We start from the raw sequence: 72,089 nt of genomic DNA on the forward strand, positions 1-72,089 counted from the left end.
AAGTTGAGGAAGAAGCTACAGCTAACCACATATGAAAACATACTATGAAGAAAACTATTGTACAATGCGGTACTGGTGCAGAAACAAGCAAAAATAAAATGTGATTTAAAAAAGTAGTGCTTAGGGTGCCTGGTTGGCTCAGTGGGTTAAGGCCTCTGCCTTTGGCTCAGGTCATGATCCCAGGGTCCTGGGATAGAGCCCCACATCGGGCTCTCTGCTCAGTGGGGAGCCTGCTTCCCTTCCTCTTTCTCTGCCTGCCTCTCTGCCTATTTGTGATCTCTGTCTGTCAAATAAATAAATAAAAAATCTTAAAAAAATAAAATAGTGCTCAAAAGGAGACCCATTTACAGATAGAAAACCTATAAAGGAAAAGTTGGCATTGCAAATGAAACAAGCAAGAATACTTTAGTAGACAAGATTGGGAAGATATAATTATCTGTGGGAAAAAATTAATTGAATTCCTATCTTATGTCACTTTGAAATATGAAACCTATATATTCATTTAAGGACTGGAATATAAAAGACAAAACAACCTTGATGGAGGAAAATGTGCATGATATCTGTGGTCATGAAGTGTGGAAGAACATCTTCAACAAATCTCAAGACAAAATTTGTAAAATAAATTGATATAATTGATTACAAGAAATTTAGAGATTTATTTTCACTAAAGGGTGTGTTAGGTAAAATTACCAGATAGATAACAATAGGGAAGAACATATCTGTGATATCTAAAACTGGAAAGAAACTCTCACATGTAATCGGATTTTAAAATGGAAAAATGAGAAAGTGGTCAAAGAGTAAGAATAGTCAATACACTAAGCAAAAGTCTAAATACCTAGCAAGGGTAAGAAGATGTCAAAGTCACTATTATTAATGAAACATTGACGAGACACCATCTTATATCCACCAGATTGGCAGAATTTAGAGTGATGGGTAACACCAGGTGTTCGTGAGTCTCGGGGACACAGAAAAATGATCACCTTGACAGTGATTGCCAAGACACTGAAGACATTTCCAGCTGTGAGAGTGGTGGATTAGACGAGGAGGAGGATTCTCTTCACATGTCCTCCAAACTCCAAACTCCTATCCCTCAAAAAGAACAATTAAGAATGGATCAAGGAGGGGTGCCTGGGTGGCTCAGTGGGTTAAAGCCTCTGCCTTTGGCTCAGGTCATGATCTCAGGGTCCCACGATCGAGCCCCGCATTGGGCTCTCTGCTCAGCGGGGAGCCTGCGTCCCTTCCTCTCTCTCTCTGCCTGCTTCTGCCTACTTATGATCCTTCTCTCTCTGTGTCAAATAAATAAATAAATAATCTTAAAAAAAAAAATAATGGATCAAGGTATTGGAGAAATCATTGCTTATGTCATCTTTTAGGATTTCTATGGTTTCAGGTCTCACATTTAGGTCCTTACTCCATTTGAGCTTCTTTTTGTGTGTGGTATAAGAGACTGATCCAGGTTCATTTTCCTCAACCTCATTTGTTGAAGACTGTATTTTTTGCATTGTATATTCTTGCCTTCTTTGTTGAAGATTAATTGACCACATAATCATGGGCTTTTTATTCTATTCTGTGTTTCTAGTTTTGTGCCAGCGTCATACTGTTTTGACTACTGCCGCTTAGTAATATGACTTGATATCTGGAATTGTGGTATCTTCAGCTTTTTCTTTTTCAAGATTGCTTTGAACCAAAACTATAATGAAATCTCACCTCACACCTGTCACAATGGCTAAAATGAAAAGTACAAGAAACATGTGTTGTCAAGGAAGTGAAGAAAAAGGAACCTTTGTGCACTGTTGATGGGAATACAAACTGGTGCGGCCACTGTGGAAAGCAGTATCGAGGTTCCTCAAAAAATTAAAAAGAGAACTATGATATGATCCGGTAATTGCACTACTGGGTGTTTACCTAAAGAATATAAGAACACTAATTCGAAAGGGTTTATGTACTCCTGTGTTTATTGCAGCATTATACATAATAACCAAATTGTAAAAGCAGCCCAAGTATCCATTGATAGATGAATGAATGAAGAATATGTGTCATACACACACACACACATATGCATACATATATATGTATACATACACACACGAATATTATTTGGCTATCAAAAAGAATGAAATCTTACCATTTACAGCAACATGGATGGGTCTATAGAGTGTAATGCTAAGTGAAATAAGTCATCAGAGACAGACAAATACCCTAGGATTTCACTCATATTTGGAATTTAAATCACCAGTGTGGTGGGGGGAGAAACAAACTGAGAAACAGATGCTTTACTGTAGAGCATGAAAAGATGGTTACCAGAGAAGGGAATGGCGTGGGGAGTGAAACAGGTGAAGGAGATTAAAAGTACACCGATTTTGAGGAGCCCTGAGTAATATATGGAATTGCTGAATCACTTCCTTGTATAGCTGAACTCAACGGAATACTATATGTTAATTATACTGGAATTAAAATTTTACAAAAAGAAAAGAAAAGATTGGGTGGAGGTATTCAGGTCTCCATCATGACAAGTGGCCCCTTAAACCTGTCAATGTGAAGGAAAACAAGGAGACAATTCAAACTTTCCTGAGATTCTTGAATACTAGTGCCTAAATAACTACTTTGCAAATAACCAGTGCCCACCAGGCCCCTTCAGGGGTAGGGGTAGACCGGTGGCATTGGGGGCTTGGTGGAGGAAGCTGGTGACTCATGTTAGACAGGTTTGCGTGTATTTATAGATAGACGCTGTGAGTGATTTCAATTGCCAGTCCTTGTGGCTTTCACCACGGAGTGCACTATAGATATTTTGGCTGTTTGCAGTGTGGACCACTACCACTACCTCAGGGAACGTGTTCTCTCAAAGACTTTGTGCCGCGACAAGGGGGTAGGTCTATGGCATCCCACCACTGAGGTTACTTAGCCCCTGTCCAGTTATTTTAATGAACACCGTACCGCAGGTCAGACAGAGAAAAGAACATGACTCCAACAATGTGACGGGACTTGGGGCAGGCAGACTGGTTACACAACACCTTACCACAGTTTAGTAGTCAGAGCTAGCCTGGGGCTACCTCAGATGAAACATCAGGGTGCCACCATGGGCCGCTGCTTTGTCCAACTTTATTGCTGTCCTCCAGGAGTCTGTCCCCACATGGGAGACTGGTGCACTGTTCCTGATGTACTTAATGCCTTCTGCGCAATCCCTTTGCAGGGTGAAGACCAGGACTAATTTACATTCATATGGAGCAGTCTGCAGCATGCCCTCATGGTATTTCCACCGGGAAATGTTAATTCCCTGCCTATATGTCATTACTGGTAAGGTGAGATCTGTAACCAGCTAACTCACCCCTCAGTGTACTTGCCATCCCCTAGAGTGGTGATATCCTCATTACTGGCCTAAGAAGCAAACTGACCAGGCCCTACACAAAGTCAGAGATTCTGGTGCACACAGGCTGCACGTTCAAACTCGATTAGACCCAGGGACCTGCTTAACAGTTTCACTTCCTGGAAGCCACTTGGGCTAGTAGTATTAGGAGTTACCCAGATTACGACAAACAGTGCTGTCCTTGGCAGCTGCTGCCAGCAAAGCAGCAGCTCAGGAGCTGTATGTATGAAAGTCTCCATATCAAACCCAATTTTTTTTTTAAAGATTTTTATTTATTTATTTGACAGAGAGATATCACAAGTAAGCAGAGAGGCAGAGAGGCAGATAGAGAGAGGAGGAAGCAAGCTCCCTGCTGAGCAGAGAGCCTGATGCGGGGCTCGATCCCAGGACCCTGAGACCATGACCTGAGCCGAAGGCAGAGGCTTAACCCACTGAGCCACCCAGTCACCCCTATAAAACCCAATTTAATGTGCTTTTCGCTAAACCAGAAAAGGTCCCTATTCTAATTTACATTGCAAAAAAATCAATACTAAAATGTGCATATTTTCATTTAATATACCAAACAAAATCATTAAATTTTAGGATTTAGAGATATTTTGAAAAATCAATATTTTAGATATATTTAATAACCTGTAAGCCAAAAATTGAGAATCATTTCTAATTCTTAGTAATTCTTTTCTTACATCAGCATATACGATCTTACACTATTTTTTCTAAATTTACTTGTTTTTCTGTTTAGAACCTAAATCAACTGGCTATTTTTAATGAAGTGATATAAAAACTGTCTTCTTCTTTTTAGATTTTATTTATTTATTTGACACAGAGATAAAGATCACAAGTAGGCAGATAGGCAGGCAGAGAGAGGGGGGAAGCAGGCTCCTTGCTGAGCAGAGAGCCCAATGCGGGCTCCATCCTAGGACCTTGAGATCATAACCGGAGTGGAAGGCAGAGGCTTAACCCACTGAGCCACCCAGGCACCCCAATATAATAACTTTCAATTATAGATTTTCTAATTGTCTGGCCAGAATTCATTTATTAATCTATTATTTTGTCAATGTTTTCAAATCTTTTTTTCCTGCTAAGTCTCCCTTTTATGTAAGTTACTTTTAGATTATTTTGTTTCAATGTTCTATTTGTCCATAATTTTTGTTAGTTTTTTAGTTAATATTTCTTATTTTCCTTTATAGCTCATTTTTTAAAGATCCATTTATTTACTTTAGAGAGAAAGAGAGAGAGAGAGAGGAGGGCAGGGGCAGAGGGAGAGAGAGAAAGAATCTTCAGCAGATTTCCGCTGAGCATAGAGCCTGACTTGGGGCTCGATCCCACAACCCTGAGATCACAACTCGAGCCAAAACGAAGAATCAGTCGCTTAACTGACTGTGCCACCCAGACGCCCCTGTAGCTCCTTTTAATATATGGTCAGGTAATTTCTAGCTCATTAAGTGCCATCAATTTCTCTTCAAAATTTGCTGGCACACTTGCATACTTACTCCTTCAGATGAACATAAAAAAACAATGAAAAATTTCAAGAATAATCAAATGAAGCTCGTTAAAACAGAACTTTCCTTTTTTTATTTCCTTATTTGGTTTTAGAACTTTCAGTAAAATAAAAATATTAATCAAACAATAGGCTAGAAAATAGAAAATAGTATTTTTTCAGTATGGCCTTATATTATTGTCTCATTATCCAAAAAGCAGACAAAAAGACATTGCTGAGCAATATATGTATATTTAAAGGTCACATTAACTCATTAGAAGTAAGATATAAAGGGACAGATCTCATGCCCATTTTGGTTAAGCAACATAAAGTCAATTGAATGTGTTTCTGCTTACCTGGAGTTACTCGCTAAAAGAGTAAAATGGTAACAGAAAGTAATGGTTTACATTCTAAAATGTATATAAGGTTCTTGTGTGTTATCTACCAAAACTATATAAAATTAGTAATTAATTATCTCACAAACTTTGAATATTCTGTTACACTTATATTTAGTTATTTAAACTGATAATGACCTATTCCATCAGGTAATTTTTTTATGGCAATTTTAGATAAGGATCTAAATCCCTAATCCACGTGGTCCATGTAATTCCTTTATTATTTTTATCGTTATTATTGAAATATATTTGACATAAGACATGTAAATTTAAGTTGTACGACTTGTTCATTTGATGAATTTATGTACTTTAATATGATTGCCATTTTAGCAATAGCTAGCACCTTTATCACATCATATAATTACCACTTCTTTTTGTGTGATTGTCATAAGCAAGATCTAGTTTCTCAGAAAGTTTGATGATTTATAATACAATATTCTTGTCTAAGTACTTCTGTGTTGAGTTGCTACTTTGAATTCTTTATGTTTCATAAGGTCTGTTTATGTACTTAGACTTGCCAAATGTTTCCTTGTGCATCAATCTTGCAAAAAATAAAAGAAAATGTTCATGATGCCCTCAGGCTCCAATGTTTCTGAAACTACTTTCTGAGATTTTTTTCCAGATAGCATATACTACTTGATATTCACCATCTTTCCCACTAATACCTTTACTGTAACTTTCATGTAACTAGCTACCTAATGTAAGTGAGTGACTTTTAGACATTGCTTTTTTCAGAATTCTAAAATGCGTGAGTTTTTGAATATCATAAGAAAGTCACTTAGTGGCAAACCTGAAGAGAATCGATGTCAAGCTATTTATATTCTTTATACATCTCACTTAGTGTGATCCTTTTTAGCTGCAGAAATGTTAATGTGTTGCTATAGGGATAATGCCAGAGATCCTATCCAGGTTGCACATTTTGAATGGCTATGAATTCACTTGCTTTCCTAAAAGCCAAAAAATTCTAAATGCAAGTGTTTCGGATGAGGATTGAGGATAGGAGGCAGACAACAGATTCACTGTCTAGCCATGATTATTAACAATCCAAAAGTTTGATGTGGCATAATGTCTCTCCACAGTTACTATTTAGACTCTCACACTGAGCCTCTCAACCCAAAATGATGTAAGATATTTTAATTTCAGGCAGATAAATCTAAAGATAAAGACATTTAGGGTTAGAATAATGTTCCTAGAAAATCCTAAAATGTTATAATAAAGGACCTAGTATGAGTTGTGCAAAGTCAACTGTCATTTTTTTTTCTTTTTACAAAGTTATGGAAAAAAGTCCAAGGATGACTAAAAAAACATAACTCTGGACACTTTGTACATTATGCTATTATTTTTCATTGTGATTTATGAAGAGTAAAAACGAATTTCTTATGTAGTCTTCTATATTTCTTTCATAGTATTTTCTGCTGTTATTGACTTAGATTTTATTTATGAAAAACTTTTTCCTTCATATGCGTCTACCTCTCTAGTGATTGCCAGGGTGGCTGGCTGGTGAGAACAATGAGTGTCTCTTCCCATCCACTGTCTCCTTTAGCTCCCCGTGATTTTTTGTATTAATTGCTTAGTTTCTCTCAGTGTAGGTTTAACTGACCCTCAAAAGAAATCATAGCTTGATACTGTCAGCAAACCAAATGCATAGAGAAGCATGCTTTACCATGTCTAATCACATGTAAAGGATTTATTTTGCTTTTCATTTTAGCTCATTAAATATAGTGAATCAAATCTATCAGTTATTTTATCCTTTTTTACAAAATGTAATTATTGTCATATTTCCTCTTTGTAAAGCAATTAACTATAGCTCCTTTTGATATAAGATAGGTAAAACGTATTTGGCACTTATATGTGAAACATTTAGGAAAAATTAATGAATAAATATTTTAATCCCAGTTATGTCAGAAGGAAATTTTGACTTAAAACAATAAATATAAATCTAGGGCTACACAACTTACTGAATAGCTAAATCAGCATCTAATCCAGGCTGACTAATTTCAAGCTGGAAGTTTTAACCACAGTGCTTATGGTCCCTCAATATGACAGATATGATTTAATGATTACTCAAGTAGAAGACATTTACAAATAGGCTTTTTTTCTAAAGTTATTTCTGATAACAGCATACTACAGTTAATGCTCCGTTTTTTAAGTTTTCCAAGTGTCACAATTTGTGGGGAGTATGAAGTGATAACATGATATGAAAATTTACATTGAATGAATTTCATATCTGTATTGCTTGGCATTTCTCAAATTAGGTGGGGGCAACATTTTATGTGTTTATTTGGTTTTAAATGATAAATACTTCAAAACCTGAAGAAATATAAGTAGGTAGCATGGTCACAGCCTGAGCAGGATAAAAGAATCAAGTTGTCTTGGTTTAGAAACCCAGGATTTCTAAACCCGGAGGCAGCCTGGGTTTCTAAATTTCAATCTGAGCCTGTTCTCTGTGGTTTACTTTTCTAATTTGCAAAATGAGGAGGGTAAGTAGTATCTGCCTCACAGCTTTTGGGTAATATTAAGTGAGCCAGTACATACCAAGTATTTAGACAATTCCCAGCCATATATATATATATATATATATATGAACTATCTAAGTTTTTTTATGATTTTACAAAGTACATAAGTACTATAGTAATAGGACTGTTACTTTATAGTCATACTTTGACATTCACCTTGCACTTAGAACATTTTAACATCCTTTAGAAGAATCTGGAAAATGGAGTCAGGGTCTACTTTGAAATATACAGAAATTTGCATATGATGAAGGTGAGCTTTAATATACTTGAGATAAGATCTGATTTTTTTAAGTTTTTTTTTTTAAGTTTTATTTATGTATTTGAGAAAGAGAGAGAGAGAGCATGTGCAAACAGGGGTGAGGAGCAGAGGGAGAGGGAAAGAGAGAATCTCCAGCAGACTCCTTGCTGAGTTAGGAGCCGCCCGACACGGGGCTCCACCCCGTGACACTGAGATCACGGCCTGACCTAAAATGAAGTCAGACCCTCAACCAACTGAGCTACCCGGGTGTCCTGAAAAGATCTGAGAAATTACCTATGAATCAAAAATTATTTTATCACTTAAAAGATTGATAAATATTACTACACTAAAACAAAAATGTGAAAAAACCCTTGGTGACTACTTGCAAATTATATAATAGACAAATAACTTAAAAAAGAACTAATTAAAAAAAGAAGAAGAAAAGGATCAATGACCTAATAAGACAATAGTCCCAATATGGACAAAGGATAACACACACACACACTCAGACATATAAAAATATAAATGTCTGTCTAATATGAAGTGATGAATCCTGTTCTAAATAATGTATATCCATACAAATATATTCTAATATACTATTGATCATCTATCAGATAAAAAATAGAGTAATTTGACAACATATTTGTTGGGAAAGTCAGTCAAATGGGTAAAGTCATATATTCCAAGCGTGAATACAAAATAACAGAAGCACTATTATCAGAGCTTTGATAACGTCTTGCAAAAGAGCATATGCATTTATGCTTTCACTCAGAAAAACTACTCATAAGAAAATTTTCCTGATATGTATCTATAATAACAAAATTAGGCATGTGTATTAGGTTATTCTTCATATAATTGTTATAGCTCAAGACTGAAAGCAGCCTTTATATCCATGTACCACAGGAAACAATTTAAAAACACCCTATGTACTCTCCTTTAAAAACACAAGTAAATGAGTACAAGCCAAGGAGCCTTGCTTTACCTCAGATTCCTTATTTGAAAAGTGAGGCAGATCGACTAAGTCACCTGTTTGGTCCTTTTCATACAAAAATGAATTAAAGTGTCATCCCTTTATTGGAATTATGTTTTTTTTTTTTAAATTTTTAATTTTTTATTTTTTATAAACATATATTTTTATCCCCAGGGGTACAGGTCTGTGAATCACCAGGTTTACACAGTTCACAGCACTCACCAAATCACATACCCTCCCCAATGTCCATAATCCCACGAATCATGTTTTGTTTTATTTCATTTTGTAGTTGATAATGATTTTCCCATAAACTACTCTACCAGAAAATAGCTCCACTTGCAACTTGATAATTTAAGTTCTCTAAAAATAAATTTTTGCCTGAGTAGAATAATTTCCAATAGATAGTAATATGTTATTTAGAGTACTAATTATCTTAGGGATAGTAACCCAGGACCTGACCATTTATTTTAGGTATGGTTAATACTTTGATATGTGAAAGATAAAACATGTAAATATAGACTCCAAATCCTATAACTATTAGTTAATCAAATAGGATTTGAAGCCAGGTCTGCTGGTAGATAGTTGTATTAGTCTCTAACCATTTTCTAAGTGCAGGTTCCTCACTTTAATTTGGGAATAATAGTAGTAGCTGATAAAACCATAACATGTTTGCTGTGAGGATTAAATGAGGTAATTTAAGTGAAGTGCTTAAAATTTTGCTTAACACAGTAAACATTCAATATACAATAATATAACCTCCCCCCATCATCGTATCACTTTCTGTGGCTTCAGTTATCTGAGTCAGTGGTGGTCTAGAAGGTCAACGGTAGCCTACAGGGACAACACAGTGCCTAGACCTTCACCTCACTTCATCTCGTCACATAGGCATCTTATATCTCTCTTTTAGACAAGAAGAAGGGTAAGTAAAGTTCAATAAGATATTCTAAGAGAGAAAGAGAGCACATTCACAGAACTTACATTATAGTATATTATTGTAATTGTTCTATTTTATTATAATTGATGTTAATCTCTTACTATGCCTAATTTATAAATTAAAGCTTATTATGTGTATGTAGGTACAGAAAAAGCCTAGTATATATAAGGTTCGGTACTATTCACAATTTCAGGCTTCTACTAGGGTTCTTGGAACTGGGAGTCTTGGATAAGGGGAGACTGCTGTATGTCAATTCTTATTCTGTTTATTGACAAAATGTCTAATAGTTGTGCAAAAATATCCTTGTGGCGAGACGGTAAAGAATGCACTCTCTAGTTTTAGTTTGTCGTCAAGTTTTAACCTCAAGAAAAGAAGTCCAACTTTAAGGTTTATTTATTTATTTTTAAAGAGACTGCCATAGACAGAATGTTTATGCCCCTTCCCCCATTTATATGTTGAAACTTTTCCCTTGGTGTGATGGTATTTGGAGATGGGACCTTTGGGAAGAAGGTGAGCCTTCCTGAATGAGATTAATGTCCTTATTAAAGGAATCCCAGCAAGAAGACACTATCGATGAGCCAGCAAGTGGGCTCTCATCAAACTCTAGATCTCTTAGCACTTTGAACCTGGACTTCCCACCCTCAGAACTGTGAGAAATATAATTTGTTGTTTATATGCCACCAAGTCTGTTTTAGCAGTCCAAGAAGACTAAGAGAAAGACTCCTTATCCCTTGATTCTTCCTAATTGCTCTTCAAAATCACTTCTGATAACATGGAACAAATTCAATTCCTTATCAAAGGACTTCTAAGAATCACTTGTATGCTCACCAACTATTCACCTCAAGCAAAAGATAAAGATTGTTCAGCCCTGTTTCTAACAATTCAACAATGTTTTTTTCCACTCAGTAGTGACTTTCTCTTTTATCTCTGCTGTCATCCTCCTACATTCATTCACTTGGCTCCAATTCAATTTGGCTCCAGCCAGTGAACCCAGTAAGTCCAGCATAAAGCTTGGAAATCCTCCTTGTTATCAACAAGATTTCTGGTGCCTAAGGACTTCAGAAGCCATGTTACTGGCAGTCTGGAATTTTGGTCATCATGTTGCCTCCTGTCTACTGTTGGGAGAACTCTGCGACCATATACTGTACCACAACTTTTCTGTTACGTAGTGGGCAGAAGCCAAATTCCTCTGTGTAGTTTCAAATAGTTTTCCCCCAGAGAGTATTGGGGTGGGGTAGTTTTATTCCTGTTACAGCCTCCAAAAGCACTCAACCCCATCTTCCCAATTAGGGGTAGGGGTGGAAGAATAATGAAGAGAAATCCCTGAGGATTTCCCTGAGGAAAACTACAGAATTTTCCTCGACCGATAAAGTTTAATCACATACTTTCCCAAAGGGTTATCTCAAAAGAGCAGCTCATTTGTCTCCCTAGAAGCATTAAACAGGAATTTTAACAATCTTTCACAGTACGACCACAGTGAGAGAAGGAAACAGTGGAAGGCTGTCTGAATCTGCAAAGTGCTCCCAATGTGGGAACATCTTCGGAATACACTTACCCCAAAAAGAAAACCTGCAGGAGATAAAATCTGTTCTTCCAAGCTTCTAAAATCAGCTCCCGGAACAATTTGTCAGAGTTAGAATGACATGATTAGCTGATCATTTCTCCGGTCCTTGTCAGAACAGAAGTTCTTCTTGAATTCCTGTCCATAGTCCACATTCCCAGGTGCAACAAATTAATTAAACCAGAAAGTCTTTCTTATCAAAATGTTTTTTTTTTAAACTTGCTGGTTTATGACTTCATCAAAGAATGTTTAGCAGATATATTGTTTATGTAAGCTCTGAAGGAGCAAAATGTCCTTTTAATTGGACAAACCTTGTACAATAGTGTGATTGATATTTACGAAGTATGATGATTTAAAAAAAGATTTTATATGCATTCATAATCCAAATGTTAACTCCTCCTTTAAAATCCCCTTTACCACCAGGAATTTCTGAATTTTAAGCATGAACATCTTGGAATCTGACCTGAACCACAAATTCTGATTGTGATATCAAATGAATAATTTATAGATACGTCTATTCAGAAGTTGCTGTGCATGGGAAAGTAAATAAAGAGAAACAAATAAATTGTGAATGTATAATAATCCAGTTTAAAGCCATAGGCTAAAAGCTGTAAGATCCATTTAAGTAATACCCAGGCATACAGATATTACTTCTAGAGGCAGAAAGCATATAAAATTTCAATATTAATATTTTTTAGTTTTATAAATAATAGTTTAGAATTATCTGCTCAAGGAAATATTTTTATTCCAAAGGCCAAAGCTGTAAAGTAAAAATGATGTCATTGATATGGAGAGGGAAATTTATTCAATGCCTAAATGCTTCGGTTGTATTATTGGTACATGAAAATAGTTATAATTTCTCCGTGTCTCATAAGGATAGCATAGGGATAGACTACATGATTTAAGGTATCATAAAGAACTTTAAGAAGGACATTGTATCATTTATTCTTCTCCTACCCACTTAAGCCCCCATAAAAGTTAAAAATGAGTGAAAAAATGTTTGAATTAAAATTTTCAGTTTACAGGGGCACCTGGGTGGCTCAGTGGGTTAAAGCCTCTGCCTTCGGCTGGGGTCGTGATCCCAGGGTCCTGGAATCGAGCCCCGCATCCAGCTCTCTGCTCAGTGGGGAGCCTGCTTTCTCCTCTCTCTCTCTGCCTTCCTCTCTGCATACTTGTGATCTGTCTGCCAAATAAATAAAAATCTTAAAAAAAAATTTCAGTTTACAAATGGGGAAATGAAACACTGATAGCTTTGTTTACTTTTTTTCAAAGTCACAATAATAATAAGTGCTAACAGATAAGATAAAATGAACCTCCCCACAAGCCACTTACCTCTAAAAACCATTTTGTACACTATCATGTCTCATTGATTAATTTCAGAAAAAGTAGATTAATCCAAATATGTAAAAAAGTAGATTAATCCAAACATCAAAATAAGATGTTTAGTTCAATTGATACATAATACTTTAAAAATCTAAGTTCTCCAGGTAGATTTTGGACTTTCAAAATAGAAAACTAATGAAAAATACTTTTTTTTTTTAACTTCTCAAAAGAAGATATGTATCCTCAGTAATTTTGATAAATAGTTTCTTTGAATTTACTTGCAAATTCCTAGTCTAAAAAATGCTTTGGTCAATCATGTCTACAAAGAAAATATTTTGAACACGTTTACTCTAAATTTCCCTGTCTTCATTCTCCTTAAAATAGATGCTACAGGCATGGCCGCCTAGGGTTTTGAATTGTAATTCTTCAGTTGCCAGATTGCTGTCTATAAACCTGATTGGGACAGATTTAGATTTGGATTCCGACTGACTATATTAAACTCAAGGAATGAATCTAAACTGAAAATTACGGTTCAATCTAGTTCATTCCACTGGGAACTGGCACTGTTACAGATATTTCTGTTCTTGGAACTATCAGCTTCAGTTAAACCTTGTATGCGCAGCATCGGTCAGGATAAAAAATCTTCAGAGTCTGAATACTTTCCTGCCTCTAAGGAAACTGAAAAGATAAAATTTAAACTCATAAGAGTAGACAGAAACAAAAGGCCACCATCTAAAGTTTTCTTCAAAATGGCAAGAAACATTTTTTTCAAAAAAAAAAAAAAAAGAAAAAAGAAAGAAAAAGAAAATAAGAAGGGCTCCTGGTGGGTCAGTCAGTTGAGCATCTTATTCTTGATTTTGGCTCACATCATATTAGAGATGTCAGACTGAGTCCTGTATTGAGTTCCATGCTGGACATGGGCCCTGCTCAAGATTCTTTTTCTCCCTCTCCCTCTGTTCCTCCCCTCTCTCTCTCTCTAAAAATAAATAAATAAATAAATAAATAAATAAAATAAGAAAGTAATAACAAGCCAAACATTGAGTGATAATACCAGCAACACTCATGTGAATCAATTTATTGCTTGTCCAAATGTTGTTTTATTTGCTGACAGAATCTTTATTGCATATAAAGTGCTAGTAAAGAAAAAGGGAATGTATGGAATATGTCTAGCTGTGCAAAATTGTGTAAAAAATTGTGTAAAAATATTTACTTGTAGAGAACTTATATTTTACTTCAATATAAAAATGTTAACATAATTCAAAAAAAGATATAAATATATATATATATTTAGAAGTCTTGCCCCAACACTGTATAGACAACTACTGTTCCCTCAACAGCCTCCTTATAAAAATGAATTTTAATTAATTTAGAAAATACTTTAATTTAGTGGAGATTTTTATTATGCTCTCCATTTTCTCATATTTTTAGTATGTGATATACATTCTTCTGCTGTAAGATTTCTTTTTTATCACTATCTCTTGGGTTATTTTTATGTCAGTACACAAGAGCTTCCTGATTTTTTTTTATGTTGCAGAGTTTAAATTGTGTAAATACAATATATTTAATTTAATATTTCATCTTATTTCATCACGATTGTTTTCAGTCTTTTGCCATTATAAATTATGTTGCAATGAAGAGATCTGTGTATAGATGATTAAGTATGTATGCAGTTATACTTTAAGGGTATATTTCCAGAAGTGGATTGGTGATTTAATGAATGAAGCTGTAATGTTAGTAGCTAGTTCTAATTTGTTCCCATATGGTTGTTTCATGAGCACTCAAAATAGTAAAATATCTGAATAAATCTTTCCTTAAAGCCTGGTCAACAGGGTCATCTCTTGAACACAATACACCACATATTCAAGAATGTATTATGTGAGTGTTTGACCATAATAATTATTTTCTATTGGCATGCAATTGTACTTGCTTTAGAGAAATAATATGCAGGCTGGTATGTTGGACAATTAGAAAGAATTTATCTTGCAATGAAGAAGAAGAGAAAGAGAAAAGCCATCATAAAGTGAGTACTTGTGATGTATCAGAAGCTGTGGTAGATACTTCTAACATAGTCATTAATTTCAAGAAGAGCCTGGGGGATTATTACAATTAAGGTTTTAAAACATGAGTCAGAAAGCATACATAACGTTTGAGCGGCATAGTATAGATTTGAGCACAAGCCATTTAAAAAGTCCATGCTTTTTAAATATTTTGATTATTAATTATTATTCTTTTCATCAAGTTTGGAAATTAACTTTTGATTGCTAATTTTTATCTCAAAATATTCTGCAAGATATTTGCATGTCTGCAAGACATCAAACTTTCAACACAACAATCACATCTCCAGCATGAATGTTCAAAGAATCAAACTCTGTATCCTGTCCCTCTAGGGATGCTAGATTATAATCACACTGTATGTTAGACTTATAAGGAAAAATGCAAACATAGACAAAACATTTTGTGAAGTTCTTAGAACATTTTTATCTCTAGGCAATTTACTTGGAACCTACTAAGAATTTATTAGATTATGGTGTGAGCTTGAAATCAGAACAAAGATATTTATGTAGCATTTCTAAGCTAACACCCATTTGCTTGCTCATTCCCTTTCTTTCTGACCTTTAGAGTACAGTTGGTTCCTTGGGGAGGGGGTTCCTCACAGTTATGATTGAAATATCTCTCATGTCCTTTCATCATACCTATAGACAGTATACAAATTATTAAATCATATAAAAATAAAAGCAAGAGTATAAGGGGTACACGATTTAGAAAAGAAAGAGCAATGTCAGAGAAATGAATGAGGAGGACATGGGGAAGGAACACAAAGGTTGTTAAGTTCTAATTTATTGTAATTGTTCTAATATTCAGATATATGTTACTTTTTTAACTATAAACAATTAGTAGATAGATGATAGATAAATAGAGACAGATATGGGCTTGCATGAAATAAGGATGAATGTAAATAGGATTAATTCCATTCTGTGAACTTAAAATCCATCAAAAGTAAAAGTGAAAAAAGGAAAAAATTAATTATTTAGATTTTAGCTGAATGAGTTTCCATGAGGCTACTGCCTGAATGTCATAACTGGAATTTGACCCTTCCTGAATTAATTAGCATATGTGATACATAAGCTCTTGGTTTTGACACAGATTGCTAATACATTCTATGGTGTTGAATTTGCCTAATTTTTATTTTTTTTTTTTATAGGATTACCTAGTGGGTCTCCAAGTTCCTGGGAAAATAGTGCAATCTTAATATCAACAACAGATACTGTCTGAAATGTGTCAGTCCGAAGGTCTGGTCAATGATAAGACAGAAAAAAAAAAAAAAAAAAGGTGAGAGAGAGAGTCAGAGAAAAAAATAATTCTAGCATTATTCATGTAGTGTAATGAGATGTATGATCTCTTTGGTCCTAGAGACAGAATATTCAACTAAAGAGATGGATGTGTCAGATTATCAGAAGCTATCATCATTAAAAACCTCCTGATTTCAGATTTCATGTCTACCAAGCAATTCTTGAAAAATATTTCAGCTTCTAATGCAAATCCATCTCAAGAATGCAAGTATATTAATCAGGAGAGAAGTATGTAGTATTTCTTACTGCAAAATAATAAATTGACATTTGAACTTTGATATCAGCCTCCGAGAGCCCTGGTTAAGTCAGTCTACCTCTGAAAAACAGATTCAGGTCCAGTGTGTAGGCAAAAAGCCGATATCTGCCCCAAGTCTCCATACTGCGTTGAGGACATTTTGCCAGAGTAAAGCTGACTTGTGATGTCTCTTGGTCGAGAGCCAACTCACTTCTCCAGATGACACTCTGACTTCCCCTGCTCTTCCTATTCACACTTCAACAGGTTCTACTTGATTGAAGTACCCCCTCAAGCCAGCACAAATGGAGATAACTCTCTTAATTAGAGTTCTCAGTATGTGACTGAAGACCTTCTGTGAAGACACCAATCACAACCTGCAAAGAAAAAGGAAATCAGGTAACGCCTGCTTTGCACTCCTGACTTCCTCTCAGTCTACTCTTTCCTTCTGTCTTCTTTCATCTTGCCTGTCTGGAGACTAATTTCAAATTCGGGTCTGGCTTCACCTCAAACTTGATGAAAGCAGTCATAGCAAATCACATGCGAAAGAGTAAGGATTGCACTTTTCAATTGCAGCCCCAACATTTGACAGCCCTTAAATTAAGGGAGAATTTTTGTGAGTTAGGTACTCATTTTGTTACTACTGAAAAATTAAGGCTTTTCCAAATGTATGAAAAAATCTTCAACACTTTGAGTGAATTGGCAAAACTACTCAGCTAGTTTGTAACAAATATCCTGACATACAAGAAAAAATGATACATTTTAAAAGTTGATTCAATAAAGTATTTTTAAGGATGAAAATAGACATAAATTGATATATTTCTTTTTGTGTCCATATAAACTGGCTTACTGAAAAATATTACTAGTCCATCATGTGAACATGGCATAAACATTTACTTAAATACATATTTCTAATTTTACAAAGCAATTTGTGTATGTGTGTGTAAATTTTATATATATTCAATTAGCTGAGGAGGAACAAGGTAATGCTATGCCTTCTTGTCCCTTCTATGTCAAGAAGGCATAGCTTTCATACCATACACAGGCATCCTTTTCATGGTGGCACGTTTTTCACATTTTTGTGATTCTTGTTAGTGATTTTGCTGCTTAACTGGCACCTATGCCTAGGGCTGAAGTGCTGTCTAACTTCTTTTTCTAAGCTCCAGAAAACCCTGATGTTCATTATGGAGGAAATATGTGTGTTAGATAAACTTCATTTAGGCTTGGGTTATAGTGGTATTGGCCATGAGTTTGATGTTAACGAGCCAAAAGTGGTGTGTGTGTGTGTGTGTGTTGCAACAGAAATACACATAAAATAAGCTTATTTACTGATTGATTGACAGTTATTGTAACCAGAGGTTCCCAGGAAGTTAGGGTTAGGGTTAGAAGCAATCATTCAGTATTCACTTATTCAGTATTTGCAGAAACTTTATAGAACATTAACTACCATGAATAATGAGAATCAACTCTGCACACACATACACATGGCTCACCATGAGTGTGTGTGTATAAACTCAAAAGTTAAGTAATACTTACTATAATTGGAGGGATCTTAATCATATTAAAATGCTTCGTTGTCATCTACCTAAGTACTTTATGGTCTATCTTCTAAATAAATTTAGTATTTATTTAGATGGATTATCCAGTTAGCAACATATTATTTCACTGATAAAAATTAGATAGGGTAAAAAATACAGTAATATAATGTGCAAATGTAAAGCACTTGTTTTAGAGATTGTCTTTATGGCCAGCTTTGTTGTAGGCCTATCCTGCTCACTATCCTGCTCACCAAGACTCTGCCCCTTTTCAGCTTTGTAAATCTCCGCCCTCTGGACAAACCTGATTCTAGGAAAAAAGAGGATCTGATTCAAGAAAGACCAGAAGAAACTGATAATTAGAATTCAACTAAATCACGTGGACCATGAAGCATAAAATTAAGTGTTTGAATCTGCTGGTGTCTCTGGAATCTACTTAAGTTTAGAGACATACCAGGCATGACCAAGCTTATTACAATCTTTTTTTATTTCTGATTAATGATAAATTTATTTTAAATATTTATATTAAACCACAACTGCACAACATTCTAATGTTTGCAGAACTATGTTCTTTGAGTAAAAGTCCATGACTTAAATAATTACTGTATTCATCAGGAAATTTGGCTTTGCACCAAACTTCTTTACATGAATAATTGTCTTGACAAAATCTGGGTCTTATACCATGTGGTATTTAAATTCTAATAAAATTGTTTCTGAATTTCTCATTTAAAATTTTGATTTAGAAGAAACCAGACATTTACTTTTTTGACAGTTCATGATTTAAGGAAATGTAAAATAAATATGTAATGATGAGAAAGTTGTTGGGAACTTCCATTTTTCACAAAGGGTAAGTAATTTAGACTATTGCAGTTATACTATCTCAAATATAAAACGGCAAGAGAGAGGCTTCCCCTACTTACACCAAAATATTGATATTTGCAGTAAACTAAATAAGGAAAACATGATATAATTACAGAATTTAATCATTACTTGGTTTTCTCAGATGTTTCACTTTGGATGAAGTGTGACAATATAATTGATGAGAATCTTTCTCTTGTTCATGTATCCATCTTACACACTATGAAAAGGTAATTGTGTGTAGTGGAAAGAAAATAAATATGGGTTGATGCCAATTTTTTTTTTTAAGATTTTATTTAATTGACAGCGAGACATTACAAGTAGGCAGAGAGAGAGAGAGAGAGGGAGGAGGAAGCAGGCTCCCCACCTAGCAGAGAGCCCGATCCGGGACTCGATCCCAGGACCCTGAGATCATGACCTGAGCTAAAGGCAGAGGCTTAACCCACTGAGCCACCCAGGCAGCCCTGATCCCAATATTTAGATAAGAGCTTAATTCATGGGCATGTTACCTATAGGCAAGTTATTTCAACTCTGATTTGACATTCTTATTTGTATGCTGTGGCAAACAGAGCTAGCTGTTTCACATTATGCACTGGTCTTTCATTCACCTAATAACCACCAACCTCCAATTTTCATCTGACAATTGAATAGGCAGAACAAATACATATTTTAAGTCTCTTAGGATAAGTCATCTTATGAGTAAGTCCAGGCTCAAAAATCACAAGTGGAGTAATATATTCCAGCTTAAGTTGTAGAAGAATTACAGCACACACACTTTTCTTATTCATACCTTTCTATGTATTGTTGCCTGGACTTTGAAATTAGGGTCTATAACAGATGCTAAATTGTGTTTTCAGATTTCACTTTCTTGGAGTTTCCAATCTTTTAGGAAAAAATTTAGGAAATTTAGGAAAAATTGGTTTAGGAGGCCAAATTATGTAATTGTGACATAATCAATGAAGTATATGCCTATGGAGCTGTGATTTGATAACTGATAACTAGCATTGTACAATTATGTGAAATACGTTGTCCTTAAAAATTAGAATAGAGTGTATCATTAAGATAACTCTCCATATACAAGACCTTTCTTTTTAATTTTAACATTGCCTTTGCCTAAATTCTCAGTGACCACATAGGTATCATTAGGTAGAGAAAGTCCTGTTGAATTAGTGATTACACATCATAAAAAAAATTGCTAAAGCTTAGAACTCATTAAATTTATATTTTGTAAATAATCATTTAGCCCCAGATCCATAAATAAGAGTTGTTATTAATAATAGAATATTGTTTTGTTATTCCTGTAATAAAGTTGGCATGAAATTTATAGTACCACAATAGAATGTAATGCATTAAATTAGAAAAAAAGCATGGCTGCAAGGCTCAGTCGGTTAGGCAGAAGCCTTTAGCTCAGGTCATGATCCCACGATCCTGGGGTTGAGTCCCACATTAGGCTCCCTGCTCAGTGGAGAGCCTGCTTCTCCCTCTCCCCCTGCCTGTTGTTCTGCCTACTTGTACTCTCTCTCTGTCAAATAAATAAATAAAATCTTTTAAAAAATAATAAATAGGGGGCGCCTGGGTGGCTCAGTGGGTTAAGCCGCTGCCTTCGGCTCAGGTCATGATCTCAGGGTCCTGGGATCGAGTCCCGCATCGGGCTCTCTGCTCAGCAGGGAGCCTGCTTCCTTCTCTCTCTCTCTCTCTCTGCCTGCCTCTCAATGTACTTGTAATTTCTCTCTTTCAAATAAATAAATAAAATCTTAAAAAAAAATAATAATAATAAATAGGGGCACCGGGGTGGCTCAGTGGATTAAGGCTTCTGCCTTTGGCTCAGGTCGTGATCCCAGGACCCCGAGATTAAGCCTCACATTGGCATCGGGACTCTCTGCTCAGCAGGGAGCCTGCTTCCCTTCCTCTTTGTTCCTCTCTCTCTGCCTACTTGTGATCCCTGTCTTTCAAATAAATAAATAAAATCTTTAAAAATAAAATAATAAATAAATAAATTAGAAAAACACATGTACAATTCAAGAAGACTAAAGAGTTATAAATATACATAAATATGTAACTATGTCTATCTCACACTCAATATGACAATAAATATTATTGTTGTAAATTTAAAAAATGCTATTTCTCCATGGATTACATTATTTGAGACTCAAACTGATATTTTGAATCTCTTTATATGGTATAGAGATACTTACACTAAGGATTTTGATAGGTATAAGCTCAATAAGGATGTACCAGTATTCAGTTACTATAATTAAGTAGGAGAAAATTGAGGCATATTACTAATAATAACAATCCATCTCTATCATTAAGTATATATTTTAAATTATTTTGTGAGGCATTACAAAATGGATCTAGGTATTTGTATCAAAAAGTAGGACATATGAGGGCACCTGAGTGACTCAGTGGGTTAAACCTCTGCCTTCTGCTCAGGTCATGGTCTCAGGGTCCATGGGAGAGAGTCCCACATCAGGCTCTCTGCTCAGCAGGGAGCCTGCTTCCACCTCTTTCTCCCCCTGCTTGCCTCTCTGCCTACTTGTGATCTCTCTTTCTGTCAAATAAATAAATAAAATCTTTTTAAAAAAAAGTAGGACATATGAATCAACAACCTCATTTGGCTTCACAATTAATAAAATATATACATCTTCTTAAATTTAGGTCACTATTTTATTTATAAGGGATTATACAAATTATGTACACATTCAAGTAAATTTATTACAGTTTTTTTTAAATTGTAAGCCACCTGCTGATGCTTTTTAAGCATGGAGCTGAGAATTTGATAGCACTATTGCAACCATATGACATGGTGTGCAGAGAAATTCACTTTCTTCTCAAATGAATGTTTTTCTGTGTACTTCATGAAGCTAGACATGCAGAAAAGCCTGAGAAAATAACTGGTTAGATTCATTTATGCGCTGCAGCAGAGTGAGTCAAGAAAAGGCAAGTTTCCATATCACTCTGAAGTTTGCTGGGAGACCACATATATGTACACATGAGCACATGCTCAAAAAGAATAAAAAGACCTGCTCAAAATGAGATAAAAGTAGCCAGAAATAAGGTATTTTGTCTAAAGTTTGCTAAAAATCACTCTTTACATGAATATTTTAAAGAGTTGAGACTTAATCACTTAAAATTAAACTATTAATAACCTTTCCCTAGACATGGAAGCAGATCGCCTTATCTTTATTTTTTAAGATTTTATTTATTTATTTGACAGACAGAGATCACAGGTAGGCAGAGAGGCAGGCAGAGAGGGAGGGAGAAGCAGACTCACCGCTGAGCAGAGAGCCATATGTGGGGGTTCACCCCAATACCCTGAGATCCCAGGACCCTGAGATGCCAGGACCCTGAGATCATTACCTGAGTGCACCTAGTCTTTAAATATCTCTTGATTTGCCCTATTTTTGATACAATAACCACACAAAATTTTTTTAAAAATGGAGATTCCTTAAGGAAAAGAGTGCTTTAAACAAACAAGCAATACTTCTTTTAACATAGTTGGAATGAAAGTTTCAGTGTTTGCATATTATTTATGTGTAATAAAATGATCAATTATGTATTTTCAAATTAAATATAAAATTATATTTTAAAGTTATTATATAAATATTCAGGAAGATTTTTATAACATCTAAAAATAAAGTGAATGAACGAAAATGTTTAGTAAAGAAGTAATGATGTAAAAATCAGGTGGCTGTTTTTAATCCAGAGCCTTTGTAAAATGCCTGCAATATAAAGCAAGAGAGACAAATTTTATGATGAGAAAGAACAGCTAATTTGTCCAGACAAGAAAAGGAAGGCACTAAATGGAGATATTGCTGTGATAATAATAACTCCATCTTTTTAGCATGAGAAAAAATATGTTTAGATTAAAAGGGAGCTTCTGAAAAAAAGTCAGCCTCCACTTGATTGTTGCACAGAAACACTGCAGTATTAATATCAAGGCTTTCCTTATTGCAGACTGATGTACCCAAATGACAAGAATTTGCTTTGATGTGTTTCTAAAAAGGGCAGTAGTGGAGAGAAGAGAGATGTCCTACCCTACACTGAGTGAAAGCTCTCATAATCAACATTATCCAATTAAATGAAATTAATCAATTAAATGAAAACAAAATAATCAGGGGCCTGGGGTGGCTCAGTTGGTTAAGCATCTACCTTTGGCTCAGGTCATGATCTCAGATTCCTGGGATGGAAAGCCTCATGTGTGTCTGGCTCCCTGCTCAGCGGGGAGTCTTCTTCTCCCTCTCCCTGTGTCCCTGCTCATGTTCTCTCACTCACTCACTTTCTCTCGAATAAGTAAATGAAATCTTAAAAAAAAAAAAAAGAAAGAAGAAAAGAAGTCAGTTCTTCTGCAACATGAACTGGCTAAGTATTTCTAGAAATTCACTCATTATTCCCCACATTGAAATTCACTTTTGAAAAACTAACCCCCCCAAGACGTGCACCCCAATGTTTATAACAGCCATATCCACACTAGCCAATCTATGGAAAGAGCCTAGATGTCCATTAACAGGTGAACAGATAAATAAAATGTGATTTTATATATATATATATATATATATATATATATATATATAATCAGCCATTGATAAAAGTGAAATCTTGCAATCTGCAATGACATGGATGAAACTACAGGGTATTGGGCTAAGCAAAATAAATCAATCAGAGAAAGACAATTATCATATGATCTCAGTGATATGAGGAATTTGAGAAAGAAGACAGAGGATCATAGGGGAAGAGAGGGAAAAATGGAACAAGACAAAACCAGAGAGGCAGACAAACCACAAGAGACTCAATCTCAGGAAAAAAACTGAGGGCTGTTGGAGGGGATGGGTGGCAGGAAGGATGGACTGGCTGGGTGATAGAAATTGGGGAGGGTATGTGCTGTGGTGAGTGCTGTAAATTGTGTAAGACTGATGAACCACAGGCTTGTATCCCTGAAACAAATAATACATTATATGTTAATAAAAGAAAAAGAAAGAAAAGAAAAACTAAAACCCCAGATGAAGACCATAAACTAAAGACAGGCAGAGCAACAAGAAGCAACATTCATTGGTGCTTACAACAAAGAGTGCTAGAAAGAAACCACCCAAAAGATCCAAACTACCCGGATTTCCTGTTACTTTTATCTCTACTCTACATGAAGCAATGAGCTCACCACCTAATAAAACAAAATTAGAGATTAACATATAAATTTTTGGTAGGCACGAGATCATTTGGACAATCCAGTTTCTGTAAACTCTATTATGAAATAAATTCCTGGAAAACCAGATGATCTCTTTTTATAGAAGGGGCACCTGGGTAGCTCATTTCTCTGAGTGTCAGACTCTTGGCTCTGGTCATGAACTTGGGGTCCTGAATCCAATTTCTACGTCAGACTCTGTGCTTTGCACAGAGTCTGCTCATCCCACTACCTCTGCTCCTCCCCCTGCTTACACGCTTTCACTCTATCTGCCTCTCTTTCTCTCTCTCTCTCTCTCAAGTAAATAAGTAAACAAAAGTCTTAAAAAAATAAAAATATAGAAGACTTTCTGGTTTATTAATTTAAATGGTAAAGACAGTTATAAATAATTAATATAAATGTTCATGACTATAATAGAGTCATCCTAATCAAAAATGGAAAATTCTTGTAAAAAGTACCAATTTGTATTCCATATAAGACCTAAATGGATAATACATATATCTGAGTGGAAAAACATAAGATTGAAAATAATCTCTTTTTTTTGAGAGCTAATTGACATATAACCTTATATTAGTTTCAGGTCTACAACACTAATTCAGTATTTATATATATTGTGAGGAGCTCATCCAATAAGTCTAGTTAACATTCATCACCATGGTTACAATTTTTTTTTTCTCATGATGAGAACTTTTGAGATTTATTCTCAGCAATTTTCAATATCCAATATAGTATTACTAACTATAGTCACCGTGCTATACTTTACATCCCCTCTGGCAACCACTAATCTGTTCTCTAAATCTGTAAGCTTTTTTTTTTCTCTCTCTTTTTCTGATGCCATATATAAGTCAGGTATTTGTCTTAACATAATGCCCTCAAGTTTCATCTATGTTATCATAAATGGCCAGAGTTCATTCTTGTTTATGACAAGATAATATTTTTATGTATATATATGTATATATATATACACAATATATAGTATTTTATACATATATGTGTGTGTATACACATACATACATATATATCATATTTTCTTTATATATTCATCCACCAGTGGACACATAGGCTTTTACCATATCTTGTGGATAATGTTGCAATAAACATGAGAGTGTCTATATCCTTTCAAGTTAGTGTTTTGTTTTCCTTTGGATAAATACCAGAGTTGGGATTTCTGGGTTACATGGTAGTTCTGTTCTTAATATTTTTTAGGAAACTCCATACAGCTGCACTATTTTACAGTCCCGCCAAAGTATAGCAGTTTTTTCACATTCTAGCTAAAGTTTATCTATTTTTCCTTTGATAAGAACCATCCCAATGTGTATGAGGAAATATTTCACTGCAATTTTAATTTGCATTTCCCTGATGATTAATGATATTGAGCATCTTTTTATGTATATGTTAGCCAATATATGTCTTCTTTAAATGTCTATTTAAAATCTTTGCCCATTTTTAATTGAGGAATACAATATACATGACTTGTATATATTTTTTCCCATTCCATAGAGTGCTTTTTTATTCTGCTGATTATTTCCTTGTCTGTGCAGAATACTATTAGTTTGTTATAGTTCCAATTGTCTATTTCTGTTTTTAGTAATGTCTATTGAAGGAATAGATAAGGAAAATGTGATATTTACAAACAATCGCTATCATTCAGTCTTTAGAAAGAAGAATATCCTACTACATGTGATAACATGTACAAACCTCAAGGATATTATGCAATGTGAAATAAACCAGTCACAGAACAAAAACTATATGATTCCACATTTATGACACATCTAAAATAGAATTATAGAAGCAGAGAGGCAAATAATGGTTGTCAGGAGCTGGGAATAGGGTAAATGGGAGTTGCTATTCAACATATAGAATGTTTCAGCTCTGCAAAATGAATAATAATCTGAAGATCTACTGTACAACATTGTTCCTATAGTTAACAGCACTGTATTATGCATTAAAAAAAATAAGTCGGGGTGCCTGGGTGGCTCAGTGGGTTACGCCGCTGCCTTCGGCTCAGGTCATGATCTCAGGGTCCTGGGATCGAGTCCCGCATTGGGCTCTCTGCTCAGCAGGGAGCCTGCTTCCTCCTCTCTCTCTCTGCCTGCCTCTCTGCCTACTTGTGGTCTCTCTCTGTCAAATAAATAAATAAAATCTTTAAAAATAAATAAATAAATAAAAATTTAAAAAAATTAAAAAAAATAAGTAGTGTCACTCATGTTGAGTGTTTTTACCATGATGGAAAGAAAAATAGACGAAAGAGGCAGAAGGAATCTTCTAGATGTGATGGATATATTTATGACCACAATTGTGGAGTATGTTTCATGGGTGTATATATATGTCAAAACTTATGAAATTGCATAATTTAAATATTGGAGTTTTTATGTCAATTATACCACAATAAAGCTGTTAAAAATGAATTTTATTTGATATGTGAATAAGCACAGTGTTATTTCAGTGGAAGAATGTGTTCATCTCTTCTCTGTGGTACATGTGATATATTTAGTAAAGGTCATATGTATAAAAATTTTTTTGGAGTGCCAGAATTTTGTTTTTTTTTCAGGTAATTGTTTCAGGGAATTAATGTGTTCACTACACTGTGCTATGTGTAATACCCTAAGTGAAAACACATGTGCAAACACATAATAAATGGAATCTACTGTATTAATGAAGTAAAGAACACAATCCCATCATCATATCAACTAATGTAGCAACAACAAAAACTTAAGAGTCACTCATGATAAATGCTCAGAGAAATGAGGATACAGGAGAAATTCCTCAACTTGGAAAAAAAATCATCTACAATAAAACATATATTGCTAGCATTATACAATGTGGTGAAAGTCTAAATGCCTCTCCACTAAGATCAGGAACAAGGTAAGGATGTCCACTCCCACTACTCTTATTCAACATAATGCTGGAAATAAAGCCAGTGCAGTAAATCAAGAAAAATTGATAAAAAAATTCAGACTGGAAAACAAATAAAACTGTCTGTATTCAACAGATGACATCACATCTACATGGAAAAGTTCAAGGAATCTCAAGACAAACAAACCAAACCAAGCAAATGAGTAAAAACTTTGAGAACCAATCTGTGAGTTTAAAAAGTCCCAGATATCTCATACAGAGATAAATTGTATTTCTGTTTTAAACCTTTTTAAACCTTGACTTTTAAAATTTAATACCATTTATAATATCTAAAAATATGAAATATATACAATTCTAACAAAAAATGTACAGACCTATATGGCAAAAACACCACAGTGCTGATGAAATAAATCACAGAGGATCTAAACGAATAAAGAGGTATTCTATATTCATAGATTGGAGAGTTCAATATAGTATAGATGTCATTTCTCCCCAAATGGATATACAGCTTCAGTGAGATTCCTAACCAAACCCCCAGCACAAATACTTGTGGATATAGACAAGATTGTTTTAAAATTTAAGTGGAAAGAGAAAAGAATTGGAATAACAAAAAAGTTTTTTTGAAAAAGAAAAATGAGACCTAGGAATCGTTATATCAAATTTCAAGATTTTTCATATAGTGTGAGTGGTTGAAGGATAGACGTATTAAAACAACGGGGCAAAAAAAAAAAAAAGAGTTTATAGATATATACCCCATTGATTTTTAGCGAAGATGCAAAGGCAGTTTAATGCAGGAAAAACAGCCTTTTCAACAAATGCGGTGAAAAAAGTGGAAATTCATTGGCTAAAAAAATCATTTGAAAGAAGTTTCTCGTGTTACACAAAAATTAACTCAAAATCAATCATGGATTGAAGAGTAAAACTCAAAACACTTTAAAATTAGAAAAAAATTGGGGAAGAAACTTCAGGATCTAGGCGTAAGACAAAGTTCTTATACGGGTGGTTAAAAAAAAATCTGTAAGAGAAAAAAAACACATATATAAGCTGGACTTATTTAAAATGAAAAATCGTCGTGAAAGACACTATTAAGAGAATGAAAGAAAAATTACAGAGTGGGAGAATTATTTGAAAGTCACATATTTGAAGGACAAGTCTTTAGAATATATAAAAAACTCTCAAAACAAAATATTATAAAAAACAAATAATTCCTTTAGAATATGGGCAAAAAGCGTGAAGAAAAATTTAGAGATTAGAAAAACATGAAAAAATATTCAACATTTTTGATCACAAAGGAAATATAAAACTATGATGAGATATCATTACACAACTATTAGAATGACTAAAATAGAAAAATTATGACAACGTGTAATGCTGACAAGAATGTGGGGAAACTAGAATACATATAAATTATTAGTGGGAATATAAAACATTAAAACCACCAAATAAGACAGGTAGGCAGTTACTTAAAAAACTAATCATAATAACCAAATGACCCAACAATTGCATTCTTAGACATTTATCCCAGAGAAACTGAAGCTTATATTCATACAAAAATCTGTACCCAGCATTCATAGAAGTTTTATTTGTAACAGCTAAGCATGTAAAAGTTAATTTTTAAAAATGGAAACAACTGACCTATCTTTCCATTGGTTAAGTTGACCATTAAAGCAATAAACTGTTAGACACTTTTACCAGGAAATAGTACTCAGCAATAAAGGAGAGAGAACAATTGATACATGCAATGAATGATCTGGATAAATCTCCAGAGAATAATAATAATCTATTTATAATAATAATGAAATGTTTTCCTTATTTGAAGATAAAATTACTCATATAACCTGTATTTCAATGTGTCCATTAAATTAAGATTTATAGGAAATGGTCCCAGTATTTGGCGACATAGCACAGCTCCCTCTTAATCAGTTTCATGAGTCAAGTAATATTGTATAAACTTTTGAATGATTAACCACTGTTTTGTTCTTTCACTTTTTTTTAAAGATTTTATTATTTTATTTGAGAGAGAGAGAGAACGAGAGAGAGAAAGAAACAGAGAGCACATGAGAAGGGGCGGGTCAGAGGGAGAAGCATATGCTCTGCTGAGTAGAGAGTCTGATGTGGGACTCCATCCCAGGACTCCAGGTTCATGACCTGAGCCAAAGGCAGTCACTTAACCCCTGTTTTTAAAAGATGTTTTCATATTTAGGACTTTTTTCCAGTTTTTTAAAGCATAAATATGTCTACCTTTTTTCAATATCTAAGAGTACAGGCCCAGAAAGAGCCTAAATAGAGCTGTTTTCTTTCTTTCTTTCTTTCTTTCTTTCTTTCTTTCTTTCTTTCTTTCTTTCTTTCTTTCTTTCTTTCTTTCATTATGTTCAGTTAGCTATAGTGTTCAATGATTCATTAGTTGCATATAACACCCAGTGCTCACCTTAATGAGCCCTCCTTAGTGCCCTCCTTAGTACCCATCACCTTGTTACGCCCTCCCCCTCCTCTCCTCTGAAACCCTCAGTCTGTTTCCCAGGGTCCATAGTCTCTCATGGTTCATCTCCCTCTCAGATTTCTTCCCTTTCAGATTTCCCTTCTTTCCACTATGGTCCCCCAAACTATTACTTATGTCCCACATATGAGTGAATCCATATGATAATTGTCTTTCTCTGCTTGACTTACTTCACTTAGCATAATCACCTCCAGTTCCATGTCAATGCAAATGGCGAGTATTCATCCACTCTGATGGCTGAATAATATTTCAAACTATGTATGTACCACATCTTCTTTATTACATTCATCTTTTGGAGGGCATCTCAGCTCCTTCCACATTTTGGTTATTGCAGACATTGCTGCTATGGACATTGGGGTGCATATGCCCCTTCTTTTCACTACATCTGTATCTTTAGAGTATATACCTAGTAGTGCAATTGTTGGGTGATAGGGTAGTTTTATTTTTTTTAACATCTTGAGGAAACTTCATACCAAGAATGACATTATAGATTAAGGGCTGATATCAAATATGTGTAAAGAACTTCTCAAACTCAACACTCAAAAAACAACCCAGCCAAAAAATGGGCAGAAGACATCAACAGACAGTTCTCCAAAGAAGACGTGCAAATGGCTAACAGACCTATGAAAAAACGTTCAACATCAACATCAATAGCCATTAGGGAAATATAAACCAAAATCACAATGAGATACTACTTTACACCAGATAGAATGGCAAAAATTAATAAAACAGGAAACAACAAACATTGGTGAGGATGTGGAGAAAGGGGAACCCTCTTACACTGTTAGGATTGCAAACTGGCACAGCCACTCTGGAAAACAGGATAAAGCTGTTTGCAAATATAAGTTCCATAACTCATGAGCTGTGTATTTTAAAGCAAGTTATTTAACTTTCTTAAGACTCATATCTTCATATACCAAATGGACTAAAACAGCAGTGACCTCATAGGATTTTAAATCTGGAATATCTTAAAACTTCTATAAATTGTGTGCATTGTTAATACTTTGTTAGAGAAATTACATTTATTTCTTATATAGAAACTGGAAGTAATTTGAAAGTTTACCAGTTACTTATTATTGGAATAAACATTAGTCATTTAAAATTTTGTCTTGAAAATGTAGTAATTGGACAATTTTATATAGAAATTCCTCAGCTAAAATATTTTTTAAAGCAGAATATGACTGGGCAGTTGGCTAAACTAGTTTACATTTTGGGTTAAAATTGATTACCTGCCAAACCAAAGGATCACCAGGCAATTTTCTTTGCTTAATTTCAGTGTGCTCTCTTTCAGATGGCTCCTCCAATGAGCTGTCTTGTCCTACTTGCAAAATCAATCCTGTAGTTCAATCAGAATCACTTTAAATGTTCAAGAAGACTGCACTCTGTCATTTAAAGATCCAAATAGTACAAAATTGAGATAAAGTCCAACTTGTGGTTTTCTCTTATTTTTTGCTGTACCTGAAAAGTTCATTCATTTGTTGTTCATGCATTTGGACCTAAACTACAAAACAACACTTTGCTATATTCAAATGCTTTAGCAATGAATTAACCAGCTATAATTAAGCTTACATCCAAATAATTATAAATAAATTATATAGTTATATATACACATAATTATATATGAAATACACAGTATAAAAATGCATATTGTGCAAGTCAGACAGATTTGTACAGGACGAAAAGTATACAGAATATACATTGTGACTTTTCATTCAACTATTCCCTTCCTTTTTTTTTTTTTTTTTAAGATTTATTTACTTATTTGACAGAGAGAGAGAAAAAGAGATAGTGAGAGAGGAAAAATAAGCAGGGGTGGGGTGAGAGAGGGAGCAGGCTTCCTGCTGAGCAGAAAAAAAAATTAAAAAAAATAAAGTGGTGCCTGGGTGGCTTGGTCATTGGGCGCATCTACCTTTGGTTGGGGTTGTAATCTCAGTATCCTGGTGTTGGGCCCCATATAGGACAACTCCCTTCCTTAAATATAACCACAGAATAACATACTTTCTTGTGTTATCATTACAAAACAGTTAAAAATGCTGTGTACACAAATGTATAATACATATAATCATATACACATGCAAATACACATATAAAATTATTTTACTTAAATATCACAAAATACATTTATAAACACACATACTTACTATGTCTGATTCACGTAAGTTATTTGCATCTCTTTCTATGTATCTGCTATCTATATCTATTAGCATTTGGTCATTTGTCATGGCTGCATCATATTAAGATAAATTATTTATAATAATTTGTTTGTTGCTCCCCTCAATAGACGTTAACAATATTTACAAGAATTTTTATTGTTCACAATTTCAACTAATGCTTGAGTTCTTTCTTGTTCATAAATATACATAAAATAATTATGTTCAATCAAATCAGATTATTTTCGTACATTTGTAAAAGTAAAATGCAAACTTGTAAAATTATTTAAAAATAATGAACTTGTAACTAACAAACAATTACCAATATGTATTTTATAAAAACAGGTTATCGACCTGTACAGACATAGCTCTATGCTGATCTTTAGCATCTATTGGCTACTTTGAGGGTAATATGGATTAGTAATTTATAATATACTATTTAATGTTTAAAATTCCTCCCCAAAAGCACCTGTCCCGGTTTGTTTATATAGTTTAGAGAGGTTTACAGCCTGGCTTACCCTGGTTTAACTAGATACACATCTTGGTTAGCCTATATGCACCAGTAAAGCATAAAAAAATTTCCAGAAACTTTTACTGAGGCTCTCAAAAAACCTAGATTCCTTGTATATATCTTGGTGACTTACAATACAGATATGAAGTACATCCTCTATAACTAAGAACATTCCTCAAAGACCCTGTTCTTGTCTGTGGTTTCTTTCTCCTGTTGTACCATATCCTTTCTCTGCATTAAAACTAAAACCTTATGTGAGCAAAATATGTAGAGTATTGTGAATTCTTTCAGTTACTCAGACCTGTGAAATAGTTGCATATGTGTGTATATGTAAGTTATAGTTAATATATATATCTAACAATATACATGTATATATCATTATATGATCAGACAATGAACATTATTAGAACAGAGACCACAGTGGAGGCTTTTAAGCAGATTCATAGAGTAAGTCTTGGTTTGCTTTGGTGATTGAAATAATTAAATTTTATTTTTTAAAGATTATTTAACCCACTGAGCCACCCAGGCTCCCCTTTTAAAGATTAATTATTTGGCGGGGGGGGGGGAGAGAGAGTATGAGTACACTTTGGGGGAAAGGCAGAGGGAGAGAATCCTTAGGCAGACTCTACACTGACCAGAGAACCCGGTTCTGAGATGAAGACCTGTGTCAAAATCAAGAGTTCTCAGATTAACTAACTGAGCCACCCAGGAACCCCTGTATTTGAACATTTTGAAGAATATAACTACCATTCATTTCACCATATCTTGCCATTTTTGTAATTTTAGTGCTGTCTTGAATTACTTCTAATATATCAGTAAGCATTTGGTAGTTGTGTTTTTAAATTATTTTCAATACACATGAATTCCTATGTAATCTTTTCCCATTTATTGGTTCTTTACTTTTATATAATCTTTTTATATTATTCTGCAAACATCTGCTGATTTAAAAAGATAAATTTCTGTATTGGTTTCTTCAGGTATCTCTTTCTTAACAGTTTTTGACTAAAAATAGAAGCTGGTAAATGAGTTTTGCATATGTAGATGGCTTCACGTTAAAGGATACAGGCAAGGGGTATGCCATAGGAAATAGAGGACTTTCATCTACTGGAATACCTTCATTAATTTAGGAAACTTCTCAAAATTGCTCTCATAGAATATTTATATATGGAAAAACTTGCATTCTGGAGGATCTGAAAGCAAGACAGATTCCTTTTCTCCTTTTATTATTGTAGTAGATTGCCAATGGCTATGGTTACCCTACTTCTTGTATTCATTGCCTTGGGTAATCCTCTTGGGCTTTAAGTCTAGTCTCAGTCATGTGAGCTGTTCCAATCAATAGGCACTGTGACCCAGACAGAGACCTGAAATGTTTGTACATTGGGATTTACCCTCCTTCTTACTGCCAACATGTAAATAAACTTGAGTTAGCCTCCTAGATGGCTGGGAATGCCTTTAGAGAGTGCAAATGACCATCCACAAAGTCCCAAGAGTAACCATAATTACAGTCATCTCAGCTGATTTCTGGATATGTGAGTGAGCTCATTCCAGACCATCTAGCTCTACCCACTGGACCTGACAAAAATAATCTCCCAGCCAAACCAATGCATTATGAAAAAAATAATAATAATAAATAAATAAATATTTTCTTTTGATTTGAGCCACTGCATTTTAAGTTGACTCATTTTAGATAGTAAAATCTGATACATGTAGATATTTCTCAAATCTGGACTATTGATATAAGTTTTTAGGAAATAATTTTTGGGAAGTGCAGACATTTTATGGAAGCACCTGTAAGGATTATTAATTTGCTAACACATTCAGTTGTTAAAAACACAAACATGATTTTTACTTTTAATATAGCCTATATAACAAATAAATAACACGGTGATAATCTTTTAGGCATGAACGTTTTCCAAAACCAGAAAATAGTTGTTCTTCTTATACCCTTGTGTTTGATTTTCTTTGTCCTGGCCAAGAATACCTAGAGCTACATTGCTATAATCTTTGTGGAACAAGTTACTTCAATAGCATTTGTGTAAAAATAACTAGCATTAAAAAAAAAAAAAACTAACATTAATTCTCATTAGTTAACTTTGTTTTTCTTTAATACCAGTGCGTTTTTTATAAAACCATGTTTATAATAATAATCAAGGTTTCATATCTGCCAATGTATGTTACTTTATTAATGCTAAATTTTCTTCAATATGTTCAAAAACCACCATCAGTTTATTACAATTTTTGATAAAATGAATTGGAATCCACACAATTTTCCAAAAAAAAAAACAACTGGTAGGTGACAAATAAAAGTCCACACTACTATTAATATTTTTAATGACTGCCAACTAGAAAGAATTTTTAAAAAATCATATGATATAGATGAGTTAAGATGAAAAGCAAAAATTCCCTGCCCTAATACTCCCACAACCATCCCTCTGACTAAAGGCAGCAATTGAATCATTTCTGTTTTGGGGTTCCAATTAGTTCTCAGGTTTTTAACCTGGCTTAATCTTTCTGACACTCTATACTGCAGAGAAGAAGAGTTCAAGAACTGACTAGTATAGTGACTTCATGATTAGGGTTTAATTCTGGAGTCTGTTTTCAGTCCCAGTTGACCCCTTCCAAGCTTTTACCATGTTTGGAAAATCTCCAGTATTCTGCCTGGAGAACTGACTCCCACTTTCACAGCAGTCTGATATGGAATCTATTTTGGAAAAATGCTTTCTTTTCTCATTTTCATTTGTGAACTCACTTCCAATGGCTTTATACTTAAAAAAAAAAAATGTTAGTATCTTTCATCCTCTTATACCTCTCCCTCAGTAATCTCAGCTTTTGTAAGTTTATTCTCTTTTGCATCATTATATTTTCATTCTAGTAAGATCTTTTGAGAGCGTATGGAGCAAGATACACATGCCTATTTAGCCATATGCTGGTGAATAAAATTAATATGCACCGAGTACTGATGTTGGAAAAGCTCCACAGTGATGTTGGTAAATAGAGTCACATTTCCTGCCTTTCAGAAAAATTATTTATTATAAAATTTGCCAGAATCAATACTATATTTAAAACTTTGTTATTTTCAGTTTTATTTGAAATACAATATTTGTATGATTAAAATGAGATCTCTGACCTAAAATTGCCCAATCTTTTCCTCGATGTACTTAGTAAACACAAATTGACTATAATAACAAAAGGAGATTAACTAATTAACAACATTAAGGCATTTTTTCCAAAGGGTAACAATATTCGATATGACTAATGAATTTGATGAGGTCAATTCATACATTTCATGACGTTTTGTTCAAGAGATCATGTCTGATGACTTGTTTGCAAACTGTAGATTCAGAAAAGTGAATTAGACATACCATATCATTGGGTTAGTTGCATTCCGTTATGCTGCAAATCTATTAATTATAATTTTAAAAACATGTACAATTCATTTTGAGCATACTGCAATTCATCTTTTTTGCTTGTGAGTACTGTGCCCTTTTCTTCCTGCCATTGTTTGTCTGTTTGTTTGTTTTATCAACTGCATCATGCATAACTGACCATTATCGCTCTAAGTTTTCTAGTTAAGCGACAAACTCCATATTTATTTTCAAATATTGTAATAATATTTACTTTTATTCATTTCTGATCTTCATAAATTATCATCCATTATTAGCTGGGTAGATGGTAAGCAGCTTGCATTTTTTTCCTTATTTATTTTTAAGAATTTTATTTATTTTTTAATAATTTATTTTTAAGAATCTTACAATTAAGATTAATTGTAATTAATTAATTATAATCTTAATTACAATTAAGATTTTAATTGTATCCTTTCCTTCTGGATGCTTTCTCTTTCTACTGCTTTGTGATTAATGATGATATTTTATTTGACTCTGACTCCTCCCCGTTAGATCTTATCTCATTTTATATTTTCCTTTTTGTTGGATATCAGAATAAAATAAATTAACAAAATTCTGGAAAATTAGCATAATAAATCTTTAACTTCCCAGTGTCAAAAATGTCTTAAGTTTAAAAATCAAAATGTGATTTAGGAGAGTGATACAATGTTGCTTCATATTTTTTAAAAATAAATAATCAAGTTATATAGGACATTTTCCCTCAGGAATACATATCTAACATTATAACATATTAATATTTCCATGATACTTTCCTGAATTTTATGTTTGGTAGGTGAATAATTAACAGCTGGTTTATAAGGTTGGGAAAATACCAAGACTCACTAAAATTATTCTGTAAATGTGCCCACAGAACTTTTTAAGATATCTTTAAGGAATGTACCCAAACTGTCTGGGTTGCTTATAGTCCAATATTTGAAATTTATGACTTCATGAAGTAAGCAACTGCTGAATAATAGCAATGATTTATACACAATTCCTGGACCAAGAAATGTGAAGACATTTTCTAACTGAAATATCTCCCTTTTCTGAAGGAGATACCACATGTATACTTCTTGTATATTGCTTAGACACCTCATGCTTAGGCTCAGTCAAATTGCCCACTAATACAGGGAGGTAGAAACTAAAAGTTGTGTCAGCTACCTCACACTTCATGTTTAACCTGTTTTTTGATCACTTTTATTATTTGGATTATTAGTAACGTTTAATACTTCCAATTCTTCTGAGTTTGTCAGTCTGACTACTTGTGTTATCTCAATGTCACTCATGTATGTATGTATGTGTATACGTGTGTGTGTGTGTGTGTGTGTGTGTGTGTGTGTGTATGGTGTTGTTAGTCACCATACAATACATCATTAGTTTTTGACATAGTGTTCCAAGATTCATCGTTTATGTATAGCACCCATTGCTCCATGCAATACATGCCCTCCTTAATAACCACCACCAGGCTCATCATCTTCCATTCTCCCTCCCCTCTAAAATCCTCAGTTTGTTTCTCAGAGTCCACAGTCTCTCATGATTCGTCTCCCCCCGCCCCGGACCCCCTTCATTTTCCCTTTCCTTCTCCTATTGCCCTCCATGTTTTTCCTTCTGTTCCACAAGTAATTGAAACCATATGATAATTGGCTTTCTCTGCTTGACTTAATTCACTCAGCATAATCTCCTCCAGTTCCATGTATGTTGATGCAAAAGTTGGATATTCATCTGTTCTGATGGCTGAGTAATATTCCATTGTATATATGAACTACATCTTCTTTATCCATTCCTCTTTTGAAGGGCATCTTGGCTCTTTCTGCAGTTTGGTTATTGTGGACATTGCTACTGTGAGGATTGGGGTTCATATGGCCCTTCATTTCACTACACCTGTATGTTTGGGGTAAATACCCAGTAGTGCAGTTGCCAGGTGATAGGGTAGCTCTATTTTTAAATTTTTAAGGAATTTCCACACTGTTTTCCAAAGTTACTGCACCAACTTGCATTTCCACCAATATTGTAAGGGAGGTCCCCCTTCTGCACATCCTCCCCAACATTTGTTGTTTCTTGCCTTGTTGATTTTTGCCATTCTAACTAGTATAAGGTGGTATCTCAATGTGGTTTTGATTTGAATTTATGGATGAAAGACCTCAATATGAGACAGGAATCCATCAAAATCCTAGAGAACTTAGGCAGTACCCTCTTCAACATCAGCCACAATGACTTCTTTCAAGACAGGTCTCCAAAGGCAAGAGAAACAAAAGTAAATGAACTTTTGGTACTTCATCAAGATAAGAAGCTTCTGCACACAAAGGAAGCAGTCAACAAAACAAAGAGGCAACCCACAGAATGGGAGAAGATATTCTCAAATGACACCACAGCCAAAGGGCTAATATCCAAGATCTATAATGAATTTCTCACACATATATTTTTTAAAAGTGATACTTTAATGAGGAAATAATGTGGTTTTATTTTTTTAAGACTTTTATTTATTTATTTGACAGGCAGAGATCACAAGTAGGCAGAAAGGCAGGCAGAGAGAGAGATGGGAAGCAGATGCCCTGGCGAGCAGGGACCCTGAGATCAGAATCTGAGCCGAAGGCAGAGGCTTTAACCCACTGAGCCACCCAGGAACCCCCAAAAATGTGGCTTTATATTAGAAAAGTAAAATCACTATCCCTATGATTATCACAAGTTATTTTTAATTTCTAGTGCTGTCTGTCATTGAAATTCAACAAAGTAGAAGGCCTGAGAGTTTGAATTAGAGTAACTTATTCAATACTGATTATATTGACAATATTTCTTGTAATTTTTGTAGATTCAATTAGATAAAATACAAGACTGACTATTTAGAAGTTGAAAATCTCTAATTTGTCATGATTGTTCTCCAGTAAGTTTAGTTATATATCTGAAGTTGTCTATAAGAATCATATTGCAGAACTTTGTCTAAGATGTGTAAAATAATCACAAGGAATTCCTAACCATACTGAAGAATGGGGTATATTTTGAGAAGGTGGAAAACGATTTCAGTTTTTAACATGGTAAATCCATTGTGTTTATAGATCTTGAATTATTCTCTATACAGGTCCAGGATTAACCTGCTAAAATTCCCGAGTATATCATTTTGATATTTAATATTATGTTAACTTTTTAATATGACATCGCATGAATAACAGACACTGTAGTGTAGTGATTTCCAAAATGTTCATTCTACAAATATGTGTATATGTATGTGTAGAGAAGGTTGTCACTTTAATTTTCATCTAACATAATAAGAGAAAAAAGGAAAACTTACACGATAGAATACAGTGTAGTGTAGGTATCTGCATCATGGAGGACAGAAATTCCCAATATCTTAAGCTATCTTTCGGGCAGCATCACTCAGCTATATTTTCTTGACATTCTTGGTTGTCATTAACAGAGTTTATGAAATGTTTATACTGTTAATGGATGCCAAAAACCTGGTCTATTATTTTTCTCTTACTGCCAATATTAAACTGATAGAAACTAGGATGATCCTGTAAAACTAGCATCATACATCATTTAACATTTCAGGGAAATACTGTTGTGTACCATCTTAAAAGTAACAAGATAATTCTTACTCCTTTGCATAGTTAGATGGATGACTACACCTTGAGGATATAATGTCTTAATGTTCCTAGCAACTTTGCTTATGAAAAATGGCTGTGCTCACTAGATAAACACCATCATGCTGATACAGTAAAGCAAAAATCAATTTATAAGACAAAGTGATATAACCATTTTCCATATATCTATATATATGTGTGTATATATATACATATATGTGTGTATATATGTGTATATTTATATATATGTGTGTGTGTGTGTGTGTGTGTATATATATAGGAACTGACCATGTGTCAATTTGTTTTTACCCTGTAACAGAAAACATGGTAAGTCCTATACTCAAACCTTGAAAAGCTCCTATCACTAAGTGCAGCCAGCATAGTTCTGCTAGTATATTAAAAAAAAAGTTATTCTATCAATGGACATTAATTTACCTGATGGGAGTATGTGTATATTAATTGAGATGAACATGTGAATCTGTCACATGTTTGTGACATAGTAGTCAACCCTAAATTTAGTAGTCAAACCCTAAAAAACAGGGTAGTTGAACCCTAAAAAAACAGGCTTCAAGTATTGAAAAGAACAATCAATATTTTAAAATCTTTTCTTTTCCTTAAATAGTTATTAGTGTACCCTTTTAAATTAGTGTAGGTATAGCACATGGGGATATACACCAAATAGTTTCACCTATTATATTGCACTGAAAAATCATATGGGATTTTTAAGTGGACAAATAATGAATTGCCATGGAATGTTTAATGACCAAATAATTCTGCAACTCTTTTGATTAGTCAACAGAAAATACAAACTTGTCTATTTATTTATTTGGCTCCCACTTGATTTGATTTTTTTTCTTTTTTAAGAATTTTAGATCATTAAGAAAAAGGTCCATTATATGTTCCTTTTCTTAATAACTTTACATACAGTTCAGACTCAGTCTAATTTTGCAAATTCAATCAAAACAATTCTCATAATTAAAACTTCATTTTCATTTAAGACTTTAAAGTTCCTGGGTTCACTGTTTTATGATGATATTTCTATACTAAACACAGTATATATATATGTATATTTTAACACAGTATATTTTTTGCTTCATAAGAGGAAGGACCAGAAGTGATATTTGATAAAGAACTAAGAATAATTTATATTGTTAGGTCAAGAATATCATGAAAAATATATATTTTCATTAGCCTTCATGTATAAGGCTAATCTACAAATGGCATAAAATACTTCTATGTAGGCATTATTTTTTTCTTCAGTAATCATCAATTCTATTGAACTGAGCCTATGATTCAGAAGTCATTTGATTGTAGTACATCAACAAGTATTTGATTTTCTCTTTAGGTTGATCAAACACAGGTACAATGAATATGTTAATTTTGTTCTCATTATTGCTAGATTTTTATCTGCCTAAGCCTCAATAATCCTAAGAAACTCTGCGTGTGTGTATTTTATTATATTATAGACCACTTTTCAGAAATAACTTGCTCAAATTGTCTCAATTATGACTGTATCACAATTACAGTGTTTTACCTGTATAGCATATGTAAAATCTGGCATGGAGGTAATTGTTTTTGTGTAACAAAATTTCTGAAATAATACTGGTATCTTAAAAACAAAACAAAACAAAAAAACTTCTTCTGAGTACAACCAAAGCAATTTTACAAACTATTATTTATTTTTGGTGTTTCTTTGCTTTGCTTTTTTGTTATGTTGGAAGAAAATACAAATAATTCATTTCCATATCTGCAAAAGAGTTCTCATTGTTTCACATAATATTACACAGCCGTTATAATTATGACACATATGCCTAAAACAAAATTAGGGTGATAGTTGACTTCTACCTATTAGTAAAATTTATATTTTCAGCTTTCCCACTCTAGGCTTGGTATATGTTACCATTCAGACTTAGAATATTATTTTCTCTAATTTTTCAAGACTTTCTGGAGGAAAATGATATGGGAAGAAAATAACAGTAATGCAAAGATTTCATACCTTAACCCTCAGAAAGGGTAAATACATACCTTCATGACAAAAGAGATTGTGGATATATGATTAAGAAGGTTAAAGACCTGAATATAGTTCTCCTGGGTTATTCAGGTGACCCATTTTTAATCATGTGATCCTTAAAGATGGAGAATGAAGACGGAAGGGTAGATCACACAGATAAAATGTGAAAAGACATCAAATTACCATCTCTGGCTCTGAAAATAGAAGAAGAAGTCCATGAGTCAGCGAATGTGGGAGACCTGTAGACTCCAGAAAACTTGGACCTACAACTGCAAGAAACTGATTTCTCCCAGGAACTTGAATGAGCAAGGAAATGGATTCTCCTAATACCTTTTAGAAGGGCATGAAGATGTGTCCACACCTTGATGTTAGCCAAGGGAAATCTGTGTCAAACTTGGAGATAGAAAACTGTCATGTAATGAATTTTCTTTAAGAGAACAGATTTGTGGTAATTTGCTCTGGGAGCAATAGAACGCAAATAGAACAAGTGGGTGATGACATATAATAATCTAAAGAGAATCTTGAGGTGTCTTGGTAGCTCAGTCAGTTAACTGTCTGACTCTTGATTTGGGCTCATTATCTTAGGGTCATGAGAGTGAGCCCTATGTTGGGCTCTGTGTTAAGCAGGGAACCTGCTTTAAGATTGTCTTTCCTTCTCCCTCTGTCCCGCTCCTCATGCTCTCTCTTTCTCTAAAATAATAATTAAATAAATCTTAAAAACATGAATTTTGAAAAACAAATTTTAGAGAATTTGTTACTTTCACATTGATTTTTTTCCTCTTCTTCTTTCCCTATATCTTTTTCCAATTTCCTCTGTTTTGTTTTATTTTGTTTTCCCCCAGAATAATGTTTGGAAATAACACTTTGAAATTCAAAGGCATTATTTTGTTTTTGATTTTCAAAAATGTTTGCTAATTCTTGGACTCAAATATAGAACTTCTACTTTTCCTAATTGTTATTTATACCTATACTACATCTTCCTTCACTATTGTCTTATTATCTTAGTGTTCCTTAAATATATGTTTTGTGGGTGGATTTATATTTGAAAGACTCCTTAGACCCCCTTTGCTTGTGTCAGTAGATCATCTGGGGGTAATACACACCTATGGACCTTCTTGAGAAGAGATTTCAGATTTAAAAATAAATATATAATGTAATTTTAGAAAATACAAGTAAATTTTTGAAAGTGATAGATATGTTTAGTACTTTGGTTGTGGTGATTGATATACATAGGTGTATGCATATTGCAATTTCATCAAGATGTGTATATTAAATGTGTGCAATTTTTTCTTTATCAATGATACCTCAAAAAGGTAAGAAAAATATGTAATGAGCAGAGTCAGAAATATTAAGAAACTCATAACGCTCAGAATCTGTGGACTTCACTTTGTATGGGCCTCTACCCAGGCATAGGGAGGGGTCTTAGTAATGTTTAAATATGATCACAATAATTTTATGAAATTTACAAAATTAAGAAATTTTCACAGCAATAAGTTTGTTTTCTTTTTTTCTATTCCAGATTCTTCCTTTCATTTTCCTCCTATATAATTGGTTCAGTTATAATTATTGTCATGTTTATATTTATCTGAAATTTATATTAATCTGAACTTTATATTAATCTGATAGGTAGTATTACCTATCATAACCATTTTGAATAATTCTCTTAAAATTAAGAATAAAAACTCTCATTCACTTTATGTATGTGTCTATATTAACTTCAACAGAACAATATAGATGGTACAAAAATAAACCCATGCTTATATGGTCAATTAATCTCTGACAAAGGAGGCAACAATATACAGAGGGGAAAATGTCTCTCCAAGAAATGGCGCTGGGAAAACTGGACAGCCACTTACAAAAGAATGAAACTGGACCACTTTCTTTTACCCTACATAAAAATAAATTTTAAAATGGGATTAAATACCAATATATGAGACCTAAAGCCATTAAGCTCCTTAAACACATAGGCAGTAATCTCTTGGACATCAGTCTTAAAAATGTTTTTTTAGATATGTCTCCTCAGGCAAGGGAAACAAAAGCAATATAGGTTTACACCAAAAGCTTTTGCACAGTGAAGAAAACCTTCAACAAAACAAAAAGGCAACCTATTAAATGGAAGATTACATTTAAATAACATAGCTGATCAGGGGTTAATATAAATTATGTAAAGATTATACAAACATACATAGAATTATTAAATGTGTTTTACAATGGGAGCCAATAAAACATTGTATGACAGTCATACTCCAGTAATAATTATAAAATGGAGAACTTACACATCTCACCACCAAACAAAAAAATCCAAGTAAATTGAATAAAAAATGAGCAGAGAACCTGAATAGACATTTTTCCAAAGAAGACATGCAATGGTCAACAGACACATGAAAATTTGCTCAACATCACTAAACATCAGGGAAATGCAAATCAAAATCACAATGAGCTATCACCCCGCACCTGTCAAAATGACTAGTAAAAAAAAATATAAGAAGTAACAAGTGTTGGTGAGATATAGAGAAGAAAGAACCCTCATTCACTGTTGGTGGACACTGTGGAAAACAGTATGAAGACTCCTCAAAAAATTAGAAATGAAATACCATTTGATCCAGTAATTCCACTACTGGGTATTTATCTGGAGAAAACAAAAACACTAGTTAGAAAAGATATATGCACCTCTATGGCTATTACAGTTTTACTTATAATAGCCAAGATATGGAAGCAACATAAGTGTCCATAGATAGAGTAGATAAAGATCGTGTGGGGGGGGGTAATGGAATATTACTCAGTCATAAAAAAGAATGAGCTCTTTTCATTTGGAACACATGGACAGACCTAGAAGGTAACATGCTAAGTGAAATATGTCAGATGGGAAAATGCAAACATCATTTTACTTACTGTGGAATCTAAAAAAAACAAAACAAATGAACAACAACAATGACAACAGAACATGTTGACTTATAAATGCAGAGAACAAACAGGTAGGTGCCTGAGGGAAGGGGACTAGAGGGATGGGCAAATGAGTGAAGAAGAGTGGGAGGTACCAGCTTCCAGTAATGGAATGACTAAGTCACAAAGATGAAAGCTACATAGAGCATATGAATTATAGTCAATGGTAATGCAAAAGCATTTTATGGTGATAGGTGGTAGCTATAGAGTTGCTGAGTCACTCTGTTGTACACCTGAAACTAATGTAACATTGTGTGTCAGCTGTATTTTAATTTAAAAACAGAATTTATATTTACATTAGTTTTAAATATTAAGCAAAATTATTTTATCAGAAAATTACCAGGAGCTATCAAAATTCATAACCCTTAAATTTCAGATATTATCAAAGATTTTCTTCTGAAAACTATTTGGATGATCATTATTTCTAGTTTCCAATACTGACAGCCTATAACGACATAGGATGATGAAAAAACAACAACAACAACAACAACAACAAGCATAGGGGCTCTCAATTCTTTTTTTATTCTAATTTTCTGAAGGAAATAAAATTGCAATTGTATAAACAGATGGCTGGTCACCAGAGCAACCAGAATCTGATAAGAGTTTTCAGAAGCTTGTCAAGATCACAGCCTACACACTTGTATAAAGAAAAAAAAAAAAAATCAAGGAAATAAAACAAAAAAAAAAAAAAAAAGAGAAAAGAAAGATCTAATTTGAGATTTAACAGAATTTATACAGGAGTTATTAATGGGCTTTATGACAAAATCAGAACTCTTTTCCACTTTTATCCAATTCTCTCCAAGTGGGGAAATTAAGTGTATTTAATTTTAGCATTAAATGAAATAAGGTTATGGGAAACAAACATAAATTTTTAAAATGGTGTGATAAGGTACTCTTATAATACTTATGACTTATTTTCTACTAACTACTAAATTCAGTAAATACCTAATGGATATTATTTTTAATAGGCCACTATACCAAGCACAAAAATAGATAGATGATAGATAAAAATCATACAAACCTTTCTCTGTAAAATGTAACAATCAAATTAACAGAGACATAAATGTACCCAACTGCAATAATAATCGTAATAATAATAATAAATTTGGTAAAAGCTTTAAACTATCAGGCAGTATTAAAAAAACATACAAGTTAATCTTTGGAAGTTAATACATCTAGAATTATTGCATCTAGAATTGAATAAAGCAAATATCATAGACTGACAAAATTACCTTTGGCAAATTATTTAAATTCTCTCAAAACTTAACTCATTTGTAAAAGGTGAATACAATAGCCAACTTGAGTTTCATTGCATAGATTAATATATATGCAAAGTAATTATCATAGACTTAGCTATATTGTTTACTGTTCTTTTTGACATTGCTGTTACTATTATTAAAATCAATAACAAGCATTAGGTGCTCAGTAATGGTGAGAACCCATTCCCTTGGGGAGTCAGTCTTCAGAGTCTGGTAGACTGAAGATAGATGTAATGGCTTCCAGTATTTAAGGATGGTCAGAGAAATTGGTTGGAATTCATGTCTCCATAAAAAGTATATACTAGTTTCACCAATAATCAGTACCATTTGGAGATTTGGTGTGTGTGTGTGTGTGTGTATGCATGCTCATTGGAGAATGCCAGGGAGAGAGGAGTTAAAGCCTCTATAAATCAGTAATAAGTAGTGGAGATGACTTTTCAAATTTTAGAACTCAAAAAAAAAAACACAAACAATTAAAATGGAGACTAGGAATGATGGATTTGTGTTCATGAGTATACAAGGAATGGAGTTTGTAGAGTGCATTTAGGACAGTAGAAAGAGATAAGTAAGGCTTGGGATACGGTCTTATAGACATTACTAAATGGTCTTATACACATTACTGTTTTCTTAACTGCAGAACACCTGAACTCTTTTATACTTTAAAATCGATCTTTTTAATAAATCTTAAAAGGCACTGTGGTGACGTTGCAGAGGAAACCATACCATTGTAATGTGCCAGATTGTCCTGAAGAGTATTTTCATGACAGTTTGGAGGCCATTAGTACTTCATCATGCACTATAATTCTGATATTCAGTGAAATTATATTATGAATACCAAATAAACATCTTACAGACATCAGTGATTTTAATGTGGACTCATGTTCTTAGTATATTGTACATCTAGAAGATCCTCATTAACTAAGCATTAAATGAATGATAAGAGAAAAAATAATTAATACATACATGCATTAAGAAATATGTTGGACAGAGTTTAGGTAAGCAATGCAACAAATAATTGAGGTATGTCTTATGAGAAAAGAGGTTTCAACTAAGAAAAAATTAATACAGGGTTCATCTATAGTGAAGAGTATAGGAAAATAAATTAATAAAACTACTTTAATAGAAAGTTTTAAAATCCTTGATTTAATATTTGGAATCTAAGAATTTTTTTCTATATTTTTTTTCTCTAAGCTGCATATGTTCTTATAATTTTAAAAATACATGATACAATTTGAATTTTGGATGGAATGACATGCCTATTATTTTATTTATATTTTATTTTAAAAGTATTTATATATTTAAACCTTAAAAACAGGAAACAGTATCTTAAAATAAAAAATATTAGATTGATATCTATCAAAATTGTAATACATACACAAAACACATGCATATTTTTAAAAAACATATTGCATTGTATCAGACCAATTATATCTTGGAATGCCAACTAACAAGTTCTAAATGATTTTGTATTTTTATAAATAGAAGTCCAATTATGTTTATATTTCAAAAAATCAAATTTATTTTCAGATGTAGTGACTTTTAAAAATTAATTTTCACGAAGTTTGGAAGTATATGATATAAAATAATAGCCAGTAGAATGTTGTTATTGTTTTACACATCACTGAATATTTTTTTCTTTTTCTATCACCTTATTCTGTTTTTCTTATTTTCTTTTTAAGATTTTATTTATTTGACAGAGATCACAAGTAGGCAGAGAGGCAGGCAGAGAGAGGAGGAAGCAGGCTACCCACTGAGCAGAGAGCCCAATGCGGGACTCGATCCCAGGACCCTGGGATCATGACCTGAGTCAAAGGCAGAGGCTTTAACCCACTGAGCCACCCAGGTGCCCCTATTTTTATTATTTTCGTGCTACTTAACACCATCTTATATTTTATTTATCTACTTAGCTATTAGAGTTATTTTATCTTACCATATAATGTAAGGTCTGTGAAACAATCTATAACAGTGTTTTGCATTAAAAAAAATACTCAATAAATAGGGCTGGATAAATGAATTGATTAAATTAATGTGTAAATTAAGTAAGACTACACTAAATTGAAAACTTTTTTCTGTGTGTGTGTTTGTGTATGGGGGGTGTATGATATATGTCTCTGTGGTAGCCCAAGGGAAAATATAAGACTTTGATAATAGACAATGTTAACTTAAATAGGATGAGAAACTACTGTCCACAATAGCCAAACTGTGATAGGAGCCGAGATGCCCTTCAATGGATGAATAGATAAGGAAGATGTGGTGCATATATACAATGGAATATTATTCAGCCATAAGAAAGGATGAACACCCACCATTTTCAATGACATGGATGGAACTGGAAGGGATTATGCTAAGAGAAATAAGTCAAACAGAAAAAGACAATTATCCTATTGTTTCACACATATAGGGAACATAAGGAATAGCACAGAGGAACCACAGGGGAAGGGAGGCAAAATTCAAGGGGGAGAAATCAGAGAAGGAGATGAACAATGATAGAGTCTGGACTCAGGAAACAGTCTGAGGGTTTCAGAGGGGGTGTGGGGGGATGGGTGACCCAGTGATGGGTGCTAAGGAGGGCACATGTTGTGAAGAGCACTGGGTGTTATATGCAACAAATGGATCATTGAACATTACATCAAAAACTAATGACATACTAACAGTAGATAACTAAACATAATAAAAAATAAAATTAAAATTAAAAAATAAAAATTTTTAAAAATGAAAAATATTTTTATTTTAAAAATTTAAAAAAATAAAAAAATAAAGTACTACGTCTTATCCCTTGCCCATAATAAATATCCAATAAATAATTTTAAATGAATAAATGTGGGAAAGAAATAATTACAAGTTAATTCTTGTATGTGATAATATTAAATTGGGTTGGACAATGTGGCTTCTGTTATAAGTGTGTGAGAGATCAAAATGAGTAGTTCTAAACATAGCAAAATTAAGCGTATTTGATGTCATTTGGTCCAATTAAATAAACTAGTTAGAAGCTAGTGGAAACTTCGGCTTTATTAATTGTTTAATCTATATAATGAAGCAAAATAATGCCAAAAATATTTTAAGAGAATCTTGTCTTACAAATTGTGAAAAATATATGTAGTATTTAAGAAAAAGATCTCCTTTCTTTCAGTGACTAAACAGAGCTCCTAACATTTTATTATTAAATAATAATACAAAGATTTTACGGTTTTTATTAAAATATTTTATTTAAATTCATTAATGACACATAATTTCTCACTCTTTTCATGCTTTCTTTTTTTTTTAAATTTTTTTTTTTTTTTTTTTTTTATTTACTTGACAGACAGAGATCACAAGTAGGCAGAGAGGCAGGCAGAGAGAGAGGAAGGAAAGCAGGCTCCTGCTGAACAAAGAGCCCGATGCGGGGCTCGATCCCAGAACCCTGGGATCATGACCTGAGCCGAAAGCAGAGGCTTAACCCACTGAGCCACCCAGGCGCCCCTCTTTTGATGCTTTCAAATTTACATAATGTTTGCTTCTGTCACAGAAAAAAATGATATTTATGTAGAAAATTATTGGATCTGTCCTTACCCTTGTACTAAGGAAGTGTTAACTAATTTGTATTCTCTTTAAATTTTTAATTTCACATATTAAAATATATTAACATTCACCAATATATAATAAATTAAAACTATAGAATAATGTTTTAAAATATTTTAGGGAAGAATAATCTATTTTTTTTTCCTACCGAACATTTAACTAGATTACCACTTTTCTTTCATTAAGTTTTAAATGACATATAAAGGCATTCTATTTGTACATTTTCACAGATTTTTTTATATAGTGATGTATAAATCTGTGTATATAGAGCTGATAAATATATATACATATATATGTGTGTCTGTGTATAATAATGTATGTATTTATTGATATGTAACTAAGTTTTAGGACAATTTACATCAATTCATTGATCTATTTGTTTTTTTTTTAAACTAGAGATAGAGTGATTCCCCTAGTGAACTCAAAATTAATAATACATAATTACTAAATAGTGATTTCAATGTAGTGTGAAGCTCCAGGAGCTTCTGAAATGGGCTAAGAGGGGTACTGTTTTAAGAGCATTACTTCTTTTAATTCTCAGAAAATCTCGTGGAATATATGTTCCTCATTACCTGCTTTTAGAGAAGAGGATAGTAAGACTTGAATCGGTGAAGTGATATTCCTCAGGTCACAGAGTTTCTGTATGCTGGAGTTAGCCCTTAAACCCAGGTATTATGACTCAAAAGCTAGCTCATTTCATCATTATTTTGACTTTTCTTAACTCTATTTTATTATTTTTTAAACTGCCATTGAAATGCCGGAATTAGTTAGCTTCTACGTTGTAGAGAGACCTCTGAGATATTTACTTTATCACTCTCACAAACTATGGTGTAATAAGCACCCGTTTTCATGCTTTTTATAAAAAAATCAGATGTGACTATTTACATAGGTCTTCTCTTTTCTTTTTTTCTCAGCTAATGTTTAATTTCTACAACTTTTCATAGTAAGAGCTCTTAAAATAAAGAGATTAACAAAAACCCCTCAATTTGTTTTTCATTAGGTGTTTTAATATTAATTTTGAATATAATAAATTTATTAACCAATAATCCACTTTTTCTTGTTAAATTGTTAAAGTTATTTTGCTAGCAATTCTAGTACAATATTAAGTAAAAATTTTTCTTTTGAATTCTTCCTTTAAGGATTGTTTTTGATCCAGATACAGTAATATAGGAAATATTCAGTATTAAAATTCAGTAATATAAGTAATATAAGAAATAAAAGAAATATATCTCTTAATATAGTAATATAAGAAATATTCTTATAAGTAATGTAAGAAAATTCTTTTAGTAATATATGAATATATTATAGTAATATAAGAAATATAATATATAAGAATTATAAGAATATAATTTAATATAAATTATATTATATAAGTAATATAATACAAGAAATATTCTTTACCAGTAAATATAAGAAATAATTCTTTATTTCTTATAAATATAAGAAATACTTAATATTTCTTATAATAGTAATATAAGTAATATAAGAAATATTCTTTAATATTTAGTAATTATAATATAACCCCATTAATAGTAATATAAGAAATATTCTTTACCCGCTCTACAAAAAGGTATTTGTTTAATTTTCAGAAATTTTTTTTCTTCTACCAAGTATCTTTTTTTGTTAAGAGTGATAGTTTCATTTTTCTACCTAAACATCAATATTCCAGTAATGAAATTATGATGTTATTTTAAGGACAAGTGTTCTTGTGAGAACTCATAAAATAGATTTATTTGCTAGTAAATAAAGCTTCCTTTCATTTGAAATTTCTGAATGAGAAAAATATATATATTGGCTAATGGAATAAGGTTATCAAATTCAAAAACATTCTTCATTGATGGAAAGGAAAAAGAAAGCCCCTCCCATCCATGTGTTCCCATAAGACACACTGAATGCTCCAACCCACTACATAATGTGAATGATTTACTCATTGAGGAGAGGAAAAAGAGTAACTCTTCACGTACTGTTTAGTTCATTTTGTTAAATTACTTAGCTTATCAGCAAAGCCATTGTTCACTGTGTTCTCAGGGAGAAGAGTTGCTGAAAATCAGGGAACGCCTGATACCATTTCCATGAGAAAACATGTGAAATAACCTTCTCAACTTGTACCATTTTTTATATGACTGGTAATATGGGTACCTGAACTTTGAAATAATCTTCAAACCTTTTAAAAAATATATTTTATTTATTTATTTGTCAGAGAGAGAGAGAGAGCATGTACAAGCAGGGGAAGCAGCCGACAGAGGGAGAAGCAGGCAACCTGCTGAGCAAGGAGCTCGATGCAGGACTAGATTCCTGGGCCCTGGAATCATGACCTGAGCCAAAGGCAGACACTTAATCGAACGAGCCACCTAGGCATCCTAAAACCTTTTTTCTATTAGTTCTAGAAGCTTCTAAAAATAGTTGTGGAAGAATTTTTTTTTTAAGATTTTATTTATTTATTTGACACAGAGAGACAGTGGAAGAGGGAATACAAGCAGGGGGTGTGGGAGAGGGAGAAGCAGGCTGGTTCCCCAAGCAGGGAACCAGATGCGAGGCTGATCCTAGGACTTGGGAATCAAGACCCAAGCCAAAGGCAGACACTTAATGACTGAGACACCCAGGAGCCCTGCATTTTTTTTTTTTTTTGGATTAACAATTTTAATGTAACAGAGTATGAAAGGACCATTGATATGGTTCTAAATTTGAAATCGCAACTAAGCTTTATGAAACTATAGATAAGTTGGGATATAGCATAAAACAGTAATACTCATGTATATCTAATGGCTATTAAAATACTCCTCCCCTCTTCAGTTAAGGTTTCAGTTAAGGTTTCCTTAACATCCTTCAACCAAGAGAACATAGTTCAGCAGATGGAATGAGAAACCAATAGTCTTCATCATGTCTTTTTTGTTTGCCCCTGACCGGCATTTTTCAAATACATTCCTGTCAGGACGACTTTACATTCTTAATAATCATTTAAAAAAACAAATATCTTTGGTTTTGTGGATTATATCAAGGATATTCACCATATTCAAAGTTTTAAATATACTATTTAATAATGTTTTCAGAAATAGTGGTAGCCCTTAACATGTTATCAGAGACATTTTTGTGAGAGGACTTTAATGAAGTCAGTGCCAAGACTATACCTTTCTTCAGTCAGAGTTTCCCTCGTGTTACTATTCCAATTCCATTTTACATCCTAATTCCTAGTGATTTTTCTAAGATGCTGTCATGAACATTCTGTGAAGACACACACAAGAGTTGTTCTTTCCAGGTGACCAGCTTTATTCAGTCATAAAGGAAAGTTAATCACAATGATAAAGCAGCTCAAGATTCCAAACTAAATGACAATTCACCATATGATTAAACTTGGCTTCTTATACAGCAGACAGACCAGGACAAAAGAGAAGCCACACAACAAACAAGATTAACAGAAGGGTGTGGGAAGTTAACAAACCAAACCAATGTCCATCTGTGGGCATGCAGTTGAGATAAGGCCTAAGTCCTGTCTGGGTCAGCTCTTGGCACTTACTGCTTATTGTGTTCAATCAGTGAAGGATCTTGATTTGTTCAGAGCTCAGTTGGGCAGAGCCTTAAGCAACAGTTGCCTTTTTTAACTGGTCAGACATAAGTCATCGTGTCTGAAGAGTCAGAGTTTGCTGCCAAAAATCCTCCCCTTTTTAAAGTGATTTAATTGGTCTTGGGCCCCTGCTGACCTCCTCTGCTTCTGCTTGTTATCAGTTCTGGGGTGTTACCTACTGTTGGTCCCAGGGATATCTCAAAGCTGTACTACCTTAACTACTTTAACATCATTGCTTGACACAGGCTCCTGCTTGACCCGAGAGACTCCATTTTGCTCTCCACAGATAGCACGTTTGACACATACAAAACAAATTTTATACTCAATACATACAGAATATGTATTGAGTTCTTCTTGGATTAGATACTGAGGATAAGCAGAAAACAAAATGGATGGGCTCCCTTCCTTTATGGAGCTTTCATGTAATGAAATAAAATGGTGATGCACCTCAAATAAAATGATTTAAGCAACAGCAGAATCACTGATGTATTACTTTTACTATTTCTCCTTCAATTTTAAGCAATATCTATTTTTAAATAATTAGAGTTGAAAAAGTAGTATTACAAATCCTTTTGGGAAAAAACAAATTCTTTAAAATCTACCTTCTCTTCATTTTTACCTCAATACAAAGAATAACAGAAATCCCAAATCCAACTAGCTTTGCCCCAATTGCTCTTATCAGATAATTCATATAACTCTAAAGAAAACAGTGGAGTAGCAGTGCCCCAAACCAATGGAAACAGGGTCTTTGCTATGAAATCATTTTCACCCCATGTCTTATCTCATTTCCCATTGCTTACTGGCTTCATTTTCCAGGCAGACTTCCAAACCATGTCAGGAAACAAGGCCACTCACAGAAACTGAGCAAGATTATCCCCTGAGATGCACTTTGTATCTTTCTTAGCTTTGAAAACAACTTAGTCTAACTTTGATAAAATCAAGTCCAGATTCAGTCAAAATATCAGTTAAGAAGACAATTTTAAAAGTGATAATTTATGATCCATAATTGCAGATGAAAAATCAGTATGTTCTAGAAGGGTTAAAGGGTAGCTGCTGAACAAAGCATTAAAGGTCTCAAGTGATGGTCTGATCCTGAGGTTATTTAGATCATCATCCTGTAGCTTCAGTTTAGACTTCAATTGTTATAATAGATGGGGTCCAGTGGAATACCCAAACTCAGATTTGTTAAAGTTATTCAAAAATATACTTTAAAACTGCCTAATAATTCAAAAGGAAAAAAGGAGGGACACCTCGGTGGCTCAGTCAATTAAGCATCTGCCTTCAGCTCAGGTCATGATCTTAGTTCTTAGTGTCCTGGGATGGAGCCCCACGTTAGGCTCCCTGCTCAGTGGGGAGTCTGCTTCTCACTCTGATCCTCCCCCTACCCATGCTCTCTCTTTCTGTCAAGAAAATAAATAAAATCCTTAAAAAAAAAAAAAGAACAGGAGGATATCAAAGTTCTAGCTCTACACTCTTCTAATTCAAGACACTGTAGCAAAAATATTGCTTCAAATGATTTCCCTAATATTTATTAAAATTGTATTTTAGAAAACAGAATAGAAGAGAAATTAATCTTAGCTTAGTACCAAAATCAAATCAATCCATACCAGTTGACTAGATCCTATGAATTGATATTTTGAAATTGGATGATAGTAATCATCCATGAAGAAAATAATTATGACCCATCCCTAAGTTCAAATTTGGTATAATGACAACAGTTTGATGACAATTTCTCCTGATAAAGAACCTCTTGAATATTTGAAACCACTCCATTTCCATTTCTTCTCTAACAACTCCATGCAGAATCACAGTGCATGAAAGAGCTCTGCCCAGAGAGAGAACTTATTTTCTGATTAAGAGCATCCACTCCAAATCTAGGACAGACAGTTAACATTACTATTCTTACTCTAATTCTATCTCATGTTATTTTGTTTTCATTGCTTCAATCTCAAGAAAACTGATGACATTTTTTTTAGTGTATTTTATCAGGTACCTCTCTCCCTTCTCCTTTTTCCTTTCCTGAATACTGTCCATAAATCTAGCCCATCTAGTAAGAAATCACATGTACTTAGCCAGGTAGTCTTCCCCAAAGCACTTCCTTCCATAAACATTTGAATTTCCCAAGTCTTAAATAACTTGCACTACATCAGTGACTACATAAATATACCTTATTTTCCAATTCCTTTACAATAGCAGAAATAATTTTAATTTTTCTTTAATGTTTAATTTTCCTCTGTTGTTTCTCCAATCCTTTGAAGCAGACACAGTGGTTAAAGATATGTTTTAAACTTGATTCTCAATTTATTCTTATTCTACCCTGTTGCTTTTTTTCTGGATCAGAACCTCTTCCCTCTTTTTGCTTCCAGGCCAGTGCATTCATTCTCTGAACAAACTACAAAAATACTACTTTATGAAATTGGAGATGAGGAGTAGCAGTTTCAGAGGTTTTGACTGGCCCTTTCCAACTATGTTAGCTCTTACCTCATAGGCAGAGAAGCAGTGTGGAAGTTATTCTAACTTTCAAGTCCATAGTTACTACTTGTACATCCTGGGTCAGTAGAAATTATTAGTGAAATTGACTGTTGACCTAATGGACCCACTGTTAACATTATATAATGCTATTTATTACTTGGTCCTCATAAATCTGCCTCTATCCACTATCAGGAGGTCCATGCTGACACCATGGTGGATATTCATGCCATCTCCAAACCCTATATTCAATAGTTCTCAAATGTCTGATTATTCTGTTTTCCTCAATGTACAGTAAACTGAATAAATGACCATAGGTTTTTGGAGAATTAGTGGATGAATCAGTATGGTATAAACTTGCAAGGTAGTTGCAGTGTACTTTCTCAGAAGGGTCTCGCAAATTCTCCAGATGATAGATTCCAGATTTGAACATCAATTAAGGTCTGGGAACTCAGGAAATGTCGAGAAATGGGCAGAGGACATGAACAGACATTTCTGCAAAGAAGACATCCAGATGGCCAACAGACACATGAAAAAGTGCTCCATATCACTCAGCATCAGGGAAATACAAATCAAAACCACAATGCGATATCACCTCACACCAGTCAGAATGGCTAAAATCAACAAGTCAGGAAATGACAGATGCTGGCGAGGATGCGGAGAAAGGGGAACCCTCCTACACTGTTGGTGGGAATGCAAGCTGGTGCAACCTCTCTGGAAAACAGCATGGAGGTTCCTCAAAATGTTGAAAATAGAACTGCCCTATGACCCAGCAATTGCACTATTGGGTATTTACCCTAAAGATACAAACGTAGTGATCCAAAGGGGCACGTGTACGCGAAATGTCATGAATTTTTGTTGAGATAACCAAAATCAGCTGTCTGCTCCTGCACCATTGTTGACTATTCAAAGGGATGCCATGTTTTATTAACTGTTCATAAAATTCTCTGCTAGTGAAGCCCTCTTGTTGGTCCTTCCAACCTTGCTATTTATTATGGTAATTGAAGCCTTCTGGGTTTTGATAGTTAAATGTTATCACCTGACCTCTATTAGCATTCCCTCTATTAGTGCCCATGAATATTGGTAAATTGAGCACTAAAATCACCACTCCCAACTGTCATAACTAGCCTGAAATGCAGAGCCATCGCTGTACTTCCTAGTAAGTTTGGTTCTCCTTTATCCTTTATCATTTCTTGACAGCCTTGGTGACTGATATGTCCTTTTTGCCTTACAATAGAATGTAATACTCTGGGAGTTTTCTTGACTTCTCAGAGTTCAATTTCAGCATGCCCACTTTCCTCAGCCTTTCTCTTCCTTCTTTCACTGGCAGCCAGAATAACTGATCATTTCTACTCTTTTCAGCATTAACCATCAACTTCTCCAGATCCCTCAGAAGTACCTTAACAGATTTTGATCCATCCGCTAGGATCTTCACCAGCTTGTTAAATCCCTCACCCCTAGAATATACTTTCAAGTCAATGAATTTTTACTTACTTCCTTTTGTATGCTCACTCTCTTCATCCAGCATCCTCAGTATCTAATATATGGGATATTTCCAAGGTTGATTGAATATACCTAGGCTGAGTATTTAATACCCACTTATTCTGTATCTCTTATTGTTTGATGTTTTTCTGCTCAATTATGTTCATCTTTCTTCCACAGGAGAGAAGGACCCTATTTGTAAGCTACAAAATACATCCTTTGAATCTCAAATTTAGGCTTTATATGCATTAATGACCTTATGTCCCAGAATGCGAGGTCCCATAATGCAGAACTGCTTCAGACCATTACTGATATCATGGGTTTTAGTCTGGGTCCTTCAAGAAGCAGACACCAAGATGGATTTAGATATGCAAAAGGTTTTTCAGTAAGAGAGAATGGGAAAAAGCCAGAGAAGTTTAGGAAAGCATTAGACCATAATGTACGTCAGACTCCTCTAGAGAAGAGAGGAAAGTAAGAAAGATTAGATAGAAAAAAACAAACAAAAACAAAACACTCCTAAGAAAGTTAAGACAAGGACAATATTGTGTCATCAAGCAAAAGTCAGCTGTTAGAAATGTAACATACATCTAAGGAGCAGGCCACCTTCAATAACCCTGACATACTTAATCATTGCTGAGAGGACCCTATTGGAAGTATGACTTCACTGAGATTGCAATGGCAGTTTTCAGGGACCAGCACCCAGGCCCAGGGTTCAGCTAGATTCCTAGATGTCAGAATCTGACAGGCATACCTACAGGACAATGATTCCTGTTTCCTGCCAGAGTCAAAGGAAGGCAACTCTGCAGTCACACAGGGTCTTGGCTTAGAGGTGTTTGTGCTTCCTTTAATGCTCTGATGTTGATATCATAATTTATTAATGATTTTTAAATAAGGATTTCGACCTTTTCATTTTGCACGGGGCACCAATAGGTATATAGTTAATCTTGTCTGTGACTGCGACTATGGGGAACATTAGAAGGAAATGTTCCAATTTCTACCTCCTAGAGATGGTATTTCCACACAAGAATTAACTTCCAGTTATCAATCCAACATATATCTCAAAGCCATACTTGATCTACTATGATTCTGCATTTGTTCTGTTATTGTCTCTCATAGGCTCCACTTCAAAAATTCACAAGGTTTGTTTCCGCATAAAGATGTAATTTCTGTTTCTATACCTATAAACATTACCTAAATTCTATCAAAGTCTAATAATTCTCTGCTCAATTTTACCTTTACTCAAACCTCAAATTTGTAGAGAATGCGTAATTATTCAAGAGTGAATAATTATTTAAGAAATAGTAAATAATTATTCAGGAAAGTGAATAATTACTCAAGAATGTTATAACTGGATTAATTTTCTAATCTCATTAGTATATTTGAAGTAACAGGCCTTCCTGAGGAGTTTGACAACAAGTACAAAGTTTACTCCCACAGGGACACCTGGGTGGCTCAGTTGGTTAAGCTTTGACTCAGGTCATGATCCCAGGACCTTGGGGTCAAGCCTAGCATCAGGTTCCCTACTTAGCAAGAAATCTGCTTTTTCCTCTCCCCTTCCCCTCCCCTTCCTTCTGCTTATGTGCTTTCTTTCTCTCTCTTTGTCAAATAAATAAAATCTTTAAAAAGAACGTTTACTCCCACCATTTGTTTTAAAAAGAGCTCTGATGGGCATTAAGAAGGGCACAGGATGTAATGAACACTGGGTATTATATACAACTGGTAAATCACTGAACTCTACCTCTGAAATTTATAATACACCATATGACCCTATGTTAATTAGTTGAATTTAAATGTAAATATATGTGCATATATATATGATATATATATATATATATATATTTTTTTTTTTTTTAATAGCTCTAGGAGCATCTGGGTTAACCAGCATCCAAAAGCTGGTTGAGCATCCAATTCTTGATCTCAGCTCAGGTCTTGATCTTAAATTCAAGCCCCAAGTTCAGCTCCACACTTGAAAAAAAAAAAAAGCTCTAGTTAATTCATTAGTCTTGAATATGATTGCATAACCTAATGACACAAACTCTGGATTCAATAATAGATTTTATTAACAAGTGCATATGAAAAAGAGACATTAGAGGGCACCAGGGTGGCTCAGTTGGTTGGGCCACTGCCTTCACTCAGGTCCTGGTCCCAGTGTCCTGGGATCAAGTCCCCTGTCCAGCTTCCCCTGCTCTGCAGGGAGCCTGCTTCTCTCCTTCTGCCTCTCCCCCTGCTTGTGCTCTTTCTCTCTCTGTCAAATAAATAAATAAAATATTTAAAAAAGAGACATTATAGAGACAAATTGTTATATTTGGAGGTTGGAACGTCAGACTAGATTGAATAACATTTCTGTAAAAGTCTAGAATATAGATGAAAAATAAAACACTCTTGCTTTAAGAACTAAAGAAAAGAAACAGTGTGAAATGAAAAGACTTTAGAACCAGAACTTGAAATAGGAAATCATTAACTAAGCTTGTAAAAGGAAATATTAAACATTAAACATAAAAGAAAAACTTATATTGTAATAAAATCATCCTGAAAATGGCTAAAGAGGAACAGTGTGAAATTAAAACAAAACAAAACAAAACAAAAACAAAAAAATTTCGAGGAAAAAAATTACTCATTGTTTTGAAAAGAGACTTTTTTTTGAAGATCAGGGAAGGTTGAAATTATACACAATATGAAAAGAATTATTAAAATAACTATTACTTTTAAGCCATGATGTAGGTGATTGTGCATTATTGTTTTTTGTTATATTTTGGAGTTTGAGAAAAGATATATCAAAGTATTAAAGGAATCATCTGAAAACTTAAACTGGAATGAACTTACCAGATAATATAAAGTAATGACAAAGTTTGAGAAGGTACCTCTTAAAACTGCATTTAGAATCTCTGAATATCAATCATATAATAAGCACTCAATGGCCATTAATAACAATAGTCTTTGTAAATTCATTTTATTAGCAGTTAAGTGAAACTCCATACTTTTTTTTTTGGAGAAAAAAGGGCATTCATTTTCTTTTAAATGGCCAGTCCCAGGATATAGCTTCTTCATGTCTTGCTAGAACTGTCACTCCTTTGAATATGTCAGAGCTCAATCTGATTCTTTTTCCACCTTTCAGCCAGATCCCTCAATATCTACTAAAGTTTGTTGTTTGTTGTAATCTTCAGAAAAGGAATTAGGTGGATTTGATCCAATGAACCACCATCAAAAGCATGGGTAAAGAGTGTTCATAAGAAGAGTTGCTTTTCCTAAAATAATCTATTAAAATAGTATAGGTTTGGAATCTTAGCAAAATAAAAAAAAAATAAAAAATACATCAAGTATTGCTGGCTTGCAAAACTGTTGTTAAATGATAGCTTTCCAAAATACTCTACAATGCCATGGTATTTTGCTTGCAAAATGTTCCTACTGTCCATTACTGGATTCAAAAACCTGTTTCTTTTTGTTAGCATGACATTTAAAAATTAATGTGTGATAATTTATTTAAAACAGTTTTGCTTTCGGCACAGTCATCAAGAGTGTTCATTTTCATAGCTCTGTAAACACTGGGATAATACAAAATTTTAAAATTTCACTTTTATTCATTACACAATATAATGAAATTCTCAGGCTTCAAAACCATTCATAGCTGCACTTTTTCCTTGGATCTGAAAATTCTGTAGGTAATATCATTGTTTTTTTTCCACTACTAATTGAATTTTATTAGTTATTAAAAATCCCTGGATAAAGGCAAAAAAGACACTCATAAGTACTGAGTCAACATGAGGAAAGTATTATAGCATTATGATAATCATACCATATATTTGTTTAGAGATTTACAGTTTATGAAGTGCTTTCATTTACTTAAATCACTTGATCTCTACAATAACTACATAAGTAAGGATATTTTTTATTGTACATGACAGACATATTAACCTATACTAGCCTAAGTATTTAGAGGAATTATTATAAAGGTCCTCTGCTGACATTTGGAACTTAGTAGACGAACGTGTGGTTATGGAATAAATATGCACAACAGCTTAAAAGTGCTCTGTCACTAGTTCCTGGTACATCCTATCTATGTGTGTATTCTTTTGGAGGAGGTCACCAAGAGGATGTGACCACAGGTTAACTTGAGAGCGGGACCTAGGCAATGGGCGGCTCCTCCCCCTCTCTGACCTTGGAAACTATGTTCTGTGCACTGTTTCCTACAGCAGGAACCATTTCAAGGAGGAAGCCTTGAGAGAACAATGTGCTCCTGAGACGCCAGGATGGCCTAAGTGACTGAACCCAGTTAAGACCTCCATATAAACTTTTAAGATTCTGGCAGGTGGTGCAGAGATCTATTGGTCTTGAAGGCGAGGAGGACAAGCCTCGTAGATATGTTCCCTTATTTTAAATCTGCCACCTACCAGTCCAGAGTGGCTGCCCCTTTTGTCTTTCCCTACCCTCCACATTTGGGGGACAGTTTGTGAATCAAGAACTATTTCTCAATCTCTGTTCTCCTCCATTTCTATTTCTTTTCTCAATTCTACTTTTACACATTTCTCATGTCTGAATAGCAGGAAACATGTCTACAGGTAGGTTCTAACCTGTACAACATAGATACAGACAATCAAAGACAAACTTCTCTTACTCAATTCCATATTGAAATGTTTATTGAAGCATTGCCTGGGCCAAAAGGAAGCTCTTTAAAATACCATGGAGATGAGTGACAATAGTGCCAGGTCCCAGAAGAAGAATACATTTCCCAAAGAAACAAGGGACAGAATTACAAATATCACAAGGTACATGGGATTACTATGTTTCCTAATTTATAAATGAAAAACAAATAACTAGGGTTCTAAGAAGTTAATTCATGAATTATTCAACATATTTCATAAGTTTTATCTAAGATATTTATGTAAGATTTTGTACTAAAATTCATTTGAAATTTTACATATGAAATAAGGGAAAGTGATTAGGTAATAGCAGCATAGGTAGAAATCATTCTATTTATAGCTTATTTAAAACTTACCTGGGATTATTGATAGATGGATGGATGGATGGATGGGTATCGATAGGTAAATGCAAACACATTGTTACATATATGCAAAAATACATATATGCATAAAATAAGGTGTGCATATATACATATAATACATAGTAGAAATAATGTTTCTGTAATTGCATTTATCAATCATTTATTTCATTATTACAGGGTTTTGAACCCTAGTTGGAAAACTTTCTCCACATCTAGTGTATAAATAAATTTACTCATCTCTCCTATATCATTTTTTATACTGTTTTTCTTTTGTGTCTTCAGATCTCCAAAATCTTGGAATAGTTCTACATTGTGTTTTATGAAGTATGATCCCAAAATTTGTTTTTCTAAGTGACTAGTACCTATTGTCCCAAAACTGTTTATTTAAAAAAAATATTGTTTTGCATGCTAATTTAAAATAGCACTTTTTATCAAACACTGACTGCTTAGTCTATTTCTGGATCTAGACTGTTTTGTTTTTCTGGCAATCTTTTCTGTGTCAATATCATATGGCTTTATTTATAAAATATTTATATTATATTTTTATTTTTGTTTGAGCTAATCCTGTTCTGCCTCATTGTTGCTCTTCTTTATAAGGGTTTACCTTGTTGCTTTGACCTGGTATAATTTTCTATAAAAAAATTAAATTGAACTTTTCTAGCCCTGTTATCGTTTTATTACTATTTCATCAAATATATGGCTTCTCTTGGCAAGAATTTTTCTTTTTAATGAGTCTTTCTATGAAAGAAGATTGTATGTCATTAGGTTTAGCATATTTTGCTTATTTTCCCTAGGCGTTTTAACATGTTACAATTTTAATGAGGTTTCTCTTTACTTTTTATCTTCCAACCAGTTGATATTTGCAGTAAAAATTGCATTATCATAGTGTTTGCTTGTGCTTACTATTCATAGTATTGAACCAATAATCATATATAAGCTTTGTCTTTAGTCTTTATTTTTCTAAACTTTCTCAGATTTGGTTCTCAGCTGGTTCATCACCTTCCAGACTGATGCTGTCTTGAGCAGGTCTAGACCCTGATATTATGATGACAGAACTGCCAGCAAAAGACACACTTCTGTGACTAGAAGCAGATAATTTTTCTTCCAATCATCCTCAGAACTCTAGTCTGAATCTAATAAGAAGCCAAGTGGCAAGAAGTCCTGGGTAGTTTCTGAATTCCAATCATGCACTACAGAACAGAATATATAAAAGTAAGATATGGGACTCAGTGATAGTATGCACATAGCCAGAGCCCTCCTCTTTTTATCTGGATTAATTAATGGTTTGTTTGTATTGTTGATTTTCTTTAGACAACCAGACAGTGTTATATTTTGCTATTGTTTCTAATTTATCTCTGTTTTCTAACTCATTATTTACTGCTTTCTTATTCTTAAATTATTTCCATCTGCTATTTTTCTAATTAATTTTATTGGAATTTTTCTGTTTGTATTTGAATGTTTTATTGATTTACTATGTAGGTCTTTGAATACTATGAATTTTCCTCCTAAGACTTCCTCAACTTTGTTTTTCAAGTTTTAATTATATTCTAGAATTTTTTCAAATTTATTTTGTATTTTTTGACTTGAGGTGTTTATTTAAAATTTTAAAATATCATTATTTCAACATAAAGTTTAAATCTTTTAAATATCTTGTATTCATTTATAGTTTTATTTCATTCTGATAAAATAATGTTACATGAGTATCTTTTTAGAATGTTATCAATTTTCTTGAGAATTTTTATAGGGTCCAATTTTGTAAATGACATATATAGTTGAAATGAAGTTCTAGCCTTCATGATAATAGGGTTTGGTATATATATATTTTATGTTTTCATCTTATGTTGTTTATTTCTCTTACACCTAAAAGAAATTTTTACATAATTGTTTTGGTCTGAAACAGGAATATTACTTCCTATTATTAAATGTACCTTTCTATATTTCATATCCTGAAGTTTTGGCTTCAGAGATTCCTCCTGAGCTTTTGTGTGAATGGTTGTTGATAGTTATTATAATTCTGTTGTGCATTGAGACCCACAGATTTTTGTCTCATTTAGAACTTTTGACTAGGATTTTACCTTTGTTAACTATTAGGCACAACTGTTGTTTCTTTTTGTTGTTAGAGTTTGTGTGGTATTCTTTTATTCATCCTGTTATTTTTAATCCTTCTTGATCACATTTGTCTATGTCTTATACCCAATGTATAGTTGAATTTTTTTTTTTTTGTTAGCCAATCTGGTCGATGAATTAAGCACATAGATTTAATCCTTTAAACTTTATTGATTCTCCATTATGAGTAATACTAAAATTATCTTCTAACATCCTCCTAATCCCCGCCCTGCTCTCTTCCTTTTACTCAATAGCAATGTGAATTTTAGCATCTATTTATGTACTGTTACGTATGCTTAAATTTTCTAAAAAATTTCAAAACTTTAAATGATGTCATTTGAAACTCAGCTATTTCTTATGAGTCAGTCAAGATACTAATATTACTCTTTCCTTTATCTGCATCTTCTCTTTGAACTTTGTTAGTTTTATTTTTATCAATATCTTTCAAGGACTGAACATTACCATAAACATACCAATATTCAAGAATTAGTTTCTCTTTTGTCTTAATTTCAGATCTACAGTTAAACATTCTTAATGCTCAGTCTCGTTCCTGAGGGTTATTGTCATTTCTTAGATACATGAAGCTCTTACACCCATTTAGTTTCCTGGAAAGGCTGTGATCTTATGAGTGTCATATTTTCTGAATTCTTACATTCTTAAACATTTTTTTTATAGCTTTGATCAATGAAGGAACAGGTGAGCAGCATATAAATTCTTGCCTCATACCTTCTTTCTGTTGGAACACAACCAGCATCCTCGCCAATGTGACTGGGGTCGTGTTGGATCCTGTGAGAAAACTCCAGAAGGAGGGCAAGAGTCTTCCTGGGCCATGCCTGGAATAAACAGGGGAGGATCCCTGGAGTGCTTTCCCGTCTCCTTTAAATGGATCTGATAAGTGTAGAGAATCCTTAGCGTGCTCTTGTCATTTAAAACTAAGAGATAATTGTTGTTCACTTGTCCCCCTTGATGGCCTGTGCAGCTCACATCCCAGTGCTTAGCTCTTGTCTCACATGCAGTTCATGTCCTGCACCTAATCTATATCCTGTTTGTAACCAGATCTTGTGTAAAGTATAAAAGAAGTGACTGTAAGAAATAAAGTCGTCTACTGATCATCAGTCAGTAGTAGCCCCATCATTTCAGCTCCAATCACCAGGATCCCCACCTCCGAAGGTGACACTTTTGAGTACCACACATATGTTGCTCTATTGTTTTTCACTCTAAGTATTGCTACTGACGCATCTAATGCCTATCAGAATTTCTTTCCCTTTGAGTGGCCCAACTTTCTTGCCTAGGAAGAAATTAAATTAGGTAAAACAGACAAAAAACTACAGTATATTTTATTTATTTTATGTAATATGTATATATATATGTATATTGTATTATGTTGTATTATACATATACATAATACATATTGCATCATACAATATGTATACATATAGTAATATGTATATATATGTATATATACATATATAATGCACATGCTGTATAAGAGAAATAATTTTATATACATACTTTATTTTAAGCAATTACTTAAAATTTACTTTAATTCATTTATGTATATTTAAATAGGAACCTGTTAATAAAACCTAACAGTTCTAAGGTACAATATAAAGAAAACCACTCTTTCATGCTAACCTTTCAATCCTACTCTCTGGGTAGAACTACTATGTACTCTTTCCCTTTATCATTCCAGGCAAAAATGTGAACAGACACACACACATAAACACATTGTATCTCTTTGTCATTATTAGTGGTTAGCTAGTAATTTTGTGTTCATCATTTCCACATGACTCTTCAACTTCTAATCTTCTCATTTATGATTCACATACAAAGAAAGAAGAATAGAAAAAAGAAATTAAAGTATTTCTCAATGCCCACAATTGTGACAAAGGGCCATTCTTATATACAAGGTAGGCTGAGATATCATATTTTTAACTTTTAAAGAATCAATAATTTAAGAAGACACATTTTCATTGATTTAGAAATGAGAGTTTCTAAGACCTTAATTTTTATAACAAAGTATGATATGCACCAATTATTTTGAAACTCCTTCTGTAATAACACATGGAAACATCTCTTCCTTTCCCTCCCCACATAAAAACAGAAAAGGCAAATATAATAACTAATGTAAATTATTGGATTTTTCACTTCTTTATTCAATACTCTTTTAGCTACTCTATCCTTAGAATATGGCTTTATATCTGGAGAAGCAAATTTTCTTTTTGCTCTTGTTTAACTCACCTAGTGTCTGGTATCAGTATGTTTTCTTCCTTCCTGGAGATACTTCCTCTGCCAAAAAATACAGTCTTTCCCTATAGAAGGCAGTGGTTTGGTCAACTTTTTTACTGGAACCCCAAACATAAAAATTTCCCTTCTTTCAAATGGGTTTTAGACCAAGATAAAAATCAACCAATGTGTTAGAATCTATTAAATTATTTAAACTCCAGAAAGTATTGTGAGATTCAGTGATATTTGCTGGACTAATAGGGACTGAAATCCTAAAATGATCAGACTGGAAATGAGGCAGTACGTTAACCAATACTGGAAATTCAAGCAAAAGATAAAAATTCACAAGGACAGAAAATAAAACACTAATCTTTTGATCTCAAGAGATGAAGGTAATAAAACAGAAAGGTTGCCTTAAGGCCAAATGTAAACCAAGGCATGAGAAGTATAAAGGAAATCATGAAACTCATGGAATATAATGCATAATTAGGCACAAGGAAAGAGAGCATAGCTATTCCAGGAGTAGCCATAATAGCAATAACAGCTCTATTAGTCAGCAGAGACTAGGCTATGCTATAGTTAAAAACACTGAAAATGTATCAGTGCTTTGAAAACAAGTGAGAATGTCCTATCTGTATTGCATATGCATGACACTTCCATTGAAGTTATTCTACACCCAGCTTCAAGGCTTATGGAGGCTCCTCCATCTGAAATCTCCCAGGCTAAGCCTGCAGGAAGAAGGCAGACTAAAGGATCAGGTGCTAATACTTAAATAAATACTTTCAGGGTCACTTCTCTACCATTTCTTTGATCAGAGTAAGTCATATGGCTATTGCTAACTTCAGTGGATGTTGAAGAGTGTTCATCTTTTATGTCAGGAATGTAAGGAAAATATTAATAGTGTCTATCACAGCAGCAAGGGTGGACAAAGTCCTGTAACTCTTGGTTAGGGGCTGAATTGTGTCCTCCTTAAAATTAATATTTTGAAGACCTAACTACCACTATCTCAGACTATTGACTATATTTAGATATAAGGTTTTAAAGAGGTAATTGTTAGAATGAGGCCATTAGCCTGGGTTCTAATAAAATCTGACTGGTGTCCTTTCAAGGAAAGGAAACTAAGACACAGAGAGACTCCAGTGGTACCATCATATGAAGAGGACATCTTCAAGGCCAGAACAGAGTTATTGGAAGAAACCAATTCTCCTGGCATGCTGATCTTGGACTTCTAACTCCAGAACTTTAAAAAATTAATTTATGTTGTTTAAGCCACTCAGTAATTAGTATTTTATCACAGAAGCCCTAACACACTAATACACCATTTGTGCTGAAATCATTGGTCATTGGTAGAATTAGGACATTTCAGAACCCTATTATGATATTCAAGGAGATTCAAAAAATATAAAATTTTTCCATTTCAATATCCTTTTTTTAAAAAATATTTTATTTATTTATTTGACAGAGAGAGAGAGAGAGAGAGTTCACAAGTAGGCAGAGAAGCAGGCAGAGAGAGAGCTGGGAAGCAGGCTCCCTGCTGAGCAGAGAGCCTGATGCGGGGCTCGATCCCAGGACCCTGAGATCATGACCTGAGCCGAAGGCAGAGGCTTTAACCCACTGAGCCACCAAGGTGCCCCAGGATTCTTTTTTGTTGTTGTTGTTAATTTTTATTTATTTATTTAATTTCTTTTCAGTGTTCCAGAATTCATTGTTTATGTCCCACACCCAGGGGAGAGCAAGATTCTTAAGCAGGCTCCACACCCAATGTAGAACCTGAAGCAGGCTCAATCTCAGTACCCTGAGATCATGACTTGAGATGAAATCAGGAGTCAGCTGCTTAACTGAGTGAGCCAAACAGACACCCCAAAGTACGTATTCTTGAACAAATTGGTTTAAAATGACTATCATGACTTTTCGGTCCTCTTCACTTTTGGTGTTGTTGAGTTTTTAAATCTTTCAAATCTTCAAAATTGTGATAATATATTGTGTCTTTCTGTGTGATGTAGACAAACAAGAGGACAGGCCTTCCCAGGTTTGGATGAGTTGTATAAGGATACACCAAAAGAGGAGAATCTTTAACAAGAAGAAGAGCAAGTAATAAAACCCAAGATATCATATTAATATATTTAAGTTTCTAAAACCTTTTATTAATCATTATTTTATGAATCCTATGAATAAATCAGCAAAATACTTAGGTCTAGAGTTGGCTCAATTGTTATTTGATTGTATGTGTTCTCTTGTCAATAGACATGGGCACTAGAGAGATAGAAACTGCGTCTAATTAAACTATGAATCAAAAATATCTAAAATTTGGTAGTTGCTCAATTGATACTTATAAATTAAATACCTGACTGAGTATCTTAAAATATCACAGTTGCTATAATTTTTTTTATCAATTACATATCAGGGGCAAGATTTTATATCTCTCTGAAATGAGAAAAAGAAACCCACCCATTTCTTATTATGGATGTGTTTGATGCCAACAGAAAATGGTTCACATTGCTGTGATCTTAAACATACTCATATAAGCTCTTCAACACTAAACATGTACACAAAACAAATTCATTTTTAAGATGCAGAAACCGCAGTTCATTTGCAAAATACATGCATAATTTATACTGAAATACAAACCCCTAATGTTAAAAGAAAATGACTTTATGGCCTTTTCCTACCATATGTGTGTGTATGTGTTTACACACACACATACACCCAAAGTTGGGACACTATTTCTCCTATTTAAATCAACTAAGAATTGCAAATAAATTCTTTGTTGATGACAGAGTGTTAGAGGTGCAGTGATCCTGTGTACCAGTCATAAACTTTATAAAATATGTTACTAAATGTGCTCTTTTAGTAACTATGTTTACATCACTGGCTTAAAAATTAGAGCACATATTCATCTGATACAATTTTGTGTGTTGGAAAAGAAAATTTAAAATGTAGCTAGTAAAAATTAAAATAAGATATCAAAAGATTTAGATACTCACGTAATTACCCTCAGGGTCTTCTTCCCACTAGTGAAAAATCAAATAAATCTAGACTATATTATAATTTGAATATAAATTTCAATAAAAATAAAATGCAATTTTAGTAAAAACCTATATAACACCTTTTCTATAATTTTTGTTTTCCTAAACTATGAGGATGGTAATTTAAATATACTTTGCAGATAAAATAAAATGAAGAAATCAGTTATTTTCAACTATTATGAGATTTATTTCTTTAATTTTTTCCTTATTAAATAATAATGAAAGGAAACTGTCTACCCTCTCCTATAGACACACAGCTCCTCCTAGAGCTATATTTTATATTTCAAGTTTTAGCTAACATTTTTTCTTATAGTCTTCCAATACGTGATCTCTTTGAAACAGCATTGAGTAAGTTTTCTCTGGTTGACAGTTGGGATTTTGCTGATGTATGTATTCATTTTTACTTATTTATTTTGCAATTTTAGATAAATGCTATACATATGGAATATGCATTTCTCAAAGTAAACACATAGATTTAGGATTAATAGTTAATATAGCTTGAGGCAAAATTATCAAAATACTTTATAAATGCTGCAGCTGAGCATTTTAATACACATCTAAAATAAGTTAAACATTATCCCAAGAGTTCACTCTAAATTAAAGCTTAAAAAGAAAGAGAGACAGAGATAACATAAATTATAAATCAGTATTGCACAAAGCATGGTATTATAATGTCATGGTTCTAAGAACAATAAAGCTTTAAATTTCCCTGCAGGCTATTCTTGCTTGTTTGGGTATGTTGTTCAAGTCATGCATTGTCTAAAGGGATATATTCACTATAAACAATGTTTTCTAAACAAATTGATGTTCTGTACCACAAGTTAGGATTTGATTACTGAAAATGTGTATATAATGCAAAGCTAATTATAAAACCCCAAAATTGAAATGTGTTTTTTTCACGGATTTAAATGATTTCCACCAAGGGAGAGGACTTTTCAATACGCAGAGAACTAGCATGATGCTTCTTCTACTAAACAACAAAATAGCTTAAGCCAAATAACACTTCCCAATCTTTTTTTTTTTTCCCCTAGAAATTCTTTGTGGCTTTAGAGAAATTAGAAAATAGTACTTAAGATCACATTCTACCTAATGCTTATCTCTAAATGAAAATGTGCATTGCTTTGCTAAAAAAAAAAAAAAAAAAATGGTTTATGTATAGAGATGCTGTATTTCTAATTAGGGATTCTATAATTAGCAATCTAATTTTGGCTACTTCTGGGCAATATTAAAGTGAAATTTTCATTTGCCATTTTGCTGCCAAGGGAATTTCCCAGCCATGCTAAATGACTGCCATGGAGCCACAGATTGGATTGAAAACAAATGTCACAACATATTTTTCTGACAACCACAATGTCTTTAACATTTTATAAAACGATCACTAAACTTTCTCTTATTCTTTAAAGTGTTTATGTTAATATCCTATGTGTAATGACTTCATTATTGCTCTTTTTTATAAAAGAATTCATAGCTTTTCTTTTAAGGACAATCTTTGCATCCTTATGAGAAGTATTTTATAAGCTAATATAAATATTTACTTATATCTCTGAGATACTGAAGTCCATTAAAAATCTGTAGCTACTTTCTGGTGTTGTAAATACTCAGTAAAATAAAGAATAAAACTGTTTAATAAATGCTACAATGTACAGCAAATTACATAGAGTCATGCTGTGTATTGAAAAAGCAAAGGAGTTTTAGAATCTAGCACACTTGAATTTAATAACCTCACACTCCATAACTTTATGACCTTGCTAATCTGTGCCTCCATTTTCTAATAAAATATCAATACTCTTTCTTAGGATTATTCACTATGTGGAAAAGGGTCAACTCTGTACCTAGAAGATAGTATTATTCAAAACATATAATCTTATTTTTGAGAATAAAAGCATAATGATTCCTTAAATGTTATATGACCTGAGACCTGCAGGAGGAATGGAAAATTGTAGCAGAAAGATGAATAGAAGCAAAGACAAACTAATTGAATAGCATTGAAACAAGCAATTATAGTTTCTTAGCACATAAAGAAAGAGTAAAACATATCATAAAATGAACAAAACTAGAAACTTTCATCATGGCCAGGTCGTAAAGAATGAGCATCTCCTTCAAAAATAAATGAATGAATAAATAAATAAATAGAAAATAAAAAGGGAGAGAGAGAGAGATCTTACATATTAACCCATATTTAATACATCAAAGAATTTAATTAGTAAGTGGCTAATAGTTTGCTAGAATTCCTTTGCAGTACGTTCCTTGATTACTTGATCTGTTTATCAATTCACTCAATGTGAAGATTAGATTTCATAAGCCAAAGATGACAACTGACAAACCAGTTAGAATGTCACTGTGATAGTACATCTGAGAGGTTCTGAGGGATGAAATTGGTCTGTGATAAAAAAGATGGAAGTATGGTATTTCAAAAAAATATTTAAGTAGTAGCAGTGTTTGAAAGATTCCAACATAAAATAACCCTGTCTCCTCCCTCAAGCATTCATCCATTCATTTAATGATACTCATAAAACACTTGCTATCTAACAGACCCATGTTGAGATAATTTATCTGTGAGAAGACACAGTTCTTGTCTTCAAAGATTTGACAATTTAGAAGGGTGGTGGTGGAAGCTACAACAAGTAAATGCCTTATATTTATAAATAGGGTGAGAAAGTAAAAGCAAGATACAGAAAGATCACAGGACATCTATATTTTATGTAGGGAGGGTTGCAAAAATTATCTCAGGAAAGATAACATTTGACCGCAGACATAAAAGAATTGAAGGAATAAGTCATAGTGATATCAGTGACAGGGGTGTCATTGATCAGTGAGGACAATGCATTTAATTTGGGACCAAATATGTTTTTAAAAAGGTCAGCAATTAGACTAGCAGGGCTACTACTAAATGAGTATGGGTAAAAGAGATAGAACAAAAGGTAATGGAAAAGCAAGGAACTAAATAATGTGAGGATGTGTATACTATGGTAAGGACATTCATTTTGATACAGACTACAAATTTTTGTCAGGTTTTAAGACCATAGATCACTTTGATATCCATGTGGAATGGGTTGTTAAGAGGCAAGGTTGGAAGCAAAGAGATCAATTAGTAGTTTATTAAAATGGTCCAAGGAAGAAAGTTTAATGGCTTGGATTAAAGCACAAGGATAGAGATATGATGACTGTTAGAACCTAAATCTAATTCAAAGAAATCTCCCATAGGACTTAATAGATTACTTAGACTGATGATGGAGTGAGAGAGAAAAAGCAGAGTCAGGAATGAGTTATGGGGTGCCTGGGTGGCTCAGTTGGTTAAGTACCTGTCTCCTGCCTTAGGCTCAGCTCAGGATCTCAGAGTCTTAGGAACAAGCCCTGCATTGGGCTTCCTGCTCAGCGGGGAGGCTGCATCTCCCTCTTCCTCTGCAGTTCTCCCTGCTGTGCTCTTCTCAAATAAATAAATAAAATATTTTTTAAAAAATGAATGAATTTTGTCCTAAGCAACTGGAATAATGGAATTCATTTGAGATAAGGAATTCTGAAGGAAAATTTTGATTTGTTC

The 72,089-nt window shown here is 33.5% G+C and overlaps 1 long non-coding RNA gene across 1 annotated transcript; it reads right to left on the reverse strand.

The window, feature by feature from the left end:
* Positions 1-30,518: 30,518 nt before the first annotated feature.
* On the reverse strand, positions 30,519-41,382 carry LOC101677383. The gene is made up of 3 exons (XR_199588.3): positions 41,249-41,382; positions 40,933-41,112; positions 30,519-30,667 (listed from the first exon to the last, which is right to left on the reverse strand). It is a non-coding gene; the product is annotated as an uncharacterized LOC101677383 (long non-coding RNA).
* Positions 41,383-72,089: the final 30,707 nt, after the last annotated feature.

This window comes from Mustela putorius, unplaced genomic scaffold (assembly GCF_011764305.1).
Source record: "Mustela putorius furo isolate JIRA1106 unplaced genomic scaffold, ASM1176430v1.1 tig00003974_pilon_pilon_pilon, whole genome shotgun sequence".
NCBI classification, from domain to species: domain Eukaryota; kingdom Metazoa; phylum Chordata; class Mammalia; order Carnivora; family Mustelidae; genus Mustela; species Mustela putorius.